Here is a 72089-nt window from a genome sequence, read left to right as displayed (position 1 = left end):
GGGGGACACCTTTATGCCCATAGTGGACGGGTGCCTACTTGCTGTTTGTATGTGTGCTGCAGTGTGCCAAGGAGACCAGGGACATGCTCCTGAGTCATTGTGGGTGTGCAGTGTGCTCTACTTATTTGTGCATGTGTGCCATTGTGCCCATCTCCCCCTTGCCCCAGTCCCTGCTCGGTACTCACCCTGGTGCTGTTGTGTCAGGTCATGTTGAGCAGTGTCCGGACCCCCAACTCCTGCCACCGTCCCCCCACTGTTGACTGTGGACACCATTGCCTCCATCTCATCCAGCTCCTGGTGTTCCACTGGACTGCCACCTCCAGTCTGCAATACTTCCTGATGGTTGTCAGCGAGTTTCTTCTTGGTTTTGCGCTTCGCATCATTCCAGCGCCTCTTGACCTCTCCAATTGTCCTCTTCCTCACTCCGACTGCATTCACCTTATCCAGGATGGACTGTGTAGTGGCCGGCTCTGCCTCGCGCTGTTAGAGCGCGAGGCGTACATTCTGTGTCTCGCGCTGTTCGCGATGACGCGGTATTTGACAGTTATGACAGTTGGGGATTATTGACTGTAAGCCACAGGCAAGCGTCGTGCCCGTGGGAGTTGGATGTAATAAAGACGTGCTGTTATCTACATTGAATCGCGTCTGTCACTACAATCTTAACTGGCGACGAGTTCGACTCCCACAGAACCCACAGGATATCCCATTCAGGTACCTGATGTTGTGGACGTCCTGCGCTCTTCACATGTGACGATCGTCGAAGGTCCTCTGCCTCAGCCTTCCACAGCGCTGTGACCGCCTGTCTCCTGACGTCTCCGGATATCGTTTGAAACAGCCTGAGGTGAGAGAACGTGAACGATAGGCGTTTCGCGCGTCTCTGCTGTTGATGTAACTCCGCCCAGCTCTTAAAGCTACAGACTCAGTTGGGTTATCTTCCTTTCTGCACTTGGTTTATACAGCAGTTTAAGTCTTCTCCGACTGGATTAACCTGGGCAGCTTTTACAAGTGGGATGAACATACGCTTTGTAGCAAAATACATTTCGAAAAAAAAACGACATTATGAGGGCACGACCTTGAAATGTACAAGGATTTAAACACAAATTATCTTTCCATCTCCTGTGTGGAGGTCACAGAGGCAGTTTCTTAGCTGTGGCTTATCTAGAACATTTATTTACAGACTATTTTGTCCGCTCTGATTGCCACCATTAAATACTTCATGGTAATTACTAAAATACATATTTCCTTATCAGCATTTTCAAAGGAAATTTCACATGATGCAGTCCATTCTTCCACCATCTCCTTTCCTGGACACACCAGGCGAACCTCCTGTGCCTTGGAGGAAATGGTTCGACGCGTTTGAAAATTACTTGGGTGCTATAGGAGCACATAGGTTCAGGGCAGAAAGGAAGAAGTTTTTACTACTCCATTCCCTGGGGTATGAAGGGAGAGAAACCCTTAAACATTTACCGGATGTAAGTGTGGAAGAAGACGAAGAAACTGATGAATACAAAGACACAGTGAAAAAACTTAAAGCCAGATTTGATAAGCAGCCCAGTGTGGTGGTGTCTAGGCACAAATTTTTTAAAAGAATGCAGAAAAATGAGGAAGATGTTGACACATACATTACTGCTTTGAGGAAGTTGGTAGCAGAATGCGAATTTGAAAATTTCAGTGAACAGTTGATTCGTGATCAGTTTATTGGAAAATGTCTGGACAAGACTATAAGACAAAAACTTTTATCCTTAGAAAATCCCTCCCTGGATGAATCTATTCGCATAGCGAAAAGTATTGAAACATCACAGTCTTCCATTAAGGAACTGGAGAGTAAAAGCATTGAAGTCGTTACTCCTGTTCGCTTTAAAAAACATGAATGGAAAAAAGATTATCAGCCTAATAATTTCTTCAAAAGGACTGATATATGTTACAGATGTGGATATCCCTCCCATGTGAAAAGTGGTAGATCGTGTCCTGCGAGAAATGCAACCTGTCGCAAATGTGGAAAGTTGGGACATTATGATAAGGTGTGTCAAAGCCAAAAACATAAGAAAGAACAGGTAGCATGTGCCATGGATGCAAGTGGGAGTGACAGCGACGACACCCTTTGCGAACTTAAGGACATGATAGTGGTTGTTAGGGAAGGGAACATAAAAAGTGGTAATCCTGATGACTGTGTAGATCCCTATGCCATCATCGGTATAGGGGAAGAGAGTGTGAGGCTGCTTGTAGATTCTGGTGCCAGGATCACAATGATCAGTGAATCTTTGTTCAGGAGAAAATGGGGATACAGACCTCTGCAACCGCCTGATCGTGAACCTGTATCCTATGAAGGGAGAAGTATAGAACTTATGGGGTACTTTGAGGACATCTTGATATTCAAGAACAGACACATTTACGGAAAAGTATATGTCGCTGTCAATGGACTAGACATATTAGGATGGTTCCACCAAGGTTTGTTTAGCATGATGCTGTGCCCTGGAGCCAAGGAACAGATTCTAGTGGTTCGGGATCGTACACAGGTCGAGGAACTTCTCAATAAATATCCCAGAGTGTTTTCAGGTGAATTGGGGAAGATCAAAGGATTCAAACACAAGATCAAGATAAAGAGTGATGTGGTACCTGTAAAACACAAAATAAGGAGTATCCCTTTCAGCATCAGAGAAGACCTGGAGAAAGAACTTTTGTCCATGCAAAAAAGAGGGGTTATTGAACCCATAGAGTCGTCTGATTGGTCCTCTGCATTAGTCGTGGCAAGGAAGAAAAATAATGATCTCAGAATCTGCATTGACTTGCGCAATCTAAACAAGGTCATCTGGGTGGATTCGCATCCTCTACCGAACATATCGGAAATGCTGGGTGTAGTCGAGGGTGCCAAGGTCTTCACCAAACTCGACCTGGCCTCGGCGTATCACCAAATTGAACTGGACAAGGATTCACGCCATTTCACAGCGTTCAACTCCCCTGCAGGTTTGTTCCAATTTTGTCGTATGCCTTTCGGTTTGGCCTCAGCAGCCTCTGTATTTCAGAGGGTTATGGTCAATTTACTGAAGGGAATAAAGAATGTGGCCATATTCCAGGATGACATTCTGCTGTTCGCAAAAGACCAACAAGAACACGACATTGCACTGAACAAGATCCTGTCCATATTCCAGGAACATGGGGTGGTCCTAAAAAGGGACAAGTGTGAATTCTCCAAAGACAAGATGGATTATCTGGGTCACACTATATCGAGTGAAGGCGTCATGCCCAAACCGAGTTTGGTTCAAGCCATTGTTGATGCCTCCGCTCCCAAGGACAAAGCTGGGGTCAAGTCTCTGTTAAGTCTCACAGAATTTTATGCCCGCTTTATCCAAGACTATGCTACAAAGATTCGTCCCATTGCCAAGCTGCTTCAAGACAGAAGTGAATTTGTGTGGGATGATGAGTGCAAGACTGCCTTTGATTGGATCAAGGAACAACTCAGCACGGTCAAGGCCTTGAAGCCGTTTGTACAAGGGGTCCAGTGCACGCTGACTGTTGATGCTAGCAGTTACGGACTGGGCGCTGTGTTGACACAGATGGTAGACAAAAAAGAACACACCGTAGGGTTTGCATCTAGAGTACTAAGAGAAGCTGAAACTCACTATTCGGTCATTGAGAAGGAGCTCCTAGCATGTTGGTGGGGCATTGAAAAATTTAAAAGTTATTTGTGGGGACAAAAATTCATTCTTCAAACGGACCACAAGCCATTAGTAGTGATTTTAGGGTGCACCAATAGCCGGGGGGCCACTCCCCGCATCGCACGCCTAGCCTCCAAACTCTTACAATACAACTTTGAGATTGTACATATTGCTGGGGGAAAAAATGTAAGAGCGGATGCTCTGTCACGTTTGCCTGCTAATACGAGTCAGGACATACAGGGCATAGACGAATGCTGTTCTGATGAAAAGGAGGACTATATTATAGCTAGTGTTGAACTTAGCAATGTTTGTACTATTGATCAGGAAAAATGGAGGGAGGCGTTGGCTGGAGATGAAGTCTCAAAAAACCTTATGAAATATATATCCCAAGGGTGGCCCAGGGAAAAGAATGTAGATGTTGTGCTACAACCCTATGTCAAGGTGTGTGATGAACTCTCTATTGAAGATGGTCTGGTGTTCAGGTTAGAGAAACTTGTTCCACCGGTGGACATCAGACCCACTCTTCTCACAAAAGCACATGAGGGGCACCTTGGTGCCACTTTAACCAAGCGTAGAGTAAGGGAGTACTTTTGGTGGCCCAAAATGGATAGAGATATTGAGGAAATGGTGCAAGAGTGCACCGTGTGTTCGTCAAGTGACAAAACTCTTCACACTAGTTGTCCTCCTCTCACTCCCATTCCTCTCCCGGGTGGCCCATGGGAAAAACTTGGCATAGATGTTCTAGGACCCTTTCACAGCCTTCCCCAACAGTGCAAATTCGCCATTGTCATGGTGGACTACTACACTAAGTGGCCCGAGGCCAAGTTTGTCTCCAAGGTTGATTCCCAAGAAATCATTGACTTCTTAAGGGGAACATTCATGAGAGAAGGGTTTCCCCAAACTTTAATCTCTGACAACGGGGTACAATTTGTATCGTCCGAGGTACAAGAGTTTCTTAGAGAATCTGCCATCATTCATCACCGTAGTTCTCTCTATCATCCTCAAACCAACGGTTTGGTGGAGAGACTTAATAGAGTCATTGGTGATTGTGTCAAATGGGCTCTCGCCCACCACAAAGATGTGCCCCATAGTGTCAGGACAATGTTGTGGTTCTATAGAACCACTCCCCATTCGTCTACAGGGGTGTCCCCCTTTGAACTACTGAGAGGTAGAAAACCATGTACCGAGTTTAGGCCAGCTTGGATGTCTAAATGGAATAAATCATATTCATCTCCCCAGGAGATGGATGCTAAAGTGAGGTCCAAGTCTGCGGAGGTCCAGGTCAAACAAAAGGAGTACTTCGATGAAAGAAAGCGCGTTAAGATCAGAGAATTTACTGTGGGAGACAGGATCAGAATAAAGAAACCAGGTTTTGTAAGGAAAGGAGAAGCCAAGTATGGGGAGATTGTGGTTGTAGATAAAGTGTGTGGTAATGCTGTTCGAGTCAATGGTAAAGACGGGTGGAATAGTAACAAGGTGGCGAAAGTCAAAAATATGTCCAATGATGTCAAGTGTCCTATGTCGAGAAGTGAGGTCTCTCGTAGGCTTTCTCACGGTGAACTTGATTTCCCGAATTCTTCTCCCAGCCACGCCACTGTCAGGAGGAGTACCAGAACATGCAATATTCCTGTTAGATTCCGTCAATGATGTTTGTTGTTTCTTCCTCTTCACTGTTTTGTTTCTCCTGCACTCTCTCTCTCTCTCTCTCTCTCTCTCTCTCTCTCTCTCTCTCTCTCTCTCTCTCTCTCTCTCTCTCTCTCTCTCTCTCTCTCTCTCTCTCTCTCTCTCTCTCTCTCTCTCTCTCTCTGCTTCTTTTATTTCTAGAAAAGGAGATATGTAGTGGCCGGCTCTGCCTCGCGCTGTTAGAGCGCGAGGCGTACATTCTGTGTCTCGCGCTGTTCGCGATGACGCGGTATTTGACAGTTATGACAGTTGGGGATTATTGACTGTAAGCCACAGGCAAGCGTCGTGCCCGTGGGAGTTGGATGTAATAAAGACGTGCTGTTATCTACATTGAATCGCGTCTGTCACTACAGACTGCCATATTGCATTTTTATCTGGCACGTTGGGGGTGACGAACAGTTGTTGGTGGTGTTCTATCACCTCCGTGATGATGATCCTGTTTTCCCACGGACTGAACCTCGTCTTCCTCGTCTTCTTCTCCTTGCCCTTCTGTGATCCCGAGGTCCCAGACGGGTCCTCCTGGGGGCTTGTGGGGTTCTGGTTGTCCTCTGTACTTGCTCCGGCTTCCTTCATGGTGCTACGCAGTTTGTGTTATTTTGTTTGTGTTTTTCGGTGTTTTTATGGTGCATTTTCCCGCATGACTCGTGGGAATTGCAGGCCTGGCACTAGTAATCACTGATTTTTGTAACGCGATTAGCAAAATCGCAACTTTTTTCGCGTTCGTGTTTTGCGTTTTTCTGGCATTGCGTTCTTTTGAACGCGGTCAGTTGGCGCGTTATCATGTAACTATCGCATGGTGCCGCCAGGTTGAGAATACAACGTTAACACCACGTTATTTTCCCGCTATAGACTGCGATGTGCAAAGTTGCGTTAAGCAAATTTGGCAATAGTTATCACACGTTCTTGAGAATATCCCCCTAAGTGTGTGTGTGTGTTTATGTGTATAACAATAAAAATGTTTTGAACCATCTATTTGCGACTGAAAGGAGAAATAACTTTGGGTCCCTGCTTTGGTGCAGATCAGAGCCGGATTTCCTACCGGGCGTTTTGGCATGCTGTCCAGCTGGGGGCTGATGTCACTGCGGTGGGGGTTAATTTAATTGATGGAGACCTGAGTGTGCTTCGAAATAAACAAAGCAAAACTAATTTTGTTCATCACACGCAGGTCCCCATCAACGAAATCAGCCCCCAGCTCGGCAGCATGCCTAAACGCCCGGTAGGCAGTCTGGCCCTGGTGCAGATGACGATTGAGGATAAGTGTATATATAAATGGAAATGTGTAAAACAATGGCCCTTACGTTTGGGAGATCACGCGACGGCGCTCGTGTACCATGCAGCCTGCCTTCTTGCTTCACATAGTGTTAGTTTGCTCAACACGTTTCAAGGTGAAAACCTCTTCTTCTGGGGCTGCAAATATCACATCTGAGGCTCACATCGTGTATACCATATCCGGTTTCATTTCATTATCACACCGCCCTCCAGTGGGCGTATGCACAGTGCCAAACATTGTAGTGCATGATGGGACATTTAGTCCTTGATGCAAGAACCAATATGCATTTTAGTAATTTCAAATGTTCATTTACTCACTTCATCTGTATTATTTCCTTAGTAGGTCGTTTTTCAATCAGGCAGGTTAAATTTGCATATGGAGCGTCGTGCTCAGCAAGTTCAAACAGTGCAAACCTGCAGCCTCGCTCAGCTGGTTATCCAATTCTCTGCCAGCTGACGATGGTGCTTCTCCCCATGGCCAGGCTGCCGTTTAACAATCTGTAAAACAATGGCCCTTACGTTTGGGAGATTACTCAACGGCGCTCGTGTACCATGCAGCCTGCCTTCTTGCTTCACATAGTGTTTGTTTGCCCAACGCGTTTCAAGGTGAAAACATCTTTTTCTGGGGCTGCTAATATCACATCTGAGGCTCACATCGCGTATACCATATCCGGTTTTATTTCATTATCACACCGCCCTCCAGTGGGCGTATGCACAGAGCCAAACATTATAGTGCATGATGGGACATTTAGTCCTTGATGCGAGAAACAATATGCATTTTAGTAATTTCAAATGTTCATTTGCTCATTTCATCTGTATTATTTCCTTAGTAGGTCGTTTTTCAATCAGGCAGGCTAAATTTGCATATAGAGCGTCGTGCTCAGCAAGTTCGAACAGTGCAAACCTGCAGCCTCGCTCAGCTGGTTATCAAATTCTCTGCCAGCTGACGATGGTGCCTCTCCCCACGGCCAGGCTGCCGTGTAACAATCTGTAAAACAATGGCCCTTACGTTTGGGAGATCACTCAACGGCGCTCGTGTACCATGCAGCCTGCCTTCTTGCTTAACATACTGTTAGCTTGCCCAACGCGTTTCAAGGTAAAATCCTCTTCTTCTGGGGCTGCAAATATCACATCTGAGGCTCACATCGTGTATACCATATCCGGTTTTATTTCATCATCACACCGCCCTCCAGTGGGCGTATGCACAGTGCCAAACATTGTAGTGAATGATGGGACATTTAGTCCTAGATGCGAGAAACAATATGCATTTTAGTAATTTCAAACGTTCATTTGCTCATTTCATCTGTATTATTTCCTTAGTAGGTCGTTTTTCAATCAGGCAGGCTAAATTTGCATATAGAGCGTCGTGCTCAGCAAGTTCGAACAGTGCAAACCTGCAGCATCGCTCAGCTGGTTATCCAATTCTCTGCCAGCTGACGATTGTTTCTCGCATCAAGGACTAAATGTCCCATCATGCACTACAATGTTTGTCCACGTTACGCTAGATGGGCCCTGAACGCACGATGCGCTTCGCGCACCGTGCGCACATGGAGGAAACATATGATGAGCATCGTTGTGACAGGTAAAATATATGTTTTGTAATAACTATATATATATAAGGGTGGGGAGAATGTGGATATTTTTTGTTTTTTTTAATATTGGCTACTGTACGCGTACGGTAAGCGTAATCGGCGAAATTTTCGAAAAAATTAAAATTGCTTTTTTTCACTTGGGGGATCGTTGGGGACTCCCTCGACATGGCTAGGTGCTTGGGAGCTGTCTAAACAGCCCCTTTACATGTTTTTTCACTTTGTTTTTCAACCCCCTGTCAGAGTGCGAGAGAGAAAATGGCGGCCGCCACTTCCTGGTTTAGACCGATTCGAATGTTTACTAAGATCTAACGGCCAATCAGAATCGCGCTCGCGCACGTCACCGTACGCGTACGGTAAGCGCACCGTAAGCGCACCGTAAGCTGGCTCAGATATATATATTGATTTAAAGGCTATTTTCTCAGAATATACTGAACAGATTTACACCAAACCTACAAAAGGCACTTCCTTGACCTGGGGACTACCTCTCTGCCAAATTTCATTAAATTCTGTTCAGCCGTTCGGGCTGTAGCCCTGTCTAAAGGTCCTATGGAAAAATGCATGGGAAAAACGCGTTTTGGGACCCCCCTTTTATCTCAGCCCCTGCTTGACGAACCCCCCCGAGACTTTCAGGATAGGAGCGGAGCGTAGCGCCCCACCTATTTTGAAAAATTCGCGAGGATTCGTCGACCGGCGCCAAAGTTATTCAAAATAGAATGTTGCGGATTTCCTATGGAAACGTGGTCCTAACTATAACTACCTACTGGCGACCGCCAGTAGGTAATGTATTATCTACTGGCGGTCGCCAGTAGATAGTTATAGTTAGGACCGTGTTTCCATAGGAAATCTGAAAATTCGATTTTGAATAACTTTGGCGCCGGTTGACGAATCCTCGCGAAATTTTCAAAACTAATGGGGCGCTCCACTCAGCTCCTACCCTGAAAGTCTCGGGGTGATTCGTCAAGCGGGGGCGGATAAAAAAGGGGGGTCCCAAAACGTGTTTTCCCCATGCATTTTCCCATAGGACCTTTAGTCGAAGGTACAGCCCGAACGGCTGAACAGAATTACTTGAAATTTGGCAAAGAGGTAGTCCTCAGGTCAGGCATGTGCCTTTTGCATATATGGTGTCAATCTGTTCAGTAGTCCCTGACAAAATTGCAGTTAAAAGCACATAAATAAGCGCGCACCGTGCGCGCACCGTGCGTGCACCTTAACGTGCGCGAGCGTAATTCTGATTGGTGGATTCATGTCAGTCAACATTCGAATCGGTCGAAATCAAGAAGTGTCGGCCGCCATTTTGTGTGTTTTGTGTGTGACAGTGAAAAAGAAAGGTGGAGAACGTGAAAAGGGGGCAGGGTAGAGAGTTCCTGACCTCCCAGCCTTTGTCAGGGGGTCCCTGAAGGACCCCGAAGGGTGAAAAAAACATTTTTTTTTTTCCAAAAATCGCGCGGTGCGCGCACGGTGAAAATCCTTAAAAAAAAAAAAACATTTTAAACGAGCCCTTCTATATTACAGGATACACTCAATCTATAACTATATACACAGGTAGCTTATTGTAAAATAAATATATAAAAAATATAATAAAACATACATAACTTAGCATTTAAAAAACCTTACAAATTCACTTAAAAACCATAGGTTTCACACACGTTATAGTTAGGAATTAGCATTTAAAAAACCTTGCAAATTCACTCGTAAAAAACCATTGAAATTTCCATGTTATAGTTAGTTCAGATAACTATAACTCGCGCGACCGCCACTCTATCACAAGGATGATGTCATCAGTGATGTCATGAGTGATGCCACTGACCATGTCATGAGTGATGTAATATGTGACGTCATCAGCATTGGATTGCGGGCGCGCGAGTTATAGTTATCTGAACTAACTATAACGGGGGAATTTCAATGGTTTTTTACGAGTGAAATGTCCAGCTAACTATAACATGTGTGAAACCTATGGTTTTTTAAGTGAATTTTATATATATATACATATATATAGGTAGATGGATAGATAGATAGATAGATAGATAGATAGATAGATAGATAGATAGATAGATAGATAGATAGATAGATAGATAGATAGATAGATAGATAGATAGATAGATAGATAGATAGATAGATAGATAGGTAGGTAGATAGATAGATAGATAGATAGATAGATAGATAGATAGATAGATAGATAGATAGATAGATAGATAGATAGATAGATAGATAGATAGATAGATAGATAGATAGATAGATAGATAGATAGATAGATAGATAGATAGATAGATAGATAGATAGATAGATAGATAGATAGATAGATAGATAGATAGATAGATAGATATGATTTATGCTGAAATCAAAATTGTACATGTGTTCTATGCAATCATACTCAATGTTTCCTCCATTTCCATCACTTATTAGAATGCCACTAGGCTAGGTGATAAAAAGCAGAAATGAAAATAAGAAGAAAGTAAGTTTCCAAAGGTCAGATTTCTTTTAATTACGTACCAAATTAACAATAATAGTAGGCGCCCACCTGTGATGAAATCTTTTTCCAACATGCCACTTCATTATCGAAGGAAATATTCCTTAATAGAAGCAAGTGTAATTATTTTTTACATATAATTAGGACATTATCATTTCATCATATCACACTTCATCATAAGACATTCTCCCTGCATTTTTTATAACCCCCCAAAAACACTGATCTAGGTTTCGTCAATTAAGCTGGTATAAGGACCTCCTCAGAGACCGAGGGAAGCTGATCAAACAGCCTTACTGTGGCCCAGTGGATACCAGGTGAAACCAACTTCATGCCAGGCAGTGCTCCCAGCATTCCATGTGTTTTGTGGAAATAATTAACCCTAATGACAGAATAGGTTTTCTGCCACTGAACTTAGAGTACAAAGAGAGCCAAGGGGAATGGCAAACCGTGCGCGTCTGTGCAGTGATGAGCTGGCTGGAAAATTCACAGGAAATGCAGAGCAAGGCCCGAGCAAGGGTTTGCTCTGAGAGGCAGATCAGGAGCCGAGCCATCGAAAGACGTGGCACACAAATGACCTAAAAGATGTCAGGTAAAAATATGATCTTTCAAAAAGGCCATGTCTTGAAAGCTCGTGTTGTAGGATTTTACATTATTTCACCACATTGACATATATTAAAAGTGAACATGAAGTTAGAAACATTTGCTTATTCCCCACCTCAATGCGCTTATGGCACAGCCATGAGCGAGCCAATAAATGTCAACTTGTCATTAGCACTGTGTGGTAGGCCAATACTGACAATATATTTGGTGGGAATATGTTGTCTATTAATTCATGCACAAGATACTTCTTATTTTTATGTATACAGCCTAAACTAAATTATTTGAAGTTACTTTCCAATTTGATAATCAAAATGAGGTAGAGTGAAATAAAGTGATTTGACTAGGATCGCTACATTTGGTCAAGTGCACAGTGCGCTCACAACGTGCAATTCGCTGCACCTCCTACTACAACAACTCCCAAGGAGAGAAGGAGAGAGACAAATGGAATTAATGTGGTTTAACCAAGGGCGTAGCCTTTTATTCATGTAGTATCATTGTGACACGATATCCATAGTTCCGCAGACATTGTTATGCGAATACAGGACTTAAGAAGACATTGTTATGAGAATACAGGACATAAGATTAGCAAAGACATACATTATTGTTATGAGAATGCAGGACATAAATAAGGGCAGCAAAAACAGTTCAAAGATTGGGCAGGCAATACAAAGGTGTCTCCACCTTCCATCACAGCTGAACACTTCAGGATGGAAAGTGCCAGAAGGACCCTTTCCTTATCCATCATCCACGCCCTGCACCAAGGGCATCTAGGGCATGCATAGGAACTTTCCCTCATCTCTCAGAGGGATGGACAGGCAATACCCGCCGTTCCATACCAACACATACATCAGGGCACCACACAACGCTCAGTCCCTGCCAGGGCACCTGTCACCATGCAAATCCCCCGAAATGTTCAACTCCAGGCATCTCGGGGTAGGGCAGTAAGGTCCAGGACCACTAGCAGGTCAGTCCCACCACCTGCCTGCCCAGTGTCCACACAAATCAACACACCTCCACGGAGAAAAGTCAGTAAATCAGCCCACATTTGGGGTAGCCCCCTTTTCTGCTGCAAGAAATTCGTCCAATTCTGCCTTCATCCAGGAGTGGAGGGGTGAGTGTGACAATGTAGTAAGATGCGCAGTGGAGGGAAGAGAGGTCAATCCTTTGCCTCGCAATGCCTTATATGCTGCGGTCCCATTTGGCACCCCCAGATGATGTCCCAGAGAACCCGCCTTCATGGTGACACCGATGAGGGACTTCTACCTTGCTCATGCCGGTGGAGGGACTAATGGTGCCCCTCTGCTATTTGTAAGGGGCGCCTGGCCAGAAGCTGGAATTTGGGCCCAGATTTCAGTTGCTCTCAAGTTACATGAATTCGCTGGGATAGAGCTTGCAGCTCGGATGCAGAAAGCAGAAAAGCACACTTTTATGTGCACAGCTGTTCTCCACTTAGCATATTTTGTATTTTACAACTGCATTAGGGAATGAAAATATAAGAAATGGGATGAAACCCCTTTGTTTATCTATAATATGGAAAATATTGATTGGAAAGGTTGAAAAAAGTCCTACACGATCCACTCCAGAGTTTATTGCAACTTAAAGAACGATTAATACAGTGGTGTGGCGATGCCATTCACAGGTTGAAATTTGGTTAACTCTATACCCACCAGGACAGTCTCAAACTTTTCCATCAGTCACCTAAGCAGGACCTTAAACAGATGAACCGAGAACATATGTTGCACTTACCGGTGCTTGCACCACTGGACAGGCACACTGCCAGGTCTGTGCTTTAGAAGCAGAGAGGAGAGCAAAAAAAAGGAAAGAAAAAGAATAGACTTAAGCGCATGACTGTTTGAGGCACAGATAGGACCGTGAGGGGAATGGGGATGAGGGAGTGTGAAACAGAAGGACAGAGTAGAAAGTAGAAAAGCAGAAAGGTCTGTAGAGAGAGTAGCAAGAGGGAGGAAAGTCAGCGGTGGGAGCTGCTAATGAATAGTACTGGGGGTGGGTGAATTAGAAAAAAAAACAATTGGCTTACCTGCCACCGCCTCTCCTCCGTCCTTCTTTTTCTTCGAACCAGAAAACGCAGAGGCTCCCAGACTCCCCTAGCCAATCACGATGCTGCTGTAACCAGCATGACAGCAGCATTGTGATTGGTCTGAGCACCCTGGTTCGGCGCACAGACAGGGAGTGGGAGCCTGTGCATGCATTCCACTAAGGCTGTGCAATACAGCTGGGTGGAGAAATGCTAAATACGCATGACTATTTGGTCGTCCCAAGATGGACGGCCAAACCGTCATGTGCACTTAGAAAGTGCCCACCACTCCTCCCCCTGCTGGCTGTGATGACAGCCCAGCCCGGTTCCCCTGCACCGCACTTAAAATGCAAACAAACTGAGCCAGTGCAGAAAAATGATGTGATAATAGCATTGTGTTATTATTATTTTATTTTTATTTTTTGCACTTCTCAGAAAGCAGTGGCCGACGCTCTGCCCCCTTAGAGAAGGAGCCACTGCTGACAATCAGAGAGAGAGAGATAAATAGAGAGAGACAGAGAGCAAGAGAGAGAGAGAGAGAGTGCCTGTGCGCGTGTCATCTTTAAACTAACTTGTATTCACTAGTGGAATATGCTTTCATTGCAAAAGTTCAGCTACATTGACTGCCCCCAACTCTTAAAGAATATCAACTGAGTGAAAAATACCAGCTTAACCACATTTTCCATAAGCTCCCAAATTGAGGGATGAGTGACACTAGGCAGGGCTTGATGTCATCTACTTTAGCATGCTGTACCACGGTTTCTTCATGAGGGCGGGGGAGCGTCTCCTCCCCGCCCGCTGCGAGCAGCGCAGGAAAATATAAAATGGCAATGAAAAAATTTCATTCCATTTTATTTTTTCAATGTGCGCCCTGCAGCAGCCATCTGACCCCGAGCCCAGAGATGTGTGGGGCGTGTCCTCTGCGGTCGATTGGCAGCAGAGGACAGGAGCAGTGGCTGGCTGGATGCTCCACATTGCGCATGCCTCTTTGACCAACTGTCTTGCGCCAGCCAAAGTGACATGGGCACTTTGAAGCTCTCCACTCAGATGGGTGGAGACCAAGAAAAGGCATACAGGGCTTGAAGGAGCATCCAGCCCTGCCAATCCATCCATTCTAGGAACTTCTATCATGCTGAATAGCAGCATGAGAGTAGCATCTGGATTGGTTAGGGAATCTCAACTTCTACAGCAGATTCATAAATGGAACACCGAGAAGGATGTACAGCTGAGCTTAAGTACCGTTTTTTACATTTATTTAATAAAAATGTTATTCTACTAGTATAGTTTTAACTTTTGGAGGGAGGGAGGGAGGGGTTGTTTTATTTTGGGCTTTGGGAGGGAGGGGACATTTTATTTTGTTTTTGAGGAAGTTGTGGGCACTTAACTCACCCCACCACTTTCAAAGGGTACAAGCCACCCCTGACCATAAGTACCACGTTTCCCTTAATAATCACAGGGTCAGAAAAGGCAAGGATTTTCAAAAGGTTTTTATAATGTGCTGCCGTTGGTCGTTCAGCCACTTCAGAGCACTTGGGAGGCACAGGAAAGAGAGTCACTGGGAAGAGGGAGAGTAAAGAAATCAATCAAGTTGATTCAGGCTATCGTTCCTGTCTCAACAAATGTCTTGTGGTGATTCCTTCTAGAGTAAAAAAAGATATATGATTGAAAAAGGAGAAAAAACACCATCAATGAATGTGCTAGCTCAATTATGTATAAGAATTACAACAAGGAATGCCTTATGTACCCATTTGAGATATTTTGTGATTTTTCTGATTATTGTCATTCGAAAAGCATTATGGGGCTGTTGGAAAGTGGGTTATTGTTAGAGGAAAATGTAGGTCTGCCACTGACAATAAGGCCACTAACACATGTCAGGACTCAGCATAGGTCTTAGAAAATTATTCTTATGCTCAACCCTTGGTAATGTGGCTGTGAGCAGACAGGCTTATCTTCAAAGACACGTATGTAAAGCATTTAAAAACACCATTTCAGTAAATAATTAAGACACAGCACATAATAAAATCCAACAACAATTTATAAAAATAGGGAATATCTTTATCTTTAAAACGACACCAAAATGGCAAAAATCCAATGTAGAGAACTGGAGATATGAATTTTCAAAGATTTAATAAAATATAGCACTTAGAAGATTATAGCCTCATATTGTGATACCTGCTCGCGATAGACTGGGCCAAAGTCAAAGTTTCAGGCCGGGCGCGATGGAGCCCTGAGCGTCTACAGTTCGCAGCAGGTCCCGATCTCAGTTTCTACCTTCACACTTAGAAACTTTTATCGAGCTTTTCTTCAAGAGGGTCCTCACAGCTCCCAGCCAGTCCGGATCCGGTGAAGGTTTGCCGGATTGACTTGTGACGAGGTCCTGGTCAACTTCCCTGGAGCGGACTTGGAACATTTTCCATTAACGCTTCAGCGGGGCAACCCAGGAATCCAGGCCGACACGCGATGGAAGGCAGGCGGCTTGGCTCTCGAGGTTGTTCCCGGTCACCTTTTCTACGAGCGCACTTAGAAACTTTTCTGGAGCTTTTTCTCGCTGGGGTCTCTCAATGCTCCTCATGTACCGGATCCAGTTAGGGTTCGCCGGCTTCAGTTTTCTTCTAGTCCCGGTCAAACTCCAGAAGTTGGACCCATGGAGCTTTTAGAGGGAAGAACCTGGATTACTTGGCCGGCTCGTGGTTGACGGCAGGCGGCCTGGCTGACCAGGTTGAGTCGGTCCCTCTATGGAGCTTTTTTCCAAAGTTGCACCTAAGTTTCCCAAACTTCTTGAATTTCCTCCTGAAGTTCCTCAAGGGGTCCCAAAGTGTCTCAAACTCACTCCAAGGATCTGGAAGCTCCAAGATGGTCCTTGAAAGTTGAGGACTTCAGTTCCCACAATCCACTGGTACAAAACCCTTACAAATCCACTGATGGTTCTCCAATGTGTAGATTTAGTTGGTGATGTTCCAGATGAGCTATTTTAACCTGTAGCTTTCAGGGAGTCCATTCTTTAGTTCTTTTTCAGCAAGATAATTCACAATGATGTAGTTTTCAGATAGTGCAGTCTTTAGAGGCCAGACCTTAGAAATCAAAGCAAAACTTCTCAACAGGGCACTTCTTGCTTCAGAAAGTTTCAAGCCGCAGATCTGGAGGGCTCTGGCCCTCTCAGATACTTATTCCTAGTTCTCTGGGTCATGCAGGAAGTCACTTCTGACCAATGGGAGCAGGGTAACTCCTCCAATATATGACCACATCCTGTAGAGTGTGGCATTATTTTGTCCCAGAGTGCATCAAATCTCCCAAATCCATAATGGCTGATTTTCCAGCAAGGTTAGGCAGAGCCCAGGGTCAGTCAGAGTCAGTTACCACCAGTGTCAGTCAGCAAAAAGTTGGGGGGTGCCCAGGGCACAGGATGACTTTTCAACATAGCCCCCTCCAAACTACACGCTAGTAGTCCTCATCAGCTAAGTGGAAAAACATGGAAAGTCCATCCGCATTTGCATGGCAACCCCAGGTCTGTGTTCCACTGTAAAGTCCATCCCCTGTAGGGAAATGGACCACCTTGACAGCTTGGGATTCTCCCCTCTCATCTGCATGAGCCATCTGAGAGGCCTGTGGTCCATTTGAACACAAAAGTGAGTCCCAAACAAATATGGTCTCAACGTTTTCAGGGACCAAACCGCAGCAAAGGCCTCTCTCTCAATGGCACACCTCCTCAGCGCTCTGGGAAGAAGTCTCCTACCAATAAAGTCAACTGGCTGATCAAGGCCCCCTTCATTTAGCTGTGACAACACTGCCCCAATCCCTCGCTCTGAAGCATCTGTCTGAACCACAAATTCCTTTGTGTAGTCAGGGGCCAGTAGCACTGGTGCTGAACACATAGCAGCTTTCAGAGTGTCAAAAGCCTTCTGACACTCTGGGGTCCAAATCACTTTCTTGGGCCTCTTCTTAGAAGTGAGTTCTGTTAGGGACCCCACAATGGTCCCATAATTTTGAACAAACCTTCTATAGTACCCTGTCAGTCCAAGGAATGCCCTGACCTGAGTCTGGGTAACAGGAGCTGTCCAATGCAAAATAGTGCAGCTGCAGCAGGAATAGCCTGTAGGAACAGCATCATTGACAATTTCTTCTCATGATCACGTCACATTGTTACAGTCCTTAGCAATCATGGGACAGTACAAAATGACCACAGGCACAGCATGTACTAATAAATGCATTACAACACACATTCCCTGAGTGCATGTCACTCCTCTCTACATGCACATCACTCTGACAAGTGTAAGTGCAACATGTAGTGCTAACAATCTCGGAAATTGAGAATAGGTGTTGGGTGTGTCACCTCTGTACAGAGAGGCTGTTTGGGGTGTCACGTATTTTCACATGTGTCCCAAATCATTACATATAGGCTTTCATTTGTGTCCTTCAATTGACAACAGGGCTTCTTTTGGGGTCAGATATGTACCACGATGGTGCAGGGATGCACTAGTGACTCAAGTCCCACAACATGAGCAACATGGACGTAAGGGGGGAATCACTGCCCCTACATTCGTCCATGCTTTCATAGTATACTTGATTAATCATGGACATGACACATCTGTGTGTATTGGAATGTATTATTCACGTTCAGTGGAGTTTTGAAGCTGTCTTAGTACTGGGGCATGCAGACAACACTTTACAATGACCCGTGGAGGGCCAGCCAGAGTCCCTTAGGGATTGACAACTTACTCGGAAGGGAAAGAGTCCAGTCCGCAGGCTGATTGCTGTGTCATTTTTTGCAAAGAATATATGGCAGTCCATGTTGAGGTGCAAGTTAAGTGTTGCTGAGTGTATCAGGGGACAGTGGAAGGTGTTATTCCAGGGCATGATGCAGAGGGCAGAACCAAGCAGAAAGAAGCCATATGGCGGAGATGAATGCTACTGCTTCCTACTTATCACTAAGGCAGATTCATCCTCATCTTCGGTCTCTGATGTTTCATGTGCCTCACATGTGGGTGGTGGTGTTTGGTCTGCATCACTATGTGACACTGACACATCAGGGGCCGGAGATGTGGATGTAGTAGTAGCAGCAGCATTCATCTGTGCAATGTCTTGTGGCATCACTCACATGATGAGGATCTGCAGGGCATGGAAGATCCCATCTACAGCTTTCTTGTGTGCAGCCGATGCAGCTATTCTTTGCGCCTGCATCTGCTCCATGTTCTCCATGACCCTCCTCATCTTTCCCCAACCACGGATGATATCATTGTAGACACTCTGACTGGACAGTTGTTGTTGTCTCCGAGTCATGACTCCAGCGACGCTAGCCATGGATTGTTGGAGGGCATGGAGCAGACTCTGGGTGTCCGAGGTTGTACTCGTACCTTGTCATCTCACAGTTTCCTGCTATGCCAGATGTGATTGGCCATTTTGTACACACATGCGGCACCAGTTGTGTCCTGTGTTCTGTTGTGAAAGTGTTGCAGTTTGTACCACATGGTTGTCAATGTTGAGGTGCTCTTATTCTCATGTGTGTGTGCTGCATTGTGGGTGAGTCGCCCCTGCAGCTCTGATTTGGCAGCCCCTTATCCCTTTCAGGCGGTGTGCCTTTGACGTCTGTGCTTCTACAGGGCTGAACTGTAGCAGACTTGGGTGAATTGGGCTCTTGTTCGAGTTGTGACTCTTGGGCATGGTTTGTCCGCAGATGTGTTGTGGCCATCAGGGGTTGTTTGTGCACGTGGATGTGTCAGAGTGTGACCTGCTCCTTAATGCAAGTGGCCACACTCAGCCACCTCAGTGTCGTGGCATACCGTATGTCATGATGATTGGCCTGCAGCCATGCTAATCATCATGTAGTGTCACTTGCATTGTCAGTGTGGCTCACAAATACGCATCTTTGCTGGGTGCTGGGTTTTGCACCAGTTCATGTGTTGGTATTGAGATTGGTGATGTGTGGGGTGGGACCCCTTTGGGGACATGTGGTACGGAGGCCTACTTGGTGTTTGTATGTGTGCTGCAGTGTGCCACGGGGTTCAGGGACATGATCCAGAGTCATTGTGGGTGTGCAGTGTGCTCTACTTAATTGTGCATGTGTGCCATTGTGCCCATCTCCCCCCGTCCCCCCAGTCCCTGGTCGGTACTCACCCTGTTGATGTTGTGTCAGGTCATGTTGGGCAGTGTCCGGATCCCCAACTCCTGGCACCGTATTCCAACTGATGACTGTGGCCACCATTTTCTCAATGTCATCCAGCTCCTGGTGTGCCGCTGGTTCCCCACTTTCAATGAGCATTGTTGCTTTCATGTTGGCATTGAGTTTCGTCTTGGTTTTGCCCTTCACATCATTCCAGCGCCTCTTGACCTCTTCCATTGTCCTCCGCAAGGCTGCAACTGCATTCACATGGTCCAAGATCGTCTGCCATATTTGCGTCTTTGTTGCCAATGTCACGTTGGAGGTGCCGAACAGTTGTTGGTAGTGTTCTATCACCTCCGTTACGATGATCCTGTTTTCCTGCGGACTGAACCTCGTCTTCCTCTTCCTCTTCTCCTTGGCCTTCCGAAGTTCCTTGCTGGTTCTCTGTGGGGCTTGTGTGGGTTTGCGTTGTCCTCTGCACTCGGTCCGGGTGCATCCATGGTGCTACGCAGTTTATTTTTTTTTGCATTTTTTTTTGTTCTGCATTTATAGTGCATTTTCCCGCATGACGCGTGGGAAGTGCATGCCTGTCGCTGGTTATCGCTGATTTTTGTATCCCGATTGGCCACATCGCAGCTTTTTTCGCATTCGTGTTTTGCGTTTTTTTGGCATCGTGTTAGTTTTAACGCGGTCATTTGACGCGTTATCGTGAGACTGTCGCATGGTGCTGCCGGTTTGAGAATACAACGTTAACGCGATGTTATTTTCCCGCGATAGACTGCGATATGCAAAGTTGTGTTAAGCTAATTTTGCGATAATTATCACACGTTCTTGAGAATATCCCCCAATGTATTTTGGGGGACTGCACAACAATTGCATTCTAAGCGTCAATTTTTGATGCGACAATGCATTTCACAGTAAAAAATAGCACAAAAAAAATGGCAAGAAAAGCAGCCACATGCGTTACGGCTGTTTGTGTTATTCTTATGCTCTTACTGTAACATTTTTTAACCAAATGCACATAATTTTGCAATGTGGCATGATGCGTAATATCGGGTATTTTGGGTAAAAAGCGTAACACAATATTTCCAAAATTAAACAAATTACGAGGGTGTAATCCAAATTGTGCTCGGTCCTCTTGAAGACAGGAAAAGTACTTGGAAAATGTGAAAACAACTGACTGCTCTGTCTCCCTAACAATGTCCTGGCCTTCGTGAGATGAAGGGCAACTGTTTGTTCATACCTGCTGTAATTTAGGGGTGTGTATTATAGTGCTTTCACCGTTTTTGAGGAAGGCAATGTGGATACAAGACTGTTCATAAGCTAGTGGACTGTAATACCTAAATCTAGGCGTTAAGAGGAAAGGTTTTCAACATATAATCTATAAGCATCAAGCTTTAAATGTGGAGATATTTGAAAGTGAGCATAATATGTTTTAGTAGGGTGCATTTTACCAGCACAGTGTTATTGTGCAATTCCACATGGGCCATATATGCAAAGAGTAGTTAGGCACCAATGAAGTCTATGAGTATGATGCATGCAAATTCACTCAGTGTGTGGTTTTAGTACATTCCATCTCTTTACTACAAATATGATGCAATTAATATTTGAAAGCATTTAATAGCTGCACAGTTTACATTGCATTTTTGCAGACTATAAAAATAAAAATGTACAGTGCGGTATTCGTTAGGGAAGCCTTGTGCAAGATGCGAGTCCGAGTGTGTACTGGATCGCATCTGGCATGTCAGCTCTTGTAGATGAAACAGGGGGTCTTCAATAAGAGCAATTAAATATTAAAGACAATTGAGCACATCACAATATACAAAAGAATGAGGCACAGAGAGGGCATACAGGGCAGAAAGGGAAGATGGCAGATCGATGACAAGGGGTCAAGGGCAACTATCTAAGGTTATTAATGAAGTGTCGAGTACCGAGCACAGCATCGCAAGGAACTGTGGCTACAAGTACAGCAGCCATCCACTTATGCAAACAGAACACCGGTAGGCAGCTAGCCAGAAGTGAGCATTAGGGGGATTATTAATTTAATATCTGTAATAACGATCTCCAGGTCTGTCAAATCAAAAGAGATGCAGGAAGGATCGCAAGTTCAAATAGCAAAAGCTCGATAAATAAACGAATTAGCAGAGCCACCTGGGTTATATTTTTTGAGCAATCTCTACACAACATCCTTTAAAAGAAAGGCATTTATCATTTTGTGGTGCCCCCAATATGTGACAGGACGTGTTCGATGCAGCTGCCACACGGCTCCACGGGTAGATTGGATGGTTATGTGCTAATGGCCGGTATCAGCACCTCCACTCTCTCCAGCATTCCGAACGTCGTGAAAGTAGATTAAACCTAGGGTTGGTGTAGCTCACATGATTTCATATTTGTCTGATGTGAGAGATCACACACTGCGCCGACCATTGTTCAGTGCAGAAGTTACGACAATACTTATAAACACGTTAGATGTTTATTTATCATTACCTTTTCCCTGAAAAGATTTTCTGCCACCTTGATCAGCAAATCAAATGTGCACTCTCCTTTCAACTTAGATTGTTGGGACTTTGGAAACGAGCAAACATACTATTTATCAGACTGCAGAATAAATATCTCACTTTTTAGTCCACCAAAGACCCAATCATACATGCAATCGTAATTGTAGACCCTGACATACGCCTAGCCCATGTTTAATGAATTACAGTGAGCCTAATTATATCCATCCGCAAACACAAAGGAGAAAACGGTGACCTGGAACAGAATTCCCATGGTGCCCACAGATCTGAAGCCCTTTATATCTCCTATATACAAAGCATTTCTATACTCACACTTTTTCAGGACTATATTAATATTGCATTTATGGAGGGAAAATATAATCTCAAAAGAATGTAAATCACAGGAGGGATACTTTAAAAAAAGATGGGTGTTATGCAGCATCTGGAGGGAAAAAATTAACAAGAGATCCTTGCTGGATTTTTAAGTGAGACAGGCAACTGAAGTACACTCCTGTGAAGTATATGTGATCCAAGCAGAAAATAGATAAAAAAGGGAATTTTCATGGAATCTCTAAAGAATATTAAAGGGATAGAAGTTGCAGCACTTTGATACTGTAAGGCAATGTGTGAATTTGGTGTGTTGGAAAGGTGTGCACCAGCTCTTGGGTGCTAGAAATGTTAAATTTCCGACCCTGCACTCTAACCTCCAAAAGTTCCCAATTGAAGAAGAGTTGCTGACATGTCCCTAGCAGCCAATGGAAGCCAACGAGGGACTTATTTGATGAACTCAAATTGTGCCCTTCCGTAGCTTTCTTGTCCCTTTTCATGCCTCCTTCCAGGTATTATAGACAAAAATCACCCTGGGGGAAGTATCAGAGGAGGATGTATTCCTGTGAGTGAGGGGGTGTTCCAAGACACTTTTTTCCCCGTGCAATTTCCATAGTAAAAATTTGACAAGAATACTGAAAAAACAGCTGAATAGAATTACACCAAATTTGGAGGAAAGCAAGATGATTAACAAGAAAGGGTTTTGTGAATTGATGTATATATGTTTAAATAAAGGTTTAAATGATAGCCATATCTAGTGATGTGGGACTCCCGTGGGAGTCCCTCAGGAACAAAATGACAAAAAAGAACTCTGATTGGATGGCCCTGCTGGAGTCCCGCAAGGCAGTGCAATGTGACTGGTGGCTGCAACATGAAAACAATTGTTACAGTTCCATTACAGGACCTGGGGACTTCGTCCATAAGCCATATAAGGAAGAAAGGTCGGGATACCTTGACCTTCTGGGTATTGTGTGTGGGTTTGTTGGGGGGAGTCTCAAAGTGACTCTCCCTGGTCACAAAACATGCTTGTGTCATCATGGTACCACAGGACTGTTGCAGGAGTCATCGTGGCCCCAGTGTGGTCCCGTAGGAGTCCTGCATGAACAAAACAAATATTTTGAAAACGGTAGAGTGGGGGTCTGTTGCAACATCATCTTGTGTGCCCTGTGCACCCCCTTTTATTTTGCTGACGCTGGTACTGGTGGTAACTGACTCTAACTGTCCCTGGGATCTGCCTAACAAGACCCAGGGCCAGTGCTATGTTGAAAAGACAGTTAAAACACACACATACATGAAGGTACTTTATATATTAGGGTACACTTTTAATTGGCATGACCTACCCTATACGTTCCTAGTATATAATAGGGCATGGTAGTTTAGAGGTCAGCAGCCCTTTCTGCACTTGCATGTGTGCACTGCTGAGAGCCTGAAGTCATTTTAAAAGCAGCCCTGTGTTGCAGCACTGCTTTTAAATGTAAATGTATTGAGCCCAAACTCGACTTTGGTGGTAGGGGCACTTAGAAAGTGATCATCTATAATATTTGACATATTAGGTACCCCCGGGGTATCCCGTATGTGTCCCAGGGGTAGGGTTCATATACTTATAAGGGGGGCCCTTATAAATGAGGTTTTATATGCCCTGGGGATGAAGAAATGCACATTTCACTTCCCCCATTATAGTAAAGTGCTTCCCAAAAAATCGACTTTGGTGCTAGGAGCACTGTGAAATGAGAAGCTACATTATTTTAGCATAATCAGGACCCCTAAAGTCTCTCCTAGGTTTCCCCAGTGCGGGGGGTCATGTAACTATAAGCAGGGCCCTGGTGTTGGACAAATTGCACATTTCATTTTCCCATTGTAGATCCCCAGCCACATAAGATAACATGGTAATAGTTTATTAAGGCATAACTATCACTAGGAATCAAAGAAAAAATCATTCAAGGACCTCTGAGAATGGTATTGATAAATTCAACAGTATGCTGTTGTTGAATGTATCCTAAAGTATACAGAAAATAAGTTATAAGACTTTCTTTTCTGTAAGCCAAAATTCAGCCTTCCTGTGGTCTTCCCTGATTTGTCAGAGTTAACAGGATTAGCCTGGCTGCTTTGATGAAGGGATTAGTGGCTCGCCCAGGGAGAGGCTATCTGATAGAGAGAGCTCGGCTACAAAGGAATGCTAGAGCCTGAGGAGGGGTAATAAAGCATGGAGCTTCAAAGGAGGAATATGATAGGCAGTGAATCCCAGGTCCATCTACCTTTCAGCCCCTCTGATCCAGCCAGATGGCAGGTTTAAGGCAGGGATTTGCTGATGGTAGGGGTAGGAGAGATATGGAAATGAGCCATACTGGAGATTGGTTTAACTAGTTCTTGCTGCTTCTCTGCTAAGAGTTCAGCCATACTGAATTTTGGAGGAATAATGCTTTCTAGGAGAATATTATACCACACTTTGGAGGCAGAGCCAGAGTTTGACTGGGAGCTCCCTGGAATGCAAGCCGGTGAACCGTCACCAAACCCAGATCCGTAAAGAGCATTGAGGGACCCCGGCAAAGAAAGCTCCTGAAAAGTTTCTATGTCAGAAGGTAAAATCTCAACTGAGGCCTACTGCGAGGGGTATCCAAGCAGGGCTCCATTGTGGTCAGCCTGAAACTTTGACTTTGTCCCGGTCAAGCGCAACCAGATGTCCCAAGTGGCACCATAGGTTTCTAAGTGCTACATAATGCTAAATATTTAAAAATTCATATCTCCGATTCTCTACATTGGATATTTTTCATTCTGGTGTAATTTTAAAGATACAAATATTTCCTATTTTCCGAAATTGGTGTGGGATTTGTGTGTGTGTTGTGTCTTAATTATTTACTGTATTGCTGTTTTTAAATGCTTTAAATACCTGTCTGGTAAAAACCTGCCTGCTCGCAGCCAAGCTACCAAGGGTTAAGCATGGGAATAATTTACTGAGAGCTATTCTGAGCTCTAGACTTTGTTAGTGGCCTTATTGCCAGTGGTTAATAACCCACTTTCCAGCCGGGTCGTTAGAAAATTCACCACTAATTGAGTTGCTGAGGTGGATAAACATGTATTTTGGAATGTTTTGTGAAGATTCCTCAAATGGCGTCTAAGATATTAGCATAACAAAAAAAGACCTTCATATGGAAAGTCTAACCTAACTACGACTACACAGTGGCAAGGCCACCATGTAATATACATATATACAAATTATATATAAGAAACCATAAGCTCCCGCCCTCACCACGCATTGCTAATTACTCCACATATTACAGCACTGATGACATCTTCAATGACATCATTGATAATATCACTGCCACATTTACGATGAAATTATTGATGAGAAAACTGCATGGCAGGGGCGTGTGTTACAGTTACCTTAGGGCACAAATGATAGTTTCTTCAGATAACTCTAACTATAATTTCAGAGCTTGACATCGATGGTGATGAAGGAACTAGTGGAACCAATATTGGACCTGCGCCTACTGTAATCAAAGAATTTGTTTTTTTAGAGCAAGAGAGGAGATTCAATCTCTGACCAAGGCCATTTGTGCACTACGCAAAACCTCAAAGAGGAAGAGGCAGAGGCAACAGAGGCGGAAAGGCGCCAAACAATGCAGACGGCGCTGTGAAATCAAAGAGCAAAACCAAGTAACAAAAGAAAATGAGACTTGCATCATAAATCTGACCGATATCGTTTTAACAAAAAAGGAGGAGAACATCCTGAAACTGGGTTTATCCTTTTGTCCAGAGAAAGATTTTAATTACGTAAAAACAAGGGTGGACATCTTCAAATTTGTCCGAACATTAAAATTGAAAAAACACTTTATTAACAAGGACAGACAAACATCAGTATTACCAACAAGTGGCAGCATTAACCAAACAAGTGAACTCGTAGTCAATTATATGAATTTGATGCTGGATATGTATCAACTGCAAGAGGATCTAGGACCCAGTAGTGCAGCAGCAATTCGTGCTACCAATATTGATCAAGCATCTTTATTGGCTGAAGAAGAAGGCATAAACATTACAAGTAATGATCCAACGAGTTTCAGACCAACGTCAAGATTCATACCAATAACAGACAGAGATGCGGTGGACATTTACAATGAATTGGTGACTAATGATTTAAAAAATCTTTGTAAAAACACGAATGACAAGCATAAAAAAATAAAACAACAGCAGCGTGATTATACTCTCTTGGTTAACAAATTGTCCACAAATTCTAAATGTATTGTTCATAATGCAGATAAAGGCAGGAATGTTGTGTTATGGGGCAAACAACAGTATTTACAAGAAGCATATAAGCAGTTGAATAACCGCTTTAATTATGTTAGGTTATCTGACACCGTAATGTACAACAGTCATTGCATTTACAATGCGCAGTTACAGGGATGGTATTCTAAAGGGTTATTGAAAGATGAGGAATTGTCTTTTCTGAAAATTAGTAATCGGGTTACTCCCACCTTGTACCTAATTCCCAAGGTGCACAAGGATCAACTAAATCCACCTGGCCGTCCTATAATTTCTGCCATTAACAGTGCTCTAGAGAACACTTCTAAATTTGTGGATTCCTTTTTATGTCCTTTAGTGAAGACCCTCCTGTCCTATATACAGGACATGGGGGATTTCATTAAGAGAGTGTATGACTTGCCTTGGGAGAATGATTTCCTATTGGCTACTATTGATGTCACCACCCTTTACACTTGCATCAAACATGAAGATGGTCTTAATGCTGTTAAGCACTATCTGGGGAACAGACCTGTAATATTTTGGACCCATACACAAATGCTCATTGAGATGACATCTATTTGCCTTAAAAATAATAATTTTTTATCTAATGGTGAATTATTCCATCAGGTGTGCAGCCCGGCAATGGGCACCTGCTTCGCCCCCAGCTATGCTAACTTGCATATGGGCTGGTGGAAGGAGCAGGTGGTCCAGAAGCTGTACCCACATGAATGGCAGAACAATGTGATGCACTGGAGTCATTTCATAGACGATTTATTCGTTGTGTGGAAGGGCACCGAAGAGACACTAGTTGACTTTGTTAAAAGACTACAAAGAAAGGATTTAAATCTTACATTTACCAGTACAGTTAGTGCAACCACTGTCACTTTCTTAGATCTGTCAGTTTATGTCAAAGATGGCAAATTGAAAACATCGCTTTTTAGAAAACCTACGGCATCCAATACTTTGTTGCACGCAAAGAGTTTTCATCCCCAGAATCTACTCAAAAGCATCCCCTATGGGGAATGCTTAAGGACAATACGTAATTGCAGCAATGAGAAAAACTGTAACAATGAGCTAAAAGTATTAGAGGCACATTTTAAATCTAGAGGCTATCCTGATGATTGCATAAGATCAGCTGTTTTTAAAGCAAAACAAAGGACAAGGAAAGATATTCTCTTTAATAAGAGCAATACTAAAAAGAAAAAAGAGAATATGCCTAAAGACCAATGCAGGATGATAACATCATGTAACATACAGCACAAGAAAGTAAGGAACATTCTATCCAAACACTGGCATTTGATTTGTAATGATCCAATTTTGGGCAGAATTGTCCAAAAAAAGGCCGCAAATAACATTAAGACGAGCCAAATCCTTTAAACAAATGTTGGTCAGTAATGTGTTATCAACCCCTCAACCAAAGGTGGCCGCCTCCATGTGGTTAACAAAGAGAGAAGGGTTTAAAAAATGCACTAAGTGCAAAGCATGTGTTCATGAGATTAACACTTCCAAATACACATCAGACTTCTCCAACAGGTAAATTAAAATCAGAGGCCACTATACATGTAAAACGGATTTTGCTGTCTACGTGCTCCAGTGCCCATGTGGCCTGAAGTACGTGGGCAGCACTATCTTACCTGTTCATAAACGTGTGTTGCAGCATTTAAGGGCCATCAAAAACGGCGATAAAACCTATCCGGTGGCACACCATTTAGAACATTACCATCAAAAGAGCAAAGATGAGTTTGTGTATTTTGTGATAGATGCAGTAAAACCCAATGTGAGAGGTGGAAACCAGGAAAAGCATTTGAGAAGATTGGAATCTTCATATATAATTACATTGAATAGCAAAATCCCGGAAGGTTTCAATATGGAGGAGGATGTGCATGCTCACCTGTGAATATAGATATGACTAATGAATTTCTCTCCCTCTCTTAATGTTTTTAACCATTTCACGAATTTATTATTTTGTTTTATAATTAATTTTGATGCACTTTAGTTGAGCACTTGCAAGATCCAGAAGACGTACTCATTATGAATGTAATGCCATCTTTCATTGAATGTTGGCCCACTTGGGTTTAATAGAGGCATGATTTTGAGGAATTAATGATTCTAATCTTTTTCATGTATGAGATACATGTAGAATTTTTTGGGGGGAGATTGGCTAATAGGCTTTTATGTGTCTATATTTTGGGCACTTGCCCTTAATCCCAACTCCAATTTGGGTTTTAAAGTTAAAATTCAAATGTGTTCGTAAATAATTTCGATATCATGCTGTGTTTACCATCAAGCGGTTTAAATTGTATAAACGCCAACAAGAATGCATTTAACATAATGAAATATTATGCATTATAATTGGGAACTACCAGTCTGTCTTCTGATGTACTGCATTAGTAGTTTTGCACATGTGACACGCCACTCGTGGTATTCAAAATGGCTGAGAATTTTATTGCAAACTGTTGGTGAACAAGTCTGCGGGACAGGCAAAACGCGTCCAGCACCTGACAATTAAATTGATATTTTCAGCAAGACACTGTGTCGTCATCCTTTACTTTTTGAATTGGGAATTTCTGCAATTTATCACGGATCGAGCTTGAATGACCCGTTTTGACGACGCTCCCTTTGGTCAGGAGGTGACGGTTACAAACAAGCAAAGGAGTTCATGTATATTTATATATATATATATATATATATATATATATATATATATATATATATATATATTCAGTGAAAAAACCATAGGTTTCACACACGTTATAGTTAGGAATTAGCATTTAAAAAACCTTAGAAATTCAGTGAAAAAACCATAGGTTTCACACATGTTATAGTTAGCTGGACATTTTACTCGTAAAAAACCAATGAAATTCCCCCGTTATAGTTAGTTCAGCTAACTATAACTCGCGCGCCCGCAATGAACTGCTGATGACGTCACATATTACATCACTCATGACATGGTCAGTGACATCACTCATGACATCACTGATGACATCTCAAATGACATCACTGATGACATCATCCAGTGAATGTGTGTTTTTCTGAAAATTAAATATGTTTTATATATGTATATCTCAAGGTCAATGGAAGAATAAATGGGTATATAAGTGTCTAAATGGATGATTTGTTTTTGAAAAATTGATTGTTTAACTGACTGATTAAGTGTATCATAGTGAATACATGTTTTAGTGAGTAATGTTTAAATATGTATATATCTGTATCAGTCTCTCACTTTGTGTATAAGTGGCTGCATGGGTTGGTGAGTAGCTACATGGGTGTCTATATAGGTTATTAGTTGGTTTTTTGAGTATCAGTCTGAGTGTCTGCATGGTTCGGTGGGGGGTATTACGTAGTGCATAGGTGTATGAATGAGTGACTCACTGTTTGTATGTGTTGAACACAGCATGTGTGCAGGACTGTATGGGTGGATGAGTGTGTGCATGGATGTGTTATTGAGTGAATGACTGTCTCAATAGTGTCTTTATGAGTAACTACATATGTTTTAAACTAGTATATGTGACTATTGGTGTATATATGTGAGTATATGTGAGAGTGAGAGATTGAAAGAGTTCTTGTATGAATAAGTATGTGTTTCTATAAGTGATTGTTTAAAAGACTAAGTATGTGTAAGTTTCCTTAGAAGTAAGTGTGGTGGTGTGTGTATAACTGTATATGCAAGTAAATATATGTTTGATTCTTTGTTAGCATGAGTGACTATGTGTGTGAGTAACTCTATGGATGAGTGGCATTGTGTAACAGGATGTATAGGTGTATGAGTACATATGATAAGTGAGTACATGTATGAGTGACTGTATTGGACTGTTGGTGAATGAGTGGATGTGTATGTGGATCTTAGAATTACTGAAGAGGTTGTTGTAACTGTTATTGGTATGTCCATTGTTTTGTAAATTTTAGTCTCTATTTTTGAATGTGTGTATCAAAGGTTTTATTAGGGGAAGAGGAGGTCTGCCACTCTATCACAAGGATGATGTCATCAGTGAGGTCATCAGTGATGTCATTTGAGATGTCATCAGTGATGTCATGAGTGATGTCACTGACCATGTCATGAGTGATGTAATATGTGACGTCATCAGCAGTTCATTGCGGGCGCGCGAGTTATAGTTAGCTGAACTAACTATAACGGGGGAATTTCATTGGTTTTTTACGAGTAAAATGTCCAGCTAACTATAACATGTGTGAAACCTATGGTTTTTTCACTGAATTTCTAAGGTTTTTTAAATGCTAATTCCTAACTATAACGTGTGTGAAACCTATGGTTTTTTCACTGAATTTCTAAGGTTTTTTAAATGCTAATTCCTAACTATAACGTGTGTGAAACCCATGGTTTTTTCAGTGAATTTGCAAGGTTTTTTAAATGCTAATTTTTTTTTTTCTTCTATTTTTTCTAACATATTTTTATTTTAATTTTCTTACCTTTTATAAAGACTATGATTACATTTTTAAAATTCTTTAATATGTTTTTTTTTATATATTTTTTAAAATAAACATGTAAAATTTATTTGCAGTACTTTTTTTCTATTTTTTTTTAATTTTTTTAGTACGCGTACCGTAAGCTCACGGTAAGCGTACGGTTTACGCAACGTCCGTAATTTTCCTACGCTGCTTGCGTATAGTTACGCAATTTGCGTAGCCGCGCGTACTCCGCGTGGGACGCGTACGCGTGTACGCTACACGCGCACGTTACGCGGAAGTGCCGGGAGTGACTGTTATGCGCATGCGCGCAAGCGCGTGTCTTTTTTACGCGCATGCGCACTTTTGCCGTAAGCGTACCGTAAGCGTACCGTAAGCGTACGGTAGGTCATGTGATCATGAAACACAACTTTTGATTGGTTGAAACTACTTTCAGTTCTAGAACTCTCCTACACCACACCCATTCCCCTCATTTCTGCTTGTGATCCCTTGGGAGAAGGAGCTGGTTTGTCTTTGGGATACGATGGCAGAACAGCAGAGCTCTTCTGAGAGTGAGGCTAGCACTAGCAGCACTGTCTTGAGGCAGAGATCGAGGAAACAAAAGCCCTCTTATGTATGGGATTATTTTACTTTTCCTGAAGGCCAGCAAAAGGTAAATGCACCCTTAGTGACTTGTAAGCTGTGTAAGCGTGTACTTTCTAGAGGTAATCCTAACAGGAAGTATTCCTTTGGGAATCACACCATGAAGAGACACCTCCAGGATGTACACAGAAGGACACATGGTCATCTTTTTGGAGGTAACTCTTCAGAAAGACAAGCCAGTACATCCACAGCAGCTCAGCCTGAACCATCATCTGCAGGGCTGACTCCTTCTTCTGCAGGTCAGGTGAGCCCTTCATCTGTGGGGGGAGAATCTCCTTTTGCTGGCCCTCTGGAAATCAACCCTCGATTTCGGAAGGTTGATATTCGATGCACATTTTGTCAAGATCTAATTTGCTATAGGGAGACCAGTGTTTCCCTAGTGAACAACAAAATAGATCAACACATTTGTCGCTTTGAATAATTTTCCCATGCTTCCTTTCCTCTGTCCCTGCATGAACACAACGGTTCTTTTAAGAGCCAACCTTATCTTTCATCTTTTTTTTACATATGTTTTTAAAAACTTTTTTTTATTTTTTTTTACCGTACGCGTACGGTGCGCGTACTTTTTTTTTTTTTTTTAAAAAAACACTAAAAATCAATAAACACATTACAAGGTCCTTGAGAGACTACAATTATTATTATTGACTTACCATACTCACTGAAAAAATATTTATTCATTTGTTTTTTTAAAAAATAGTTTTAAAAATGTTTGTAGTTTTCGAAAATTTTCTATATCTATCTGGAAAAAAAGAAAAAAGTATTAATATTTTTAAAACATTTTATAATACAGTACACATATTTACATTTTTTTCCATAAAATATTTTTGCCTTATTTTTGCTGTTTTCAGAATATATTGCATTTCACTATAAATTGTGAAAGCAATTGCATACATCATTTTACAGCGGGCAAAAAAAAATAACAATCACAAAGATTGTATTAAAAAAGCCCTGATTCTTTTTTTACTTAAACTTAACATTATAGAAATGCATAATATTCTAAAAAAATATCATCTAATACCAATACTTATTTCTTTAAAATACCGTCTGATATGTTTGTTTCAGAAGTATAATCACAATATTATATCTCAAATAACTCCAAAATACATCTGATTTCATTTCCTTTAGACCAAATAGTAATTTTAAAATTCTTTTTTGATTAAATTTCCAATGGTAATCCAATAAAATTCGAAAGTTTTATTTGTACAGATCTCACCGATTCTCTGTAACAATTCCTTTATTGTATTTAAATATATCACTACATTTCTTTTCACAATAGTCACAAAACGAAATTTCTATGCCAATTTGAATGCACACTAACTGCTCTTTTTTTTGGGCAAGTGAAAATCACTTTTACAAACTGTCACATTATGAAACCACTTTTCAGATTTTTTAAAAAGCCCATGTCCAGACTGCTACACTACAGCAAGGGCAACCAGCCTTAGTGATGCTGAATGTATTTGCATTACAGACTGAAACCTGAAAACCCCACTCGCTTGTAAATACTGTGCATGACTATACATGGCAAGCACATGGGTGTGTGCTAAGACTCTGCTTCTTCCCCCAAAAATTCGCTCCCCCTTTCCATCTAATGCAACTGTGAAATCACCAGAGCAAGACGCAATAAATCTCTGCCTATAATTCCTCTCTGCACACAGAGTCATGTTTTCACATTAGTCCCAAAACGAAATTTCTTTGCCAATTTGAAAGCACACTTACTGCTCTTTTTTTTTTCGGGGCAAGTGAAAATCACTTTTACAGACTGACACATTATGAAACCACCATGTGTAACTACAACAAAAACAATTTCCATTTCTATTATTCATTTCTTAAGTTACCACATACATCCCCTCTCAAACTGTAAACTCACCTTTAAAATTAGTTAGTTGTGAAAGAAATGTGACACTCAAACAGCAGATTATCAGAGCCAGGATCTCTGTTGTGTTCACCTCTCTCCTCTCAGCAGAACCAGATAATGGCAAACTTTCCCTCTATTTTTCCACACATATACTTGTAAGTTTCAAATCTCAGTGCTTCCCCCTTTTTTTCAAATGTAATCACACATTTCTATTGGTTGAAAACCAACCCTTTTCCAGAAGTACCCTTCCCCCAACTTGACTTCTGCCTAGTACCCTTCCCCCAACTTGACTTCTGCCTGCTACCATAGCAACAGCTCATGGAACACTGCTGTGTTGAGTTAGGTCAGAAGTTCGCCAAACAATGTTTCAATTCCACAGAGCAAGAGTGCTTGACTTTTCAAACCTAACAGCAAATCCATAGTACTGTTCTTTGGTTACACATTTTTTTTTACCAATACAAAACATGCTTCTATTAATTTACACATACAGCCTAGTTTTTATTCTAGAATGGTATGAAACAGCCAATCAGTTCTTTTTGTTTTGAAAAAAATATGTATGCCTCCATTTCCAAACTGTCTTTCTTTTCATATTGCCATTCTACTGAAAGACACCTCCTGAGTGCATCCAGTTCTCCTTTGAAGATGTTCACAGTGTGGATTGTAGGGCACAGCTATGTCTTCTGGAGTGAAAAGTTTGCAGAGAAAACAGGTATGGTGAGAGACCTTGCTTTGCCAAATGTAGACATTAAATGGATTGGTCAGAGAGGGTTAAAGTGGCACCAATTGATGCCATTGGTGAAATCCTTCATTCAAATCCAACACCCTGACCTCATAATAGTGCACTGTGGTGGCAATGACCTAGGCACTTTGACTGGGGTAGGTCTGGAAATGCTTATGAAGGACACCTTTGCACAACTGTTTACACTTTTCCCTAAAACTGCCTTTGTGTTTTCCAACATATGCCAAAGGCAAAAATGGAACTGGTCCAATCATTTCTGTCCACAGATTGACAAAGCAAGAAAGCACGTCAACAAATCTGTTTCTGCTTTCCTCCGTGACTATGGTATGGGTGCCATTTACCACAACAACTTGCGTTATGACATGCAAGACATTTATAGAGGAGATGGTGTGCACTTCAATGATGAAGGGAACAGAGTCTTCCTCTTGAACCTTAGACTCTGCATCGGTACTTACTTGTAGGTACCACTAAAAAAATGACTTCATAAACACAACAGCTCTTTTTAGAGCTCCCTAATATCTAAACTCTTAAATCTGCTTTTCATTTTTTTTTTTAAATTTTTTTTACCGTACGCTTACCGTAAGCTTACCGTACGCGTACCCCGTGATTTTTTTTAAAATCAATAAATGTTTTTTTTGTACTTTTCTGTCCTTCTTTGACCCCCTTACAAATGTTAGGGGGTCTGTAACTCTCCTCATTGCCCCCTTTCCTTGTTTTCACTCTTTTTTTTCAGAGTGAAATACACAAAATGGCGGCCGCCGCTTCCTGGTTTCGACCGATTCGAATGTTTACTAAGATCTAAGAGCCAATCAGAATCGCGCTCGCGCACGCCACCGTACGCTTACCGTAAGCGTACGGTAAGCGTACCGTAAGCGGGCTCAGATATATATATTGATTTAAAGGCTATTTTCTCAGAATCTACTGAACAGATTTACACCAAACCTACAAAAGGCCCTTCCTTGACCTAGGGACTACCTCTCTGCCAAATTTTGAGTAATTCTGTTCAGCCGTTCGGGCTGTAGCTCGTTCTAAAGGTCCTATGGAAAAATGCATGGGAAAAACGCGTTTTGGGACCCCCCTTTTATCTCAGCCCCCGCTTGACGGATCCCCCCGAGACTTTCAGGGTAGGAGCGGAGCGTAGCGCCCCACCTATTTTGAGAAATTCGCGAGGATTCGTCGACCGGCGCCAAAGTTATTCAAAATAGAATGTTGAGGTTTTCCTATGGAAACGTGGTCCTAACTATAACTACCTACTGGCGACCGCCAGTAGGTAATATATATATATATATATATATATATAAATTCACTGAAAAAATCAAAGGTTACAAAGATGTTATAGTTAGGCTTACATTTCACTCATATAAAGCCACAGACATTCAGCAGTTATAATTGCCTGAGGCCTGAGCTAACTACAACTTATGCCCCAGCAATGTACTGCTTATGACCTTACATATTATATTTCTCATGTCATGGTCAGTGACATCACTGATGACATCTCAAATGACATCATCCAGTGAGTGTAAGTGTTTTTCAAGAGTTTATGAGTGTTAAATAAATATACTAAGCTACCACAAAAGTTAAATTAGTATACTAGGTGTATTAGTGAGTGAATTTACTTCTAAAATATATTATGTGAGCCACTGTTTGACTGTGTGTATCTGCATGTGAGTAGGTGTCTGAGTGGCTGTATGGGTGTATAAATGTGTGTGTCTAGCTGTGTGGATGAGTGAGTGGCAGTGTGAGTGGTTGTATTGGTGAGTGAGTGGCTGTGAGTGGCTTTATGGGCATGTGATTGGGTGTGTGAGTAACTGTAAGGGTGAGTGAGTGGATATAGGAATGGCTGCATGAATGAGTGACTGGGTGTGTAAGTGGCTGTAAGGGTGAGTGAGTAGATGTTTTAGTGGGTGTTAATTGAGTTGGTGTGTGAGTGTCTGTATTGAGAGTGAATGTCTGTGTGAATGACTATATGGGTGAGTGAGTGAATGTGTGAATGCTTGTATGGATGTGTGAATGGGTATGTAAGTGATTGTGTGGGTGTGTGAGTGGTTGTGTGGATGTGTGAGTGGCTGTGTTGAAAGGCTGTATGAGTGAGTGAGTGGGTATGTAAAAGGCTGTGTAGGTTAATAAGTGTGAGTAGCTGTATGGATGAGTGTGTGGCTGTGTGAGTGGCTGTATGGCTGAGTGACTAGTTCTATGAGTAGCTGGTTCTATGAGTAGTGAGTGGTTGTGTGTGTGATTGTATGAGTGAGTTAGTGGGTGTGTGAGTGGCTCTATGGATGATTGTGTGAGTACTTGTATGGGTCTCTGAATGGGTATGTGAGTTGTCGTGTAGGTATGTGAGTGGGTGTATGAGAGGATTAAAGGGGTGTGAGTAAATTATGAGTGGTGTGAGTAAAGTATGAGTGGTTCTGTGGATGATGTCTTCAGTGATGTTATTTGAGATGTCATCAGGAATGTCACTGACCATGTCATGAGTAGACCCGGGTTGTGAACTCCATTTAATTTGTGGAGTTTGTGAAGTTTTCCATACTCTAAGCTCTGGAGAGCATGCAGAGTTCCAAAACACACCACTCCACGTAGCAGAGTTTTTTGTTGCTCACATTCACCAATGTCACGTTGACATCTCCAGGCGGGTGGTCAGATTTCTCAACGCGGGGGTGTCACGGATTGTTGCGACCGCTCGCATTGATAAACCTTCCATTCGCATTGAGAAAGCTGCCGCTCTGGTAGAAAATGTATTCAAGCGGCAACAAAAGAAGCTGCGCTCTTTTGCACTGCACATTGTGCAGTTCGCTCTGATTTTACAGCTCGGGACACACACCTGGCACTGAAAATCAATGCAAACACACTCTGACGCTTTGCAGAACTCCGTGTAGTGCAGCAGAGTTCCGAGCAGCGGAACTCTGAGAACTCCGCCCAGACCTATTCATGAGTGATGTAATATGTGAGATCATAAGCAGTGCATTGCGGGGGTATAAGTTATAGTTAGCTCAGGTAACTATAACTGCTCAATTTCTATGGTTTTGTACAAGTAAAATGTGAGTCTAACTATAATGTCCCTGTAACCTTTGTTTTTTTAGTGAATTTCTATCTTTTTTAAATTCTATTTCCTAACTATAACATCCCTGAAAGCTCTGGTTTTTCAGTGAATTTCAAAGTTTTTTACACTCTATTTCCTAACTATAAAGTCCCTGTAACCTTTGTTTTTTTTTTGTGAATTAGGTTTATTTATACTATTTCCTAACTATACCAGCCCTGTAAGCTTTATTTTTTCACAGTATTTCTAAGGTTTTTCAATGTTATTTCCTGACTATAATGTCCCGTTAGCCTTTATTTTTTTTCAGTGAATTTGTAAGTTTATTAAGTTCTATTACCTAACTATAATGTCCCTCTAACCTTTGTTTTTTCAGTGAATTTCTATGTTTTTAAAATGTTATATGCTAACTATAACGTCACTGCATTTATGAAAGCACTGCAGAACTCTTTGTTTGTAATCAGAGAGATACAGAATTGAATCCTGGTTGGAGCATTGGAGAATAGTAGCATGTATATGATTAGTACTAATAGGCCTCAATCTGTGTCAGAAAGCACTGTGTCTATATAATTAATTATTTTAAACTTACGATACACACAGTAAAATATTGGGTGCTACAGTGCATTGTATGGTATTGTATTGTATTGTACTTCTTGTTGAAAGATAATCGTTCCGAACTGGTTAATTGTATGAGTGAAATGCTTTACCTGCAAAGCAAGTGCTGTTAGACAAAGGTAGACAACTATACAAGCCTTCATGCCTTCATGCAGGGGTGTTTGCTTGCATGAAAGAAATGTAAATGGGCACAAGTTGTCAATCTGCAAATGTAAAGACTACTGAGATGCTGGTATTGGCTTTAATTGATGGAACCCCTTCAAGCTCCCTGATGACACAGATGCATTCAATATGACATTTACAATACGCATGCTTCTTGAGCTGCATCTGATGATTTCTTTCTCTATTCCGGTCTAGAGGATACATGTCAGAGACAAATTCAACCTATTCACCTTGGAGAGGACTTAAACAATCAAATTGTCTGACTTACTAGACCTCAATTTTAGTTTGTAAAGTTCTGGTTTTGTTAATTCAGCCAAGGGGAGCTTTGAGTCTGTCTGTGAGGGAATACAGGGTTGAGTATCTACACTGGATGGTAGTCCATAAAATTTCTTGATATGACTCGAGTGCAACCACCCTTTCCGTCCCTCGATTTTCACTGCTGTCCTTGTGGTGAGTAGAACCAACTTCGGTGACTTCCACCTAGGATCCAGTTGGGTCTTCCGGTCAAAATTCCTGACCAGCACCAGGTCCCCAGGAACCACGTCATGGGGCTTCACCTCAGTATTGTCGGGAAAAGCTGCGGATACCTGTGAACGACAAGATTGTAGTGCAGACATCAAGGAAGCCAGGTAATCTGTCAGCATATTACAGTCAACATCAGTTATTTTGCGAGATATAGGCGTCCCCCACATATTTGGTGGTCTACCGAAGATCACCTCGTACGGGGATAGCCCTGTTCGAGAATGTGCTACCATTCTCATGTAAAAGAGCGCAACTGGTAAGGCTACTATCCAATCGACTCCTTTTTCCCTACATATTTTGGACAATCTAATTTTCAGAGTTTGATTATGGCGTTCCACGAGACCTGCCGCCTCGGGATGTCGGACACAGTGGAATTTCCATTGGTAACCTAATAGAAGGGAAACGTGTTTCATTAGTTCGGATGAGAACGGCTGGCCGTTATCTGAGTAGACAACACGTGGTAAACCGTACCGTGGGAAGAATTCTCGAACTAACTGTTTGGCAGTAGTCGGGGCAGTGTAATCTGAAACCGGGTATGCTTCTGTCCAACGGGACAGAGCACAGACAACTACGAGAACATATTTGAATCCTCGACATCGTTCCATCTGGATATAATCCATCTGGAGGACTTCAAAAGCATGATCGGGAGTTTGAAATCCACCCTGCTCTACGGGGATGCTTTTACCTGGATTAAACTGACAACATATCATACAGGTACGGACTTTTTGTTTAGCTGCTGCTCGTAAGTGTTTGTTGAACCAAATGTGTTGAATGCTGTCTAGCATAGCTTTTTCTCCTAGGTGCGCTGGACTATGTATTGTGTTAATGATGACTTGAACCATTGAGTCGGGAAGAAACCATATAGATTTTTCCTTCGTCATCCATCCTTGATCTGTTTGGATCCCTCCTAATTCAGTCCATTTCTTTATTTCTTCTGGTGTAGCATGTGTCTGTATGTCAATTACATCAAGAGCGGGATCCTTAACTGTCATGCAATGTGTTGGTGTCGGGACTATTGTCTTTGTCATGTCAGTTGTGTGAGTCTGATTCTGAGCAGTCTGTTTAGCTGTTCTGTCAGCTAGGTCATTACCCTGAGAAATGATATCGGTAACCTTTGTGTGGGCTTTCCATTTCATAATCGATATTGTAGTAGGTAGATGAATCGCGTCTAATAGGGCTTGAATGAGGGGTCCGTGTTGGATGTGGGCACCGTGAGAAGTTAAGTAACCTCTCTCTCGCCACAGTATGCCGAAGTCACGGACGACTCCGAATGCATAACGTGAATATGTGTATATGTTAACTTTTTTATTTGTGGCTTGAATACAGGCTTGTGTCAGAGCGATGAGCTCTGCTGCTTGAGCTGACAAAGTGTTAATACAGTTTGTTTCAATGACTTCAGTGTCTGTTGTGACTGCGTAAGCGGCCACTAACTCTCCTGTACTTGTTCTCATGCATGAACCATCTACATATAATGTCAAGTCTGGATCTGACAAAGGGATGTCTGTCAAGTCTTGTCTGGGTTTCGTCGTGATAGTAATGACTTCGACACAATCATGTGCCAATGGATCTGTTCCGCCTACTGGTAACAGTGTGGCAGGATTTAACGTATTACAACGTCTGATTTCTATATGTGGCTGAAACAATGTTAATTCGTAACCGGTGAGTCTTGCTATAGTCAAGTGTTGTGTTTGTGTGCGGTTCAAAAGAACCTCTACTGCGTGTGGTACTTGTACTGTCAATTGATGTCCTAGCACTATGGCATCGCTTTGTCTGATTGCTAAAGCTGTTGCTGCCACCGATTTCAGGCACGCTGGAAGTGCCTGAGCTACTGGATCTAATGTACTAGAGAAATAAGCACATGGTTTGTGTGATCCTGCTTGTTCCTGAGTGAGTACTGACAAAGCAGTACCTTCGCGTTCTGTAACAAAGAGTGTAAACTGTTTACTGTAACATGGTGTTGCTAGGACAGGTGCTTGGCATAAAGCTTTCTTTAAGCTTTCAAAAGCGTGTGTATGTTCTGGAGTCCAAGGGAGGACAGTCGATGTGGCTGCCTCCTGTGTTGTCAACTGGATGAGTGGTTTTACTAGAAATGCATATTGAGGGATCCACTGCCTACAGTATGAAGTGAGGCCTATAAAAGCTCGCACCTCCTTTTGTGTCTTGGGTGGTGGCATGTTAGCAATTAACTGGATACGGTCGGGTGTAAGCTGCCTTCCCTCCTTGGACAGCGAGTGCCCAAGGTAAACAACTCGCTGGACACAGAATTGCAGCTTGGAAGGGGATACCTTGTGCCCCTTGTCGGCCAGAAATTTTAAAACCGTCAGTGACGCTGTTTCACATTCAAGTTCGCTTCGGGCGGTGATCAGCAGATCATCGACATATTGAAGCAAGGCAGTGTTAACTGGCATGTGGATACTGTCAAGTTCTCGTTTCAGTGCTTGGCTATAGATGCTGGTGCTTTCTGTAAATCCTTGAGGTGCGCGTGTGAATTTAAAACTTCGTCCATTTAAACTGAATCCGAACAGATATTGACTTTCCGGATCTATTGGGACACTAAAGAAAGCATTCTTGAGATCAATTACAGTGAAGAACGTTGCTTCTGAGTCAATAGCTGTGAGTAATGAAGAGATATCTGGGACCACAGGGTATTGTGGTACAATACATTTATTTAATTCGCGCAGATCAATAACTGATCGATATACTGGTGGTGCTTTTGGATCCGTTCTTTTAAGAATCGGAATTATCGGGGAATTACATACATTGGAGTCGGTTTCGACAACCACTCCTTGTGCAATGAGCTCGTCAATGATTTGCAGTAAAGCCACTACAGCATCTGGTGGTAACTTATATTGTCGCATTCGTGGTAGTACTATTCCTGTTTTCAGTGTAACTCGATATGGTGTAATGTTCATGCAACCAACATCAGTGGGGCCTTGTGCCCATAAATGTGTAGGTAAATTCTGCAGTCGGTGATCCATGTCTCTGGATACGTAGTGACCTTTAAAGTCACGTAAAAATAGTCGTACTCCTTCCGGAGAACAACATATTATGGCTCCTAGAGCTTTCAATGTTTTTATGCCTAACAAGTTTTCTGGACATGATTTAGTAAGCAATAAATCTGTAGTACGTGTCAATGGACCGACTGTAAGTGGAAGAGGTTGTGTTACGTCATTTATTATAGGTTTTCCTGAGAATCCAAGGGAAATATTCTGTGAGCCTGAGAGTGGTGCCCCTGGAACTTCACTGCGTCTTATAGTTGTTCTGCTTGCCCCTGTATCAAGTAAAAACTTTCTGTCTTCCCCTAATAGTTCACTATGTACATAAGGTCCCTCTTGGTCTACAGGAACCTCAATAAGGGGTAAGCCAACTTCCCTCTCTAGGCTATCTCATGAGTATCGCTGATAATCGGGATAATCTGTTTGTGCGTACTGGTACATCTGTTGTGTCGTTGCTTGTGTTGCAGCAATAGGCTGCGCTTGTGGTGGTGCTACGATCTGTTGTGGAGCTGCCTGTTGTGGAGCTTGTTGTTGCGGAGCTAACCTAGGTTGTGCATGCTGAGGGATTTGTTGTTGATTCTGATCCTGTCTAGGTGGACGTGGTCTTTCATGTGTTCTACCTGTGGCAATATTATGTTTCAGGACTGGACAATCGTGTATATAATGACCTTGTTGTTTACAATAGTTGCATGTCCCTTTCGCAGGACCTGCGGAATCACCCTTTTGATGACTATCTGCTGGAACTGACTGTGCAACAAGCATTTTCATTTTTGTATCTTTCATACGTCTTTGTTCGTGTTCTTGTTCTTCTCTAATTCTATTGTGATGATATTGTAACATCTGTAACATCTGTGATGGGGTATTACCTTGCCAGGTACTTTCGAATTTCAATACTCTATTCTTGACTTGTAGCAGAGAATTTTCAACTAATTTTGTCACAAACAGATGTGGATATGACTCGCTACTTGCTTTTATGCCACTATTTATACCAAAACATTTTTCAAATCGGGAATAAAAATCACTAGTGTCTTCATCTGGTTTTTGTTTACAGGCTGAGATTGCACCCCAGTCTTCCTTTTTCGTAGTTAATAAACGTGGCAGTACCTGTATTAGTAATCCTGCTAGTGCTGTAGTCTTTTCCCCAAGCCCTGCTCCTGCAGCTCGGGCCTTTTCTTCGTTTTCTAATGCTGTCCAATCTATCTTTTGGTCTCCCACCTCCCATTCCTTTTCTTTAAGTTTCTCATAAACACCGGCGGGTAATAGGACTTTTAATATTTTCATAATATCGGGGTAGGTATACTCTCCCATGAGTAACATGTCTTTTATCTCACGGTGGAAACCTGCTGGGTCCTTGTCATGGCTGGGTACTACTTTCTTCATTTCTAATAATTCCAGTTTAGTTATAGACGTGTACACAAATACGCGTGTAAAATTATCACCGGCACCTCTAATTGGGTGCACTTCGCGTAACGGGTTCTGTCTATCTATGTGATACATTTTTCTTCCCATGATGGGAACTGGAACGTGTTCTGGGCATACGAAATTTAAATATTGGTTTCGGGATTCTAGAATTTCTTTAATCAAATCAGTACCTGACCCTCTCCATGTATTCGTGAGTAGTTCTGTCAATATGTCAGGTAAGGGTCCTGGATCGGAATGTTGGCTTTTATATAATATAAGGAGGTGTTGAATCATGTATATACTAGCTAAGCGCTGTTCGTATGGGTCAAGATTCAGAAACGTGTGTGCAAGTACATCATCATTGTATTCGCCGGGACTGTCAGCCCATTGTACTGCTGATCTGGCTAATTCTTGTTCATCCATGGAATCGAGCATATGGTACCCCCTTCGATCCCGGAGTAATTTATCAGCGGCTTGGAATAGGTGTTCAGGGGATTTTGTATTTAACATAGGGTTTGGAAAATGTCTATTATATTCTGGACGTATTGGACGTATCGGGTCGTTAAAACCTCTAGTATTGGTATGGGGTCTTCCTCTACCTACATAAGCTATCGTATCTAATTGTTCTGATTCTTGCTCCTCCTCTTCTTCTGATTCTACTCTGTCTGTTTCTCGTCTCTCTTTATGTATTCGTTCTACTTCCTTGCCGATCTTTCGGCACATGGCGATTATACACGCCTGTCTATCATGTTTCTCTTCTGATATGTTCTGACCCCATTTGGCAAGTCTTTGCATGGTATCGTGATCTGCCCCAGGTCTGTCTTGATTCCTAATTACACAATTTATGAAAAAACGTAGTAGTTGTCTTTGGACATCCACTTTCTGGTATTCCATAGCTTCGTTAATACTTTCTGGACCTTGCCCTGTTTGGACAAAGCGATATATTTCGTCTAGGTGTTCACCCATTCCTGGTATCGTCATTAAATATAATGTAGCTCGTCTTATACGTAGTGATGATATGAGCAATTTATCCTGTCTACCTGGTACTGGGTCGTATCTACAATCCACAAGCTGTTCTTTAAACATGTCGGATGTCGCTAGTTGGGGTGTACGTTGGAGTGCTAAATCTCTAAGGGTCTGTTTATTTCGCGGCGGTGTGGCAAACATGTCTGTCGTACCTCCTGTAGCACCATCTGAGGTGCTAGGCACGAAAGGATTCGTTGGGCGTAGGATAGAGATTGTAGATGCGGGAAAAACTGTAGAAAGGGACGGACCTGTTGGGACTTGCGTAGGAGTTTGTAGTTGCGGGGATACAGACGGATGCTCTTGGTGTTGAACACCATCGGCAAGCGGTGTGGGTGGTATGGCATTAGCATACTCGGGAGCTGCGTCATCTAAATAGGAGGAAAGAAAAACGTCTTTTGCTGTTTTGGGATGAGTTTTGGGATGTGCTTTTATCGGGAGCAATGGAGGAGTTAAGTCTTTTGGTATTTCCGGGGTCGCCTTAGGTAATCCTTCGGCCAGAAGAGGATACATACCATTCATAAGAGTGTTTCTTTGTCTATCTACTTGTTCTGATTTTACTCGGGTACCTTCCTCAAGTAATAGATTTTCTCGGGTTTTATTTGAATTCTCTCTACCTTTCTCTTCCTGTCTGAGCGCTTTTTCTGTACGTCTATATGATTCTTTACGCCATAATTCAATGGCATCTTTCTGTGACTGTCTGGCTTTCTTTTTCCATAATTCTTCTTCTACTCTCATGATGCAATCTGCATCCCAGGTCCCCGCTGCGGGCCATCTCTGACTCTCTGGTAATTCTTTGGTGTAGTCCACCCATAAATCAAGAAATAATACGGCATCTAGGCCATGTTTATGATACATAAAGTACCCTGGAGTGTCCCTAGGTGGGATGGGAACAGCTTCTTCGAGTACACCTTTTCTAGTTTTGATCTGTCTTAGTTTCGAGAAGAGCAGCATTTTTAGACCTTGCTCTCTCAGCTAGGCTCTGGTCGGGATACTTCTAAAGCGCACAGCTATCTAACAAGGTAACCTGGCACTAGCAGAAATAATTGCCACATTGTCTGAGGACAGGAAAACAAAGTTAGGAAGTGGTTAGAGCAGAATTGAAGAGCAGCATTTGAGTTTCTTTCTAAAAACCATTTCAGAAGGACAACTTCTCAAGGCCAGAGACAGCGTGTTCCAAAGTCTGGCTGTCAAGTAGGCAAAAGAAGAAGTCTCTTCTAGACTTAAAAATGCAAGAAGCATAAAGTTTGGAGCAACTTTAGATTGTTAGAAACGCAATGTGCAGGCCTGAAAGGACAATGTAAACTGGCGCCTAAGATCAAGAGGTCCCACTAGATTAAAAGTTCTAAAGGTCAAAGTGAAGGCCTTGAACTGTATCCTTCTGTTGGTCTGTAGCCAATGAAGCTGTCGCACATGACTTGATATCAAACCCCAGAAAGGAAGTTTAAGGATCAAACGGGCAGCAGCTTTTTGAATAATCTGAAGATGCTGAATAAGAAAAGTAAGGACCCCGAGGTATAAACTGTTGGAGTAGTCCAGTTTGGAGGTAATCAAGGAATGCACAATAGTCTTTTGATGTTTCATGGGAATAAAGTGTAGCATACGTCTCAAGGATCTGAAGATCAAGAAACCAGAACTGGTCAATGCTTTAATCTGAGGCTCAAAAGTGAGCTCAGCATCAAATTTGACCCCAAGGCTCCTTACCACCGGGCAAGGTCAAGGGGGTGATCCCATCTCGGATGGCTACCAAAGGTTGGAACCAGGGATAGATTTATTTCCAAATTAAAGAATCTAAGTTTTGTCTGCGCTCAACTTTAAAAAATCGGTATTCATCCAGTCCAAGACAGATCTAAGATAAGACTTAAAAGAATTTACGAGGAGGGAACATTTTCATGAAATGCCAGAAGTTGAGTGTCATCCGCATAGGAGACTACTCTAACTCCCAAGGACTCAACAATATGCGCCAAGGGTGGCATATTCATTAAAAAGGTTAGGACTAAGAGCTGAATCCTGAGGGACTCCACAATATAAAGGTTTTGCTGCACAGGTAAAAGGAGGGAAAAAACTGCCTGAGTACGGTTGCCGATGAAAGATTTGAACCATAACAGGGCATGATCAGTAATATCCATTCCTTCCAGCCTCTCAAGCATAATAGCATGAGAGATCATATCAAACACAGCAGAGAGATCCAAAAGCTTTACCATAACTGGGGAGGTTCCATCAAGATTACATTTTATATTCTCGGAGACTTCAAGAAGTGTTGTCTAAGTGCTATAACCATGATTGCAAGTCATGAAGTAGATGGTTTTCCTCTAAAAAAGTGTGAGCTGTCTATTAAAAAGAATTTCCACCAGCCTTGCCATAGTAGAGAGAAGCGAGATGGACCTAAAATTGCTCAAAATCTTAGGATCAGCAGAGGTATTTTTAAGTAAGGGGAGTAAAAGAGCCTGCTTCCACTCTAAAGTAACCACCGCCTGAGCAATGGATTCATTAAGTAGGCCATTCAGAATGGGATTAACCACTCAAACTGCAATTTTTGAGAATGGTTGGAGGGTAGGAGTCGAGTGGGGATTCCGACTTATATTTGATAAGGTCAATGGACAATTCTACAAGGGAGATGTTAACAAAACAGGACAGAAAGGGTGCATATGAGGACTGATTTCCCTAAATTAAGACAATGTGGGCACATCGTGCCCCTTCAATCGGCCCACTTCGATCACTGCTAGCACTGCCACTCAGGCTTAACTTGGCCAGTGGGATCAGGTCTTCTTCAGCTATCAAGAGTTTGACGGCCTGTTTTTTTTTCCTATTTTGTTTTTATATTTGTGAATTCGTTGTGAGAAGTTGTGATAAGTATATTCCTGTACTGCGGGTATTCATAAAACCAGCTTGATTTTTAGAAAGTGTTAAAAACGTAACTACGGATATTGTAATTAATGTTTGAGGTCAGTAGTTCACATGTAAAGTAAGATTTTCATTAGGAATTTTATGGTTCAACACTTTTATTCTATTTCCCATTTTCACGACTACGTCAACATTTGCTGCTACATCGGCCTTTGCAAATATCACACAACTACAGAAGGAAGGAATTTCATTGGACAAGACACTTTTCATTATTCTAGAAATTAAGTCCTCATTTAGTTTTCTTTTCTTCACAATTCCAGTGCTCAGATTGGAAGTACTTCTTGCTGCACCTGCTATTTCTAATGTTAGGAAATCGTTTTGGACTTTTTTGTCAATTTTTTTTTTTAAATGGCATCTGGTGGCAGTGGAGAACAGGAGCCACACACTGAGGATAGTTTTCTTCAGAGGAGGAACCCCCAGTGAAGTGCTAGTTCATCGCCTGGGAATTTTTTTTAACTATCCCCTCTGGGGTGAAAAAATTTACTGGCCAAGCACATGAAGGGCTCTCTGTGCGACAAGACCATGTCCTTGAGTACATCTAAAAAATACTCCTGCAGCACAACCAGCATGCTGACCCACCTGAAGACCTACCACAACAACCCCATGACCAGAGCCCAGAGGGAGCGCACTCAACAAGATGCATCAACATCAGGTGCAAAACCAATTACACCAGGGGAGTCTATTCCCACTGAAGTTGAGCAACGTCTCCCACAGAAGTCAACTGAGCTCCAAAGAATCAAAACATTTCGTTTGGATTGTTAAAAAGTGATAACAGTGGGGGAACAATCAGTTGCTGTAGTTTTGGAGGCCGCAAAGCACTACAAGTTTTATTTTTTTAATTTATTTTAGCTTAAATGACACTTGTAAATGGGGTTTTGACTTTTTTCAGTTAACAGTTTTACAAGTTGGCATTTATTGAAAAAAAATGTTAAATAATAAAAGTTCACAAAAATCTGAAAAAAACAAAGGTTCTTATTAGAACCAACTTTCTTTTTTTTTATAAATCTTTTTATTGAAACAAACATCGGTTCAAGTAAAACAATACAGAGGAGTCAGCCAGATTATATACAGCAATGGCGTACAGGAGGGGAAGGATTACATCATTACATAGGAGGGGAATGCTACGGGGTAAGAGGAACGTCTTGTTCAACACAGCAAGGCGGCATACAGATCTCTCCATGATAGCTATTCCAGGGGCTCCAAATTCGGGACCACTTTTTGGGGCATCCCCTGGCTGTATACACCGTCTTCTCCCAAAACATGCACCAATCAAGGTCCTTTTCCCAAGTCTCTAATGTGGGTGATTTGGCAGCGTCCCGTAATTGTGCAATATTTATTTTGGCAATCATGAACCCCAGTGTGGCCCATTGCGTCTGGTGAGTGTTCAGGTCCGTGGGCTCCCATATGTTTAGGAGGCACCTTCTTGCCTCTGGATGGAGACGGACACGTAGCACTGCGTGTATTGTCTCATGTACCTCGTGCCAGAAGGAATTGACGTGTTTACACTCCCATATGATGTGCAAGAACATTCCCATAAGTTTCTCAGAATCCCAAAGTGGGGTTGCTAATGTCAGTCTATGTCTCCATCCAAGAGAACTAGTAGCGTCATGCCAAATTTAAACTGTGTGTTTGGTAGGGCCTGTCAGTGTGCATCGTTTAGGTAGCAAATACAACGCCCTGTTGTAGTTGCCTCCGGGAAGAAGCCATTTATCCATGGCATAGCCAGGGTCATCACCTTGACCGTAGGTACCATGGTTGACGGCTGCAAGATGTGCAGCCTAGTAATATTTTTTAATGTCTGGGAGGCCGATGCCTCTGTCGTACCAGTTCAAGGTCAATTTATGAAGGGCGATGCGCAGTCTTCCGTCCCATAGTAGGTCTCTCTGAAGGCCCTCTACCCCCTTAAAATAATGAGCAGGTACAGGGTCCATGGCGTTCTGCAGTGCGTACAGGAATCTGGGCAAAGACATCATTGTAAACAGGGGAGCTCTACCCAACAGGGAGAGGGGAAGCGATTTCCAGTTGGCAATGTCTTTTTTGAGTTCACACTGCGGTGGGAGAAGATTCTGAGCGTAGCGGACTGAGGGATCAAGAGAGATACAAATTCCTAAGTATTTAAAACCAACAGTGTTAATTTGAATTGGGCAGTCTCTCAGAGGAATGGGTGGATCCCCCCGAAGGGCGAATAATAGGGACTTTCTCCAGTTGACCGTGAATCCAGAAAATTTGCCGAACACTGCCAAAATATCTTATACCACTATCAGGGATTTCGTAGGGGAGGTCAAATAGAGCAAGATGTCGTCAGGGTAGAGTGAGATGCGGTCTTCCCAGTTGGGGGACCATCTCAACCCTCGTATCATGGGATCCTGTCGGATCCAGGCTGCTAGGGGTTCAAGGGCTAGGGCGAAGCGAAGAGGTGAGAGTGGACATCCCTGACGGGTTCCACGACTGAGTCGGAACGTGGCTGACAGTTTATTATTGACCGCCAGCGGTTCATTGTACAAGAGACGCACCCATTGTATGTACTTTGGGCCAAATCCCATCTTTGCCAATACTGCCCAGAGGTAGGGCCATTTAACGGTGTTGAATGCCATGGTAGCGTCCAGGGACACGATCACCACTGGCTCTTGAATGGTAAGCGCTCTTCCCAACACCCCGTGGATTCTACACAGATTCAGGCCCGTATTCCTGTGGGGCGTAAAGCCGGATTGCTCTGGGTGCACTAGGCTACTTATTATTTTAATCAGGCGATTATCTAAGCGCTTGGCCAGGATTTTAGGTTTGGCGTTTAGGAGGGAGATTGGCCTGTATGAGGCACAGTCAGTCTTGGGTTTTCCTTCTTTGTGTATGGTGACTTTGGTTGCTATTCTCTGTTCCCTGGGCACTGTCCCACGTTCCCCGGATTCCTCAAACATAGATTTTCGGTATGGTGCGATTTTATCGGGCCGTAGTTTGTATAGCTCAATGGGGATGCCATTTGGACCAAGAGCTTTACCCGGTTTCAACGCTCGAATTGCCTGCGCTATCTCATCAGTAGTCAAGTCTCTGTCCATGAAGTCACGGCCCACTGAAGAGAGACAAGGGAGCCTAATGTCTCGAAGCAGGTCCTGAGAGTCCCCTTCGGTGTATGAGGTTACTGTCATGTATACATTTTGGAAATGGCTGGCGAACCTGTCCACTATTTCTTGAGGCTCAGTGAGAGAGGTGTCCCCGTCCACTTTGAGTTCCGGGACTAGTCTGCTCGCCCAGTCTTTTTTGTCCAACCATGCTATGAGTTTCCCTGCTTTGTCACCTAGGTCATAAATTCTACCCTGGCGCTCCCTGCCCAGAATTTTGGCCTTGTTTGTGACTAGGGCCTTATAATCGTGTTGTTTCAGGCTCAGAAAATGGAGTTTTTCTGGTGTAACTCCAGATCTCCCTCTAACCTATAGATTTCTTTTTGTTTATCTTTCTTCGACCCTGCGATCAATGACAGGGCCTGATCCTGAACTACGGCCTTGAATGCTTCCCATAAGGACTGGGAGGAGGACACGAACCCCACATTTTCAGAGAAGTAATCGTCCATGGCTTTAACAAGGTTTTTACGGAGTTTGGGATCACGGAGGTACCAGGGATTGATTGGAGCTATCCTACCCACTGTAACCTGGTTAAGAACTATGTGTATCCACACCGGGGAGTGGTTGGATATACCCCTGGCTAGGTGTCTGATTTTGTGAATATATGTGATTTGTGCTGCGAGAATAAAGCAATAATCTAAACGGGAAAGACTATGATGTGCACCTGAGTGAAAGGTGTGTTGTATTTGTTCCGGGTGGTATACTCTCCACCCATCCACCAGACCCATAATATCAAGAAAGTCAGGCAAGCCAGCGTGAAGAGGGTACCACTTCCCATGGGGGATATCGGTCCAGTGTGCCAGAGACCACTGCATTAAAGTCGCCCCCAAGAACCAGGAGACCGTCCAGAATGGTGAGTAGGACTGAGACCAGGTCCGCAAAGTTGGGGCCCTGCAAGCCAGGAGGTACATATACAGACATGAGTGTGATAGAACGGCCCTCCGATGTGCCTGAAACCCCAACATATCTGCCTTTCTCATCCGTCCAAATGGAGCCCACAGCCAGGGGGAGTGTGTTCTTCACCATGATACCTACACCTCGGGAGTCAGAAGTGAAGCCTGCATGAGCAACCATTTTGTACCCCCTTCTGTGCATTGCTTTACAAAGATTCCCAACTAGGTGTGTCTCTTGAAGCAAGACAATATCCGGGGCCTGCCGTTTAATATATTGGAGAACTACGCTACGTTTGATCTTGTCCCCAAGTCCGTTTACATTCCAACTCAATATTTTAAAAATATTGTCCCGCATGACGCTCATTATGTATGTTGCGAGTTGCAGTATCCTGAGTAGTAAAAACGAAATAAAATACTGATGCAAAAACCATAACAACAAATGAACACAAACACCCAACCCAACAACCCTCCACCCTGCTGCCCTGCACTCTGGGTGTGGAACTGGCCATGTAAAACTTGCAGAGTGGCTGTCACCCTACAGTGGATCTAAAGGTAGAAAATGTAAGGACGTGGCATCCCATTGTCCTATTTCCTCCCCCCGAAGATAAGAACCTGAAAGTTCCCCAGATGGGTCACGCACCACCGTTCTGGGTGCAGGCCGTCAGAGGGGAAGGCCCCCCTGAAGCCTGGCCGTCACATGGCCCGTTACCTGTCTTGGCCTGTCCATGAGTCATTCCGTGCTAGGGGGTCATTGTGTCCTCGTCTACCCCGTCAACCATGTGCCTGAGAGGCAGCCTTGCCCTCCACATTGCGTTTACGCATGGCGTGTCCCATACGGTGTTCGAACCAGTCAGCCGCTTCCTCCGGTTGCTCGAAGAACCAGGTTTTTCCTTCCGCCTCCACTCGAAGGCGCGCTAGGAATAGCATGGAGTATTTCAGCCCCTTCTCTCTGAGTTTCTGTTTCACCACGGTGAATGACCTCCTCTGTCTCTGCACCCGTTGTGTGAAATCTGGGATGAAGGAGATGTCTGCGTTCTCATATCGGAGGGCAGTTCCCGTTCTGGCATTCTGGACGATTATGTCTCTGTCCTGGAAATTTAGTACACTCGCCAGTATGGGACGTGGGGGGCTCCCGGCTTGGGACGACCTCCGGGGACCCTGTGCGACCTTTCAATGACAAAGAACTTACTGAGGCCTTTGGGCTGTAGCTGCTGTAGATAAGGTCTTCCACACAGAGGTCTGGAGCCTGCCCCTCGGCCTTTTCCGTTACACCTAGGATGCGCAGGTTGTTTCGACGCAAGCGCCCTTCATAGTCATCCAGTTTTAGCTCTGTAGTTTTGCGAAATGATTGTGGGTCGCGGATTTCCCCTTGAGGCTGGCCGACGTCTCTCACTAGACTAGACGTGGTAAGTTCCACCTGCCTGACCTTCTCATTGAGTTTGGTGAGGTCGGCTCGGATCAGGTTGACCTCAATAGCAATGGTATCCATCTTGTGTTCCAATTAGGTTTTTACACTTGTTATGGCATTCATAACGTCTCTCAATGATAGCTCTTGGTCTTCCCCTCCTTGCTAATTGGTGGTACTGCCCCCGGATTGTCGGCCATGGAGCGCATCTTTGGGAAGGGTGTATCAATCCAATCTGTTGGACTGCACTGTTTTCGACCCCCTCGCACCAGCGGATTTGCCTTTATCCATTTTTTTCAGGAAGCCTCATGAGGGGCTCACAATTTCATATGCTTCTGTCCCCGGCGCCAGTCGTAACCCTACACGGCGTGGTGGCAAGAGCTGGTCTCCTTATATCTGTCCCGAGGGGGACCGCAGACAAAGCAGCACAGAAGGGCATCAATACCCCGACACGTCCCTGGAGTGGTTGGTTTTCTTCAGTGGCTGAGAGCTATGGTGGGAGAAGCTGGTTGCACCCGCATCAGCGTGTAGTCGGTCCACCACCACACAGAGTGCCAGGGTGGCTTACTGAAGTAGGAGGGTGAGGAATTGCCACCCGGGAGGCTCAAAGCCCCGCCTGATGGGGCCGTAGATGCCCAGCGCAGTTCGTGGCTACCGCAGCTATTTGCATCACCACTCCGCCACAGGAGTCCGTGAGCTCTTTCTGTAACTTGATGGAATTGGGGGGGGGAGGGTCCTGCTGCTCCAGTCAACCCTCTGGGATCCCTCCTCAACTTCACCTCGCCCCTGATCACCTCAGCCGAGTGGAGCCGGGCCACCGCCGGTCTTGTCTCCGCGCTCCCGCACTTGTTGCTTCCACTATGCTCTGCTTCTGCCAGGCCCTGGGTATCGTCCACAGCATATGAATTGGGCCGGCCTCACTTCAGGGGACCCTGCAGGTGGTTGTGTGGTACGTGATGTGCTGCGAATGCGCGCAGTATTCAAAGCACGCGGGCGACACAGGCCGAACTCGCGGGTCTCCCCAGGGGCCACCGCCAAAATTGAGCCCCTGGCTGCTGCGTTCGGAACAGGCCCGTCACCCGTGAGGTCCGAAACCACGGGCACAAGTAGTCTTCGGCAGCGGGAGTCTGTGGAGGATGTCCCGCTTGCTTTCCGGTGCGTTCCCCTACCACGAGGAACTGGATTTGGGTAGCGGATTGACATGGGGAGGACAGGGTTCAGGGAGCTAAAGGATTAGGTGGCCATTTCGCTCTGAGTCTTGGCCACGCCCCCAGAACCACCTTTCTTGGTTTAAAAAAAGATAAATCATGTGTGTGTGTATCTATAAGAAAGAGTATGAGTGAGCGTCTGTGTTAGTGAGTGAGTGAGTGAGTAAGTAGATGTGTAAGTGTTTGAGAGAGTTGGTATGTGAGTGAGTGAGTAGGTGTGACAGTGGCTGTATGGGTTTGGGATTGACTGTGTAAGTATTTGTATTGATATGTGAGTGGGAGCAACAGTGGCTGCATTGGTAAGTGTGCGGGTGTGTCAGTGACTGAATGGGTGGGTGAGTGACTGGGCGTGTCAGTGACTGTATAGGTGTATGACTGGGTATGTGAATAGCTGTATAGGTAAGTGAATGGCCATGTTAATAGCTGCATGGATTAGTGAGTGTGTTTAGTGACTGAAAGGCTGAGTGAGTGGATGTGTCAGTGAGTGTATGGTGAGTGAGTGAGTGTGTCAGTGACTGTATGGGTGAGTGAGTGAGGGGTGTGTGACAGGCTGTAAGCTTGAGTGAGGGCTTATGTTAGCAGCTGTATGGGTGAGTGAGTAGGTGTGTCAGCCAATGTATAGGTATGTGAGTGGGTGTATAGGTGAGTGTGTGGCTGTGTTAGTAGCTGTATGGGTAAGAGAGTGTGTGTGTGTTAGTGACTGTATGACTGGGTGAGTGGGTATGTTAGTAACTGTATGGGTGAGTGAGTGGGTGTATCAGTGGCTATATGGGTCGGTGAGTGGGTGTGTGAGTGCTTGTATGGGTCAGTGAGAGTATGTTTGATTGGCTGTATGGGGATGTGAGTGGGTGTGTGAGTGACTATATGGGTTAGTGAGTGGTTGTCTGAATGGCTGTATGGGTGAGTGACTGCACCTGTTAGTGGCTGTATGACTGACTGAGTGGGTATGTCAGTGAGTGCATGGGTGAGTGAATGGGTGTGTGAGTTGCTGTGAAGGTGAGTGAGTATGTATATTAGTAGCTGTATGAGTAAGTGAATGGGGTTGTGAGGGCCTGCATAGGTGAGTGAATGAGTGTGTGAGTGCCTGTATGAGAGACTGAGTGTATATGTTACTAGCTGTATGGGTGAGTGACTGGCTGTGTTAGTAGCTTTATAGGTGACTGAGTGGGTATGTGAGTGACTGTTTCGGTGAGTGAGAGGATCTGTTTTGTAGCTGTATAGGTGAGTGATTGGGTGTGTCCATGGTTACATGGGAGAGTGATTGGGAGTGGTAGTGATTGTATGGGTGACTCAGTGGATGAATGAGTGGCTGCATGGGTGAGTGAGTGAATGAGTTAGTACCTATATGAGTGAGTGAATGGGTGTGTGAATATATGTATGGGTAAGTGAGTGCATGTAGTGATACATGTGTTGGTAAGTGACTTGGTGTGTTAATGACTGCGTCAGTGAGTGAGGGGGTGTCTGAGTGGCTGAATGGGTGAGTGACTGGGCACATGAGTGGCTCTATCAGTGTGTGTCTGTGTGGCTATATGGGACTGTACCTTGGTGTATACCTTGACAATGTTAGTTTGTAGAACTGCACATATAGAAGTAATTAGGAAATTACTTTACTCCAATAGATGATGTCATTCATCTGTTTAGAAACATAAAGAACAAAAATATGTTAGTATCACTTTTAGCAAAACTCCATGATAAACTTTTAGTTTCTGCAATGCATGAGTTTATACTGTAAACCAAACAGAAGACATTTCTTATGTTGTAATAGTATTTCACATTATAGGAACACATTTCCTTTCCCCATTTTTACTATTCTCAGCTTTTGTATTTGTACACCATAATCAATGTAGTGTACAAAACTTCGTCCTTGAACAGTGGGGAAAAACAATCATAAAGATCGTCAAAAAAAACCTTTTCTCATTTGAGCAGCTGTTCTCTTTCTTTTCTAATTTCAATTTTGGTGCTTTTTCCATCAATCAGTGCATCTATAAATCATTGTATGTTGCACGCAGCAGTGTACACTCAAGATTGTATATGCATAAATATACCTGAATAAATGCCCTCTTCCATATATAGGTAAGTGACTGTATACACTGGAGTAGTATATAATCTATGGAAAATAAAGGAAGAGCATAGGTTTAGGTACAGACAGGATAAACCAGAGCTCTAATTTATATGTGTGTGTGACTAATGCATACCTAAATACCTAATGCATATGTAACTGGAGACGACAAAAGGGCCAATATATAGATATATATATATATATATATATATATATATATATATATATATATATATATATATATATATATTACCTACTGGCGGTCGCCAGTAGGTAGTTATAGTTAGGACCCTGTTTCCATAGGAAAACCGCAACATTCTATTTTGAATAACTTTGGCGCCGGTAGACGAATCCTCGCGAAATTTTCAAAACTAATAGGGCGCTATGGTCCGCTCCTACCCTGAAAGTCTCGGGGGGATTCGTCAAGCGGGGGCTGAGAAAAAAGGGGGGTCCCAAAACGCGTTTTCCCCATGCATTTTTCCATAGGACCTTTAGACACAGCTACAGCCCGAACGGCTGAACAGAGTTACTTGAAATTTGGCAGAGAGGTAGTCTACAGGTCAAGGAAGGGCCTTTTGTAGGTCTGGTGTAAATCTGTTCAGTAGTTCCAGAGAAAATAGCATTTAAATCAATATATATATCTGTGGCAGCTTACGGTGCGCTTACCGTGCGCTTACCGGCACTAACTGCGTAAAGTGGGCGCGTGGTGCGCGAAGCGCACCGCGTGCTCACTGTGCGCGCACGGTGCGCGAAGCGCACCATGCGCGCACTGAACAAACTGCGTGAAGTGGGCGCGCACACCACAAACGGCGTAAAGTAACTTAGCATTTAAAAAACCGTACAAATTCACTGAAAAAACCATAGGTTTCACACACGTTATAGTTAGGAATTAGCATTTAAAAAACCTTGCAAATTCAATGAAAAAACCATAGGTTTCACACATGTTACAGTTAGCTGGACATTTTACTCATAAAAAACCATTGAAATTCCCCCTTATAGTTAGTGCAGGCAACTATAACTCACGCGACCGCAATCCTCTGCTGATGCTAATACTGTATTTAGACACTTATTTGCCCATGTCTTCTTCCATAAAATTTTAGCTATACATATATTACAAATATTTTTTTTTCATAAAGACACATATGTCATCAGCAGAGGATTGCGGTCGCGTGAGTTATAGTTGCCTGCACTAACTATAACGGGGGAATTTCAATGGTTTTTTATGAGTCAAATGTCCAGCTAACTGTAACATGTGTGAAACCTATGGTTTTTTTCATTGAATATATATATATATATATATGTATATATATATATATATTCACTTAAAAAACCATAGGTTTCACACATGTTATAGTTAGATGGATATTTCACTCGTAAAAAAACCAGTGAAATTCCCCCGTTATAGTTACTTCAGATAACTATAACTCCCGCGCCCGCAATCCTCTGCTCATGACGTCACATATTACATCACTCATGACATGGTCAGTGGCATCACCCTTGACATCACTGATGACATCATCCTTGTGATAGAGTGGCGATCGCGTGAGTTATAGTTATCTGAAGTAACTATAACGGGGGAATTTCATTGGTTTTTTACGAGTGAAATATCCACCTAACTATAACATGTGTGAAACCTATGGTTTTTTAAGTGAATATATATATATATATGTATATATTCAAACCTTGTTTCGCGATATCCTCTGCCTCAAAAGGGTGACGGGCTGCCGGCAAGAACGCGACCCTTAGTATTCCATCAATCAATCCTTTGCTCATAAAGATTGCGCCGAGCCCCAATTTGTTTGTAACAGCGTGCTTTATTCCATCAAGTTTGTGGCAAACAACTCCCGGCGCGTTTCGAAACCCTCCGGTTTCTTGGTCACGGGTCAATACGATGTTGACACTCGTCACATGATATAGTACACAGTGTGTAAATGATATAAACAAAGGACTACATTGCTGCCTGGTTTACATAGCTAGCATGGGCGCCATCTTTAAATGATATAATGATACTGAATTTTAGCAGGTAATTTACAGCGTTTTGCTTAATTTGCAGCATATTCAATTGGACTTTCAATGAATTATATAATGAAAATTCAATAATAGTGATTACAAGTGTAATATTTCAAATTGTCCATTGATTGTATGACATATATTATTTCCGATTACCTCATCGTAATTAAAATAGTCATATCAATTTAACCCAAGTGGGTGTACATGTAATGTGATTTCTAATTTGTATGTCAGCCCCAGTGGGCAAATCATTATCAATTGTAAATCAATTATTCAGTTCATTTTTTACAAAACTTCAACAAATGGCTAACGCTGCATCTTTCTCAACCTCTGGCAAAAGCTCCGTCTCCTATAGAAAAATAAATCATATATGTACATCAATAAAATGTATTTATCAAAATTTTAAAAGACATCATAAACATCATATCACAGGAGGCAACGTGACATCATCATAATTCTATTTACATAGCAGTTCAAAAGTGGCCAGAAAAAAGTTTCAACCAAGGTGGACTGACAGTTCCTCATCTTTATTGATGCCCACCGGATGCACAGTTTCGTATTTTATAATCAATCTAGATTCTAATCTGCGCAAATCTTAAATTCTATTCCCTCCCCGTTCGGAGATAGGAATTCTATCGAGGGCACAATATCTTAATAGACTAGTGTCTTTGTTATGGCATTCCTTAAAATGCCGCGCAATAGGATACTGCTTGTCTTCATTTGTTATTGCTAGCATATGTTCTAAAATGCGTAATTTAACCTGGTTGATAGTGCTGCCAATATACACTTGTTCGCAAGGACATATTAAGGCATAGATACAAAAATCAGATTTGCAGCTGAGGTGTTTGGTAATGACAAATGGTTTTAAAGATTTTGATAGTACTATCTGTTTACAGTTAGAACTATTCCTACAAGCTTTGCAGGAAGCACATCTATAGAACCCCTGAATTTTAAGGTGGGGATCCTTCTCGGATGTTAGCAAACTTTTACATACAAGATCCTTCAGTGCTGGACATCGTCGGAATGTAATGCTGGGATAACTTTCAATACATTTCTCAAAAGTGCTATCAACACTCAGTACATTCCAGAATTTGTTTAGACATTTTCTAACGTCGTTTGCTTGGTTACTGAAGGTAGTGATAAATCTTATTGGTTCTGTGTCAGTATCTGTTATATCTTTTCTAACTAACAGATCTTCTCTTTTTATTTATTTATTTATTTATTTTCTAACAAATGAAGACAAACAGTATCCTATTGCGCGGCTTTTTAAGGAATGCCATAACAAAGACACTAGTCTATTAAGATATTGTGCCCTCGATAGAATTCCTATCTCCGAACGGGGAGGGAATAGAATTCAAGATTTGCGCAGATTAGAATCTAGATTGATTATAAAATACGAAACTGTGCATCCGGTGGGCATCAATAAAGATGAGGAACTGTCAGTCCACCTTGGTTGAAACTTTTTTCTGGCCACTTTTGAACTGCTATGTAAATAGAATTATGATGATGTCACGTTGCCTCCTGTGATATGATGTTTATGATGTCTTTTAAAATTTTGGTATATACCATTTTATTGATGTACATATATGATTTATTTTTCTATAGGAGACGGAGCTTTTGCCAGAGGTTGAGAAAGATGCAGCGTTAGCCATTTGTTGAAGTTTTGTAAAAAATGAACTGAATAATTGATTTACAATTGATAATGATTTGCCCACTGGGGCTGACATACAAATTAGAAATCACATTACATGTACACCCACTTGGGTTAAATTGATATGACTATTTTAATTACGATGAGGTAATCGGAAATAATATATGTCATGCAATCAATGGACAATTTGAAATATTACACTTGTAATCACTATTATTGAATTTTCATTATATAATTCATTGAAAGTCCAATTGAATATGCTGCAAATTAAGCAAAACGCTGTAAATTAACTGCTAAAATTCAGTATCATTATATCATTTAAAGATGGCGCCCATGCTAGCTATGTAAACCAGGCAGCAATGTAGTCCTTTGTTTATATCATTTACACACTGTGTACTATATCATGTGACGAGTGTCAACATCGTATCGACCCGTGACCAAGAAACCGGAGGGTTTCGAAATGCGTCGGGAGTTGTTTGCCACAAACTTGATGGAATAAAGCACGCTGTTACAAACAAATTGGGGCTCGGCGCAATCTTTATGAGCAAAGGATTGATTGATGGAATATATATATATATATATATATATATATATATATATATATATATATATATATATATATATATATATATATATATATATATATATATATATATATATATCTTGCAGAAAAATGCTCCTTCCGACTGCTGGGGACCCGCGGGAAGTGGCGCACACACCAGCAGAGCGCGCTGGAACATAAATCCTCAAACTAGCAATGTCAGTAACGTGCGCTCTCAGTTACAATAGACTCCACAATAATTCAAAGTTCCAAGGGTGTTTATTCACAACGCATTTCGGCTCACTGCGAAGCCTTGTTCACATGATTTATTGTGCACAAACTAATGACTGATAAAGCATTGGACTGTGGTCATGAACGAAGGACAACGTAAATAAACGTGGCATCTATGAATGTAGTGCAAATATGGCAGACATTTTAGAAATGTAAACATAAGCAGTATAACATGATATAATCGCAATGTAATTCATGATACATTGTTCGTGTTGTCCTGAGAATACATGCTCTCACAATACGAAAACAGGCAATATCGTCACATGAGTAAGATCAATTAATCCTGCCATTTGCTGTACATTCCCATATTCCACCCTTGTTCAATCCACAAGGCAGATAGACATTACAGTTTAGACATTTTTTAATCATTATGTTCTATAAACTGCCATTAGACTGACAATTAGACTGTATGGTTTTTCTATGTCTGACAGTCCTGACAGGGAGATTTTTAAATTGTTTTGCTCATTTTGCACTTGCTGAATTTGCACGACTATGGATTATGCACTATTACTAGGGCAGTCAAACAAGTAACACCCTGAACATATTTCTACTGTGTGTCCTATGCCTGAATTATTATTTATACTCAGTAACCCATTTATGGGGAATATCGCATCTTTGTTAAAATGTTGCACAAATTCAGGATTTGCACTATTGCGTATGTTTTGCACAAATGAGTTATAAATACCAAAAAGTTAATTTTAAATGTACAAATGTTAGCCAGTCTAGAACCGGACCCGTCAACTGTTGGTTTAGCATTTTAGCTGTTATGTGGTACATGTCTTCTATGTCTATTGGCCTGATGGTCACCTGGTTTGCACTTTTGCACTTTAAATTCATTGGCTGCCTTTACCAGCGTCATGTAATCAAGGCCTTTCTGAGGCCAAAACGTGTCATGGCGGTACACAACACACTCTTGGATTAAATAACTTCTTGCACTGAATCTACTGGGTCCGCTTCGTCCTTTCTGAGTTCCGGATGGTGTGACAAGGTTCTTGCATATATATATATATATATATATATATATATATATATATATATATATATATATATATATCTACCAGAAGAATGCTCCTTCCGACTGCTGGGGACCCGCGGGAAGTGGCGCACACACCGGCGGAGCGCACCGGAACATAAATCCTCAAACGAACAATGTCAGTAACATGCGCTCTCAGTTACAATAGACTCCACAAGAATTCAAAGTTCCAAGGGTGTTTATTCACAACACGTTTCGGCTTACTGTAAAGCCTTGTTCACGTGAATTATTGTGCAAAAACTAATGACTGATAAAGCATTGGACTGTGTTCATGAAAGAAGGACAACGTAAATGAACATGGCATCTATGAATGTAGCGCAAATATGGCAGACATCTTAGAAAGGTAAACATAAGCAGTATAACATGATATAATCGCAATGTAATTCATGATACATTGTTCGTGTTGTCCTGAGAATACATGCTCTCACAATACAAAAACAGGCAATATCGTCACAAAATAATTCATATTGACACATGCCGATTTTCTTGAATCATGTGCAATTGCGTGAATAATGTCAAAAGAAAATCATTATAAATTGATTCGGCCAAAATAATTGAAAATGCAGGTATGGGACTACACGGATAAAACCACAATGGATACTAGTAATCGTGTGTGTAGAAAATTATGCAGGGACAGTTACCAATGTGTGCCACAGGAGTTCAATAATCTGGAGAAATTCATAACCACAAATTGTGCAATTGTAGGGCAAGTGCCCAGAGGTAAAAAAGAACTCCAACACCACATATCCAGGTCAAAACAGGTAAACACCGACGATTACATGTCTAGGTTTGTTACGAAACCTTAAAGAGAGCATGGTCAACAGGCAAATGTCTGTACATAAACAGATTGATAATGAAAATTGTAATTGTAGTAACTGACCGTGCCCAATAAGTAAACTATAGTCCAATGATCTCATGTAACCCAGTATCACAATACCCAACAGTCAGCAATAGAAGGTGATAAGGGGAAAAGGGTAGGGTGCCCGTGAAAAGTGAGTGCTGGTGTCTGGGCCCCTTCCATTCCTCCTGCAACAAAAATTAAAAATAGAAAAAATTTACTTAACAACAATTTAAAAACAATGCAGTAAATCTTACTCTCATGCACAGTATTGGAACATGGACGGAAAAGTGAAAAGAAAGCTAACATATGGAACAGTACAGTTAATAGGCAATGAGGTAACATGACACAGCTGTATTAATCCCTAAGATGTATTGCCAATTCCTCATCGTGATTGAGGCCTCCCGGATCTTTGGTCTGAAAGTCCACAATATATTTGGATTCTCTCTGCCTCAATCTTAACACCCTATTTCCACCCCTAGGACTGTTAAAGATTTGTTCCAAAATGTAAAATCTGAGTAGGGTCGGATCGAAGTAGTGTTTGTCTCTAAAGTGGCGTGCCACCGGATATTTTTTGTCTTCATGTGTGATTGCTCCACTATGTTCTAGTACCCGTTTCTTGGCCTGGAGAGTGGTACTGCCTATGTACCAGAGTTTGCATGGGAACTCAATCACATAAATGACGAAAGTGGTACTGCATGTGAGAAATTGATTAATCACTTTGTCAACCCCATTGTAGGTGGTCTTATTAAGGAAAGTGCTGCTCCTGCAAGCCTTGCAATGGCTGCAGGGAAAAAATCCCTTGAGACCATGTCCGTGTCTTGTGGGATAAGTGTTAACGTCGCTGTGTACCAACATGTCTCTGATGTTTCTCCCTTTCCTGTATGTGATGCTGGGTCTGAGTAACTTCGATTTCTGATCGCGATCGAATCGACCCGCCATTTTGTGCGCCGCCGCCATGTTATGTTGCCATCACTCAGGCAACACGGCGAGCAAAGTCTATTCTGCTTTTTCTGCAACCTGGTGTCGAAAAACGCTTTCTGCCTCTATTTACAAAACTAGTGTTAGGACTGGCCGAGTACACTAATCCCTGTCTGGCTTTCCTAATCCCTGTCTCAACTATCTATTGATTCACACCATTCTTTTCTGACTTTATCTTGTCCCCTGGCCTTCACTGCCTTCTGCATCCTCTCGTTTCACAACTGTCCTCCAACACACACAAACTTATCTCGCCACCTGCAAGTTACTTATGAATCTGTTAATGAATTAGCTTGAGGGAGGGGTGACAAACATGGTTGGAGGAGAGGTTTCTTCGAGTCATCTGACACTTTTGTTTTCCAATCTCTCCTATTGGTTCTATCCTGTTTTCCAACTCTCCTTATTGGTTCTTTCTTGTGTGTTCTGGGAGTGCTTTTGGTAAATGTTTCTGAACCTTGTATAGTATAAAACCCTGTGCGCCACAGAGTGAAGTGGCAGTCTCCTAAGAACCTACTTTGTGTACTTCTAGGATAACTGTACTAGCTGCAGCTAAATAAATCTGATCTTCTAACGCCGACAGAGTGTCCCGTGTCTCTGTGTAGCTGAGCAGGAGAACTCCGGAGACTTGGGCGTACCCTGCGCCGCCAGACCCAAAGAGTTCTGGTTCTTCAACTGGCGCCCAACGTTGGGCAGCTTCAGTGGTACCGGTTCTGCCTGAAAGTCGTGAGGAACCCCGCAAGAAAATTCCGGAGGGTTCGCGAGCCACATTAAGCGACCCCTGTATGTTGAAAGTGGCCCGAAGGTCTTTTGCAGCGCGGTTACTCCTTCCTGACGGCTACCGACGACCGCTGCCCTGACTGCCGCCCTGCTTTGGCCCTTCCTTTGATGATGTATGGTAAGGCGAGATGATAGACGGGCCTCTGTTGGTGTGAGAAGACGTCCTTAGTTAAGTATCTTCGTGGGTCGTGCCCACAATTTTTGTCCTTTGTTTTCTTAGTATTTGTAGTCCTTAGTCTTTGACTGTTGCAATAGCCAAAACCGAGGGTAAGTGCATTTGTGCTGCGTAAACTGAGTTTTACTCCCTTGAAGTTTGTGAACAGACAGGAAATATCGCAAGATGCCTGGTCTGACTAAGTTTGGAAAATTTGGTTGCTTTGGTTGTAATAGGGATTCCCGACTTGAGGACTCTTGTCCGATTCCTTCGGTTGGAACTCCTACATATGATCTCTATTCAAAACATGGTATTGGCCCCATTGCCTTTAACGAGACATGGACCCGATACACAAAGGAAGATGGTGTTCTAAAATGGCCAGAAAATGGTAGCTTTGATCCTGATGTGTTAGATAATTTGGAAGCAGTTTTATTCAAAAGAAAAGCACGGCCGGCAATGTTTGACTCTTTCCGCCTTTGGCGAAAGGAAGCCAAACAGAAAGAAATTAAACAAGCAAAACGAGATAGAAAAAAACAGGGTATGACGATTATACAGGCTGCCCAACAGTTCAAAGATGATGAAATTGATAAAGTAACTGAAATTTCAGAGAGACAGCATCGCATGGCAATAGATAAATGCTATCCGGTGTTGCCTGTTTCTCCTTCTGATAAAAAGAAAGATATAGAAGAAGATCCCCTAATGTCCCATTTATTGAGGTTGCCTCCGCCCTATGTACAAAGTGCCAATGCACCTCAGCCTTTACAGCCTGCCCAGCCACCAGCGGTATGTCCGCCTGTTCCGGCTCTTCCGCATTTGTCTCCTTCAGTATTAACGCCCTTGCCGGTTTTACCATTAACTTCGACTTCTTTGCTCTCATCTCCTGATCTTAGATCTCCTTTGCCTTCTGCTCCTCCTGCAATTATCAATTCTTCTCCTGTCAGTTCTCCTAATACTTTGTCTCCAATTGTTATGTCTAATTCTCCGTCTGTGCGTACGAGTCTCACAGACATTGTTACTGGTATTCTATCTCCTTTCTTTGGAGCTTTAAGTGTGTCTCCAGCTTTTGCTCGAAGACAGTCTCGTAGTCAGTTCCCAAATTTTGAAGAACGAGAGAAGTTGGACTCTCTCGCACGAAAATGGATCAAGAAGGGTCCACAATTCAGTGTGCTTGATATTATGCCTACCTTCTCGCAATGGAATGCGCCTACGCAAAGATATGTTTTCAATATGATGTGCGACATTCTCATTAAAGAATGGGAAAATGTGAGTTCGAGTCCGATCCCACAAGACCTGTTAGATGTTCAGGCTGATTTTGATAAAGGACTTGTCGTGGGTTCTAAGGTTGAGAGAGCTATAAGGACACTTATTTCTTATAGATCCTTGTTGTTCTCTCAGATTTTTCTTGATTCTGATCCGACGGTTAAATTGACATCGAAAAACTATCCCATGAGAGAGGTTCCTTCAGTATGGAAGGAAGAGGTTGCAGCAGCAGGTGCTAATGCAGCTATTCCTGCTCATTTTCAGCGTATATGGGTACATGTTCCATGGAAACGGTCTGAAGTTTTGGCTCTTAAGCAGACTCTACGGGATCCTCGTAAGAACCCTGCAGGTTCTTACAAAGAATTATCACAGACAGTTGATGCTTGCATCATGAATTTAGCTGATATCGACATGTTAATGGGAAATGTAGTCCCACAGACAATATGGGCTAAGATTCGTAGAGAGGATCACACGCAGGAACTAGGTGCTACTTGGGATGTTATAACTACTATAGATAGAGATCAAGTGGGTGGTGCAAAACCTGAAGCTTTGATTTCGAAACTCCCTGGTAGGATTATTACATTAATGAAAACTATGATGCCTGCATTGAGAGTTAATTGGGATAAATTAGCAGCATGCAAGCAAAAGAAAGATGAAAGTGTTTCTGATTTCTTCACTCGTTTCGAAGAGACCTTTATTGATCACAGTGGTCAAGATATGGCTACAGAAGGTGGACAGCGATTATTTGTGGACAAATTCACATTCAATTTGCTTCCCGAGCTGTCACACAAATTAAAAGATTCTGAAAGTTCATGGGCTGTTTCTTCTTCTGCCCAGATATTGGCTACTGCACAATATTACGAAAACAGAGATAAAGAAGAGAAGGAAAAGCAAGAGAAAAAGACGAAAGAATTAAAAACTAAGGTTCTCTTGCAACAAGCCTATCTTCCACGCTATGTTCAGCCTCAGCTTCAACAGCCTCCACAGTTTCAGAGGTTGTATCAAAAACCTGAGCCATACATTCCGCGACCTTTGTTGGGTCCTAATCAATGTGCCTATTGTAGAGAGGAAGGTCATTTTAAGAATAGTTGTCCGGTTTTATTGCAAAGCAATGGAGCGTTATCTGCTCCACGAGGTCGTGGTGGACTCCAGTCAGCAAACAGAGGTAGAGGTCGAGGTGCGTTGACTCAAGAACAGCGTACCCTTCCTTCTCCCAATTCTGTGAACTGTTTTGATCAGCAAAATGTTAGGTCTACGCAATATTATAATGAAGATTATTATGTTGAAAACGGAAATGAGAGTCTTCATGCCAACTAGGACAGCCATGGACAAAGTAAGGGAGTTGTGTCGATTCCAGTAGATCAGAATGGACCTTATGTTAACGTCACTACGATGGGTGTTTCAGAGCCATTTCTTTTAGATACTGGGGCGATGAGAAGTTCTATCATTCATTCAAAACTCCTTGGGGCACCTTTGTCTGGCTTAACAAATGTTTCTGTAGGTTTCTCTGGCGCCCCTGTTTGCAACCCAGTTTCCTGCCGTTTGCCTATTTCAGTTGGCCCTTATGACTTGGAAGCTCCACTTCTGTTAACGAATGGTTGCGGTGAGAATCTGTTGGGTTTAGACCTATTGAAAAGAATGCATGCTACGATATATTGTTCTCCTTCTGGTGTACATCTTACTTTGGGACAGAAATCGATCTCTCCAATGTATTTGTCCAAAGATCAGTTTCCACCTGAATTACTTTCTCTTCCAGCAACACTTTGGGCCACGGGTCCAAACGATGTGGGTTGCCTTGAGATTCCACCTTATGTTGTCACTCTCAAGCCCAATGTTGAATTACCGCGTATCCCGCAGTATAAAATTTCCACTGAAGGTGAAAAAGCGCTTTTGGAAATTATTCATGATTTGATCCAGAAGGGTGTGGTTGAAGAAACAAGAGGTAACACATGCAATAGTCCTATTCTTCCTGTTCTCAAACGCACTTATCCTTCTCAACCACCTGTATATCGTTTCGTAATTGATCTGCGGGAGGTAAACAAAATTGTTGTCCCACAATTTCCTGTTGTTCCAGATATCACTGCCCTGTTGACAATGATACCTTCCACAGTGACTTGGTTCTCTGTTATCGATCTGAAGAATGCCTTCTTTAGTATCCCCATTGCAGAAGAGAGTAGGGATATTTTTGGCTTTTCTCTTGGAGGCCGAAGCTTCCGGTTTAAGCGCGCACCTCAGGGCTATTGTGAAAGTCCCTCTATTTACAGCCAAGCTTTAAAATGTCATCTTGATACTTTTCATTTGCCGTCTGGTGCTGCTCTCATCCAGTATATGGATGACTTGTCAGTAGCCGCTGACTCAGAAGAGACTTGTAAAAATGTCACTGTTGCATTATTACGCCATTTGTTTAATCTGAATCATAAGGTTTCACCCTCCAAATTACAATATGTCTGTCGAGAGGTTACCTATTTGGGTCATCTCCTATCAAAGGAGGGACGGCAACTAACGCCAGAACGAATTCAAGCGATTACACGAATGTCTGTGCCATCCACACAAAGGGAAGTACGTGCCTTTCTGGGTATCACCTCTTATTGTAGACAGTGGATCCCTAACTTCTCTCTGATAGCTAAACCTTATTGGCACTCACTTTAAAAGATACGCCTCAGCCCCTTCCATGGACTGATGAGTGCCAAAAGAGTTTCACTGATTTACGTACCGCTCTGTGTTCTGCTCCTGTATTGGGTACCCCCGATTACACTAAGCCTTTCACGCTCTATGTTCATAAGAGAGAAGGTTGTGCATTGTCAGTTCTAACACAGCAATTTGGAGACAAACAGCGGCCATGTGCCTATTTTTCCGCTACGTTAGATCCTGTAGCTAAAGCATTGCCCAGTTGTCTCAAAGCGACAGCAGCAGCAGCAATTTCAATCCGACAGTTTGCTGGAGTAGTGTTGGAGAACACTCTCATTGTCATGGTGCCACATGCAGTGGATACCTTACTAAACAGAACGAAAACGCAGCATCTTACGAGTGCACGTCTAACTGGATACGAGCTGACGTTGTTGTCTAGCCACGTACACATCAAACGATGTAATACCCTGAATCCAGCCACTCTGTTGCCCCTTCCAGATGAGGAAAGTGTTGAAGAACGGCATAATTGTTTCTTCCGTACCGAGGAAGAGACAAAAGGAAGGATTGACCTGAAAGATCCACCACTAGAGAATCCGGATGGAGCTCTATGGGTAGACGGTTCTTGTTTTAAAATGCCTAATGGAGATACAGTTTCAGCCTATGCTGTGACTACTTTGCACACAGTGGTGGAAGCTGCACGTATTAGACATAATTCAGCACAAGCAGCAGAATTGATAGCTTTAACAAGAGCCTGTGTATTGTCAAAAGGGAAGAGAGTGAACGTGTACACTGACAGCCAATATGCTTTTGGTGTAGCGTTCAACTTTGGGCATCTCTGGAAGGAAAGGGGTTTTCTCACCTCACATGGCACCAAAATACAACATGGTCAGTTAGTGACTGAACTCCTTGAATTACTTGCCTTACCCACCCAAATAGCGATCGTGAAGTGTAGTGCGCACAAAAAGATTACAGATGATGTTGGCTGAGGAAATGCATTTGCAGATGAAACAGCGAAAAAGACAGCAAGAGATTCTACAAGTCGAATGTATGTGGCAGGTCCTGCAAATTGGGTCAGAGAGAGAGGAATGTATGAGAATACAGTAGAAAGTGTAAAAGCGATTCAGAAAGAGGTTTCGGAGAGGGAATTGAGCAAGTGGAAAGAAAGTACAGGAATGTTAGACGAGATGGGTTGTTGGATAGAACTATCTGAACATCAACGTTGGCTGTTACCGGATGCCTATGTACTCCCAGTGGTTACTATGGCACATGGTCCAGCCCACTTAAGTGCGAAAGGCATATGCAAGCTTCTGGCTCCAGTGTGGCAAAATAACACAATCCCAAAATGCGCAGACAATGTAGTGAAACATTGCATTGTTTGTCTGATGTACAATCCGGGAAAGGGAACCCCAACTCCAGCAGGTCACTTTGCCCCTCCGACATATCCATTTGAGGTGTTGCAGATCGATTATATTCACATGGAACGATGCAACAACCTCAAATATGTTCAGGTGGTAGTATGCGCCTTTTCAAGATGGATAGAAGCATACCCCGTAAAGGATAACACAGCTTTATCCACAGCTAAACTTCTACTAAAAGAATTTTTCCCCAGGTTTGGTTTGCCGCGCATTGTCTGGAGTGACAATGGGAGCGAATTTGTTGGCAAAGTTATGCAGAAAATTTGTGCAGGTCTTGGTATCAAGCAAAAGTTCCATGCGGCAAATCATCCCCAGTCAGCGGGTTTAATAGAATGCTACAATGGAACCTTGAAGTTGAAACTAGCAAAGGTTCAAGCGAGTACAGGACTCAATTGGCCTGATGCTTTGCCATTAGCCTTGCTATCCACCAGAACTGCATTACACTCTCGTTTGGGACTTAGCCCTTACGAAGTGGTTTTTGGTCGCCCAGCTAATGTATGGGGAGTCCCTCGCCCTAAGAAATTCTCAGACTTGCCGTATCCAATGTTGATTGATTATCTGCATGATCTCACGACTAAATTGCGTGTTCTCCATCAACAGGTTCAGAGTGCTCTGCCGGAGGCTTCCACAGACCCAGGTCATTCCATCCGACCAGGTGACTAGGTCTGCATCAAAAACTTTCAGAAGACAAAGAATTTGGAACCCAGATGGCAGGAGCCCCAGATGGTCTTGCTGACCATGAGAACAGCATTTAAAGTCAAAGGAAGAAAGTGCCTTTGCCTTTGCCCTTTGATCAGTGGGTTCGTAGAGGTGTTGGTGACTGTGAAAGTGAAAAGACTCCACGATTCGTGCCTTTTAGTGATGCACACCTGAAAGAGACACTGTCTGAGAAAGAGGACGACGACGTTTTGCAAGAGGCAATACCACCACATCGCCGCTTAGAAACGACTAGTCCACGAACATTGTTCCAAGACCAAAGCGTCCCTGGGAAGGAACAATACCATTTAAGGCATAGACCAAAGAACATTTAAAACTTTTCTCTCCTGTGTAGTATTCTGTCCCGGTTGCAGGGTCACGGTAGGAGTCTGAATCACGACCTGAGTAGTGGCAATAGGCCTGCAGGACTTGACAGTGTCATAGGACGGTAGACAATCGTGATTTAGCGATTGAGGAAGATTGCCGTGAGCATCCATTAGTAAGATGGAAACTACACTAGGCAAAAGAGAGAGAAAAGAAGAAATAAGGAAAGAATCCTGTAAAATAATGTACAGTCGTTTCAGTATAACTTTATGTGTTATTATATTATTGTGTATTGTTTTGGCATTTATAGGTTGGATTATTTATGCTCTGCAGCCAAAAGTTGTCTCTCCTTCTTCTTCTTCATCTTCTTCAACTGTCTCTCCACATCTCTTCCATACTCTTCCTCAACATGAACTCATTAGAAGAACTGAATATTATAACAATTCCTTTATCCTGTTATTACATCAGCATCAGTTAGTGGTCAATACGACTGATTGTTGGGTGTGTGGACTTATGCCACACACCACAGAGAAAGGAATGCCATATTTAGTTCTCCTGTTTTCTTATGAGGGTTCTGCCTGGGCTTATTTCGTCATCTTCTCCAATGCTTATCAAAGCAAATTCAGACGATCTGTTAGTTCACATGTTAGCGATCCTGATTTTAGTCATAGTTCTTTGATTAAGGGAATGGTAGCTATGGCTAAAATCATGGAAAATAGTAAAATCTCCATTGACGAAAGAAAGGCATACACCAACTGGAATGTCATCCAATATATGTCCAGTCTTAGTGATAAAGTTAAGAAAGGGAAGTCTTCACCGATTTGGACTATACCACATCAGGGCAACTTCTGCTTACAGATAAACGATCGCTCTTCTGACACTATACAAAGGAATGACTGCTCCTACACGTACGTTTATTCCTCTCAGAACTCGCCTCCTCTAGTACCGTCTCAAGGCACCTATTTCATTTGCTGTAACAGAGCTTATACATGGTTACCAACGGGTTTCTCCGGTACTTGTTATATAGCCTTTCTTCTTCCTCCTACTTACACCGCTTCCGCAAACCATCATCGAACCAGATACGGCAGAGGGATTATTGATTCGAAGGACACAGCAGGACAAGAGGAAGGAGATTTCCTCAAAGGATTTCTTCCTTTCTGGGGTCCAATGGCCAACAGCAGAAATATAAGGCAACTGGTTCGTGTCGTAGAAACCACAATATACATCACTGTAGGAGCCTTGAGTAACATCACGGCAGAACTACAGGCGGATCGTCTTATGACCTTACAGAATCGAGTTGCCTTAGATTTTGTTCTCGCAGATCGTGGTGGAGTGTGCAAATTGATCGGGTCAAGTTGTTGTATTTTCATACCTAATGACGCTCCGACAGTATACCAAGCTATCTCCAAGTTGCACATAATCTCTGAGTCTATTCACCAGGACGAAGGAGATTGGTCTTTTACGGATTGGTTTTGGGGACTACTGTCCAAATGGGGTTGGAAAGCATTGACATTTCTTGGTATAAATCTGACCATTATTTTCTCCTGTTGTCTTTGTATGCACTGTGGTCCCGCTATATGTGACCTTTGTGCTACTATGTGCATTCCAAAACCCAAACCACAAGTAACAGAAAACATAAGAATGATGTTACAGCAACAACTCGATGACCTCATGACTATCGACATTGACTCAGATTAGCATGAGTCTATCTTGCCTGAGTTCTGGCAAAAGGAGGGTCTGAGGAACTTCGATTTCTGATCGCGATCGAATCGACCCGCCATTTTGTGCTCCGCCGCCATTTTATGTTGCCGTCACTCAGGCAACATGGCGAGCAAAGTCTATTCTGCTTTTTCTGCAACCTGGTGTCGAAATACGCTTTCTGCCTCTATTTACAAAACTGGTGTTAGGACTGGCCGAGTACACCAATCCCTGTCTGGCTTTCCTAATCCCTGTCTCAACTATCTATTGATTCACACCATTCTTTTCTGACTTTATCTTGTCCTCTGGCCTTCACTGCGTTCTGCTAGCATTCTCTCGTTT

This window comes from Triturus cristatus, chromosome 2_2 (assembly GCF_964204655.1).
Source record: "Triturus cristatus chromosome 2_2, aTriCri1.1, whole genome shotgun sequence".
Taxonomy (NCBI): Eukaryota; Metazoa; Chordata; class Amphibia; order Caudata; family Salamandridae; genus Triturus; species Triturus cristatus.
This window is presented reverse-complemented; position numbering follows the sequence as displayed.